Consider the following 70,123-nt stretch of genomic DNA (forward strand, 5'->3'; position numbering starts at 1 on the left):
CCCTTATAAAGCTGCTATACTGCTTACATTTTATCCATCAGATGTCAAGGAGATAAAAGAACCACACAACTTTTAGAAGACATCTGAAGGCAGCCCTGTAATGGGAAGGTTTTGTTGTTTTTTTAAGAAAGTTTGACATTTTATGATGTTTTTATATGTGCTGGAAGCTGCCCAGAGTGGCTGGGTAAACCCAGCCATATGGACCGGGTATAATAATAATCATCATCCATTATATATCTTAATTCTAAATGGTTAAACTACAAATTCTCATCTTTTGCTATACTTCAAATCCTGCACACGTTTAACAGAACCATGGTATTTTTTTCAAATAGAAATATTACGCAATGACAATATTTTGTGGAATATTTGAAGGTTCCATTTGGTTTCAATAGCAAGCAAGGTCAACAGCCGTGTTTCTCAAGTTCCTTCCCTGCTGAACCCCCCCCCCCCCCGGTTCAAACAGCTCCCCTCCCTCATCGGAAAGTGAGGAGGTCAGGAAAGGCAGGCGCAAGGGCAGCCATGCAGATGGCGTCTGGCATTTGCTCTTGTGTTCTAGCCAGGCGTGATGCTCCGGGCCAGAATGCCTGTCCATGCGTGAAGAGCCTATAGAACAGAAAGGCAGGCTGCAACGGGGGGGTGGGGGGTGGGAGCTGGATGAGAAGACAGCACTCTCCTAGTTAGCTGGACTAATGGCTTTGTCTGTAGTCAGCTGTAGGAACCGAGAAGCGGCCTCTAACTCACCTGCTTTGCACGGAAAAAAATCCCACGTTCAACCCTTGTCGTCGCCAGGTAGAGCTGGGAATGCCCCCTGCCTGAAACCCCAGAAAACTGCTGCCAGTCAGTGTAGGCAGTGTTGTTGAGTTTGGTGGGCCAATGGTTTGATGCTTTTTAAGGCCATAGCTCAGCCGCAGAGCATCTGCTTTGCCTGCAGAAGGTCCCTGGTTCAATCCCTGGAGTTCTGGTACGACATCCGCTGACATCTGTGCAAGCGCAACAGCTGTCTCAAATATCCGCACCTCAGAAGCAATGGCGGTGTGTGTTTTCAAACCAGATGGGAGCCGGTTTGAAGGGGGAACGCATCAAGCGGGTCAGGAGGACCGCAATGCCTCAAGGATGACTCTCTCCACGTGAAACTTACCCAGACCCTGAGATCATCCCGTGAGGGTCTTCTTCGTTGAGGTCTGGAGGGCGGCAACATGAGAACGGGGCCTTTTCTGCAGTGGCTCCCCATTTGTGGAATGCTGCTGGAATCCTGGTGTCTAAAAGTGTATAATGAAGACGCCAGCCGAACCAGGGAGGTTCGGCTGGCGTCTTCATTATACACCTTTAGGCACCAGGAGAGAACGCTCCTCTTCAACCAGCCCTTTGGCTGGTACCCTTTTAAATGTGTTGTGGGAGGGGGGGGGCGGAATTCTTGGTTTGTTTTTAATTATGCATTTTGTGTTTTGTATATTGTAATTTTATGTGTGAAGGGTGGAATTTTATTTTAACAACAATTCTCAAGAAACTATGGCATAGATACACATTGGTGAATGCTTCACTCTGTGAGGGAATCTTTCCAGACCCGCTGAAAGAGGCGGTCATTAAACCGCTTCTTAAAAAAACATCTCTAGACCCGGCCAATATGGCCAACTATCGCCCAGTCTCAAATTTACCATTCTTGGGCAAGGTGATTGAGCGGGTGGTTGCTGAACAACTCCAAGCACGCCTGGAAGATGCGGACCATTTGGATCCCTTCCAATCAGGATTCAGGCCTCATCATGGGACTGAAACTGCCTTGGTCGCGCTGGTTGATGATCTCCGGCGGGCTAGGGACAAAGGTGAGAGCTGTTTCCTGGTTCTGCTGGATCTCTCAGCGGCCTTTGACACCATCGACCATAACATCCTTCTGGACCGGCTAGAGGGGTTGGGAGCTGGGGGCACTGTCATACAGTGGTTCCGCTCTTTCCTCCTGGGCCGTGTTCAGAAAGTGGTGGTGGGGGATGAGTGTTCAGACCCCTGGGCTCTCACTTGTGGGGTGCCTCAGGGTTCTGTCCTCTCCCCCATGCTTTTTAATATCTATATGAAGCCGCTGGGAGAGATCATTAGGGGGTTTGGGTTGGGTGTTCATCAATATGCAGATGACACCCAGCTCTACCTCTCTTTTAAATCAGAACCAGTGAAGGCGGTGAAGGTCCTGTGTGAGTGCCTGGAGGCTGTTGGAGGATGGATGGCGGCTAACAGATTGAGGTTGAATCCTGACAAGACAGAAGTACTGTTTTTGGGGGACAGGAGGCGGGCGGGTGTGGGGGACTCCCTGGTCCTGAATGGGGTAACTGTGCCCCTGAAGGACCAGGTGCGCAGCCTGGGAGTCATTTTGGACTCACAGCTGTCCATGGAAGCGCAGGTTAATTCTGTGTCCAGGGCGGCTGTCTACCAGCTCCATCTGGTACGCAGGCTGAGACCCTACCTGCCCGCGGACTGTCTTGTCAGAGTGGTGCATGCTCTGGTTATCTCCCGCTTGGACTACTGCAATGCGCTCTACGTGGGGCTACCTTTGAAGGTGACCCGGAAACTGCAATTAATCCAGAATGCGGCAGCTAGACTGGTGACTGGGAGTGGCCGCCGGGACCACATAACACCGGTCCTGAGAGATCTGCATTGGCTCCCAGTACGTTTCCGAGCACAATTCAAAGTGTTGGTGTTGACCTTTAAAGCCCTAAACGGCCTCGGTCCTGTATACCTGAAGGAGCGTCTCCACCCCCATCATTCAGCCCGGACACTGAGATCCAGCGCCGAGGGCCTTCTGGCGGTTCCCTCACTGCGAGAAGCAAAACTACAGGGAACCAGGCAGAGGGCCTTCTCGGTAGTGGCGCCCGCCCTGTGGAACGCCCTCCCGTCAGAAGTCAAGGGAATAAACAACTACCTGACATTCAGAAAACACCTAAAGGCAGCCCTGTTTAGGGAAGTTTTTAATTTGTGACTCTGTATTGTATTTTGATTGTTGGAGGCCGCCCAGAGTGGCTGGGGAGACCCGGCCAGATGGGCGGGGTATAAATAATAAATTATTATTATTATTATTATTATTATTGTGGCTCATGTCGTGTGTACATGGCGTCACATACCGGCAACAGGAGCGCACTGGAGCCAGAGTAATGTGTACACAGACTCAAGCGTTGCCACTGTAGAACTCAACAGGGAGTTCTAGCACCACCTACTGTTGGCCTCCCTGCCTTCTGCCCTACCAGTTGCAACAGCCACCAGCCACCGCTGACTCTCTCCCTCTCTGTGTGTGTGATATACACTCATTTGTATCCTTTTCCCGCCAACCAAGTTGCTCTGATGATTCAGCATCCCTGGCTTTAATAATTCACAATCGCCCGAGAGTGAGACGAGCATTTAGCAGGGGAAGCGGGAGCTGGATGATGAGTCAAGTCTAATAAAAGAAGTGGTGGGGACACTGCAAGGAATACAAATGTTGTCCTCCTCTCTCCACCGCGTCCTCTCCCCCCCCCCCACCCCACCCTGATTGTGCTTCCTTTGCAATGCATGAGTGTGGGGATAGCCAGCAGATGGGACGACCAGTAATCCCGGAGTTCCTGCTCCCACTGCGTCGTGAAAGGGTCCGCTGGCTATGATCTGAAGGTAGTTGTCGTGAGTTCTGAAGGTTGCTGAAGGTTTTCTGCAGGTATCTGGAAGTTCCGAAGATTCCGGAGGTCTCCGGAGAAGAAGATAGGCTAAGCTAGGTAGCGGCCAAAACTTAGAAGGCCAAATAAAAGCTTTTTAAGTAAAAGAAATGAAAACTAAGAGACTGCAGTCAATGGTGAAGAAGCTCTCAACTGCTCTGTGCGGCTGGTTTTAGTTTTGGTTTCTCTCTGGCTTGTCTCGCGCGTTCTCCACACACGCTACAGAGAGCGGAGGCTATTTATTAAGGAATCAAACATCGTCATAACATTTACATAAACCAATCACAACCTTGTTTCTATGCTAGTTTCAAGGCGGGAAACCATCTATTGACCGTTACATTGACTAAATTGGCGCGCTTTTCCCAAACGCGGAGGGATCCATGCAGCAAACTCCCTGCTGGATCTTTTGCCCTTCCTTCCTACCGCGGAAGGATATCCCAAAGTAAACACAAACAAATAGGTGCAGTAACACCTTAAAAACATATTCCCACACATGAGAGAATGGCCTCTGGGAGAGGGCAGCTCCTGGAACTTTACTCCGGAAAGCTGTGGGTCATTTTAAATTCTGGATTTAATGGTCATGCAGGCTTCCTCCTTTATAGATAATGTGTGCTACTTCACTTATTTCAAATGATCTTATCCCCGCCTCGCCCCCGATCTCGTATGCATTGCTTTACTTCTTTCAAAATGTGATATATGCCACAAGAGCTCCTGTGTTTGGGGACCCCTCCTGCTCATTCCTGCTGAGCAGGGGGCCGGACACCTGCCTTAAAGTCCTATCCTGACATTGCCACTTCCAGAAAGCAGCTTCTTACATCCATGCCCCCCCCCCCAATTTCCATCCATGTCTAGGATAAAGGTAAAGGTAAAGGGACCCCTGACCATTAGGTCCAGTCGCGGACGACTCTGGGGTTGCGGCACTCATCTCGCTTTACTGGCCGAGGGAGCCGGCGTACAGCTTCCGGGTCATGTGGCCAGCATGACTAAGCCACTTCTGGCGAAACAGAGCAGTGCACGGAAACGGCGTTTACCTTCCCGCCGGAGCGGTCCCTATTTATCTACCTGCACTTTGACGTCCTTTCGAACTGCTAGGTTGGCAGGAGCTGGGACCGAGCAACGGGAGCTCACCCTGTTACGGGGATTTGAACCGCCGACCTTCTGATCGGCAAGCCCTAAGCTCTGTGGTTTAACCCACAGCGCCACTAGCAACACACCATGCATCCTCGGAAGCGAATCTAAGCAGACTTCCTCTCAAAATCAATAGGGCTTACTGCAAGGGAAGTACATTTTAGAATGAGGGTGTTCAACAACAGACTGTTGTGCCCCTTCCAGAAATGCTACACTTTTTAAATTATTGTTTAATTTCCCTCTCCCCCACCCCATAATTTTTAATTTTCATACAGTTTAACAAATTCAATTAAGTTTCAATGCAATATCCCCTAGCATTTTAATTTCCAACCCTTATTTCCATGAGGTTTCTGTTCAAGTCCTTTACCTTAAATACAATACTTTTTTTCAACAATATGGGTCTCTAAGGTGCTACTGGAAGGAATTTTTTATTTTATTTTGTTTTGACTATGGCAGACCAACACGGCTAGCTACCTGTAACTATCATACATTACGTTCCTTTATCATTCTCATTCCATTTCTGCGTATACAGAATTCTGGGCTGCGGTGGTAGCATGCATAAACAATTAAACCAACTTGGGGGTGGATCTCTCCCCTATTACTGTTTCAAAAGTGCAAAACAATTGGTTCTAAGTATTTGCAGCACTTAAGCCGCACCCCCTTTCACACACAAAAAAGGCTAAACAAAAAAATAAAATAAAAAATAAATCCTTCCAGTAACACCTTAAGAGACCAACTAAGTTTGTTCTTGGTATGAGCTCACCATAAAAAAGAGATCTAGCACATAAGGAAAAACAAGATGGGCACGGAGGAGGGAAAAGCAATGCTCAAGCACAAATCCTTTAAGTTACAGTCAGCATGTCAGTGGCAGTTCCGGCCCTTTCTTGCCCTTGATGAAGAGCAGTTCCTTCCCTGAAGTCTCTTCTCCAAAGAGCAGATCCAAGAGCAGGACCGGAGACCATGTTGAGGCTGCTTCAGCAGGACTGTTGTGATTAGTGTAAATCACATGAGTGTCTGAGAGAGTGTGGGAACAGAAGTCTGACTTATCTCTTCCATCGAAGTGTTGTTATTGTATGGTTTAGTTTCACTTCTGCCGTGTCGCAGTTTGTACTCTTGTTTGGAGAACACAGACGTGATTATGGAGTCTCTGTATATAGACTGTAAATAAAGTACCGGTAGTTTAGAACTACAGATGAGTCTTCCTTCTTGCTGTGTGATGCTAGAAGACCTGTGTGCTCTTTTCATAAGAAAAGGGTCGCAGATTACTGGCGCTCTGGACTGAAGGGACATGCCAGCCAGAGAGGGCCACCGGGAGGATGCTTCAGAGTATTTGTGGAGTTCGCCGTCTCCCCAGAGCGTTTTTCCAACACTTTCCACACAGTCCTGTACAGGCAGATCTCTCCCCCAAACACAGTTTGGCCTTGAGATGTGATTCCCCCCCACCCCAATATTTTTGTCTGGTGCTTCTCCTGCAAATTTCCCTCTGTGTGTGTTTGAGACACACACAAAGAAGGAGAGAGAGAGATGGGGGGGGGGCCCTCAACACAACCTGGGTGGCCAGATCTCTAAGGCTGACCTGAAGTCTCCAGTTTTACCGTACCTTGACCAGGTGGCAGGGGGAGGGCCTCAATCTCCAGGTGGGTGAGAGTGGCTTGTTTTCCTTTTTTTATAAAGTATTAAGAAGATTGTGCATGTAGCTTGCAAGCTTCAGCCTGGTAGAAGCTGACTGCAAATTATTGCAGAGTGTCTCTAGGGTGGGGTGGGTGGGGGGTTCTGTTCTCCTCTGCTCCCTCTTCTCCTCTTCAAATTAACCTCCCTCCAGCATAATGTGAATAAGCCACAGAACCACAACCTTGTTGGCATCTATAAAGGTCACACCGCTCTGTGCCAGCTGCCTACTTCGGTAATGGAGTTTCCATGTTTGAGGGCAAATGCGCAGGGCCCTTGGAGGGGGGAAAAGAGAATGGGGCCCAGGGAAGCACTTTTGGAGTGTGCCGTTCCGCTAAGGCGTTTCAAAGGATGACAACAGCAAATTTCGCGTCTCCGTGATGGATTCACCAGGGATGCTTCCTCAGTGGCCTAGAAACATGTTCTAGAGGCTGGCAGATGTGGGAGATGTCATTAGTTTGATTATGGCAAGGAAGGAAGAATTGATGCGTTGACAAGTTCTCGTCATTTCGCCATCTGTAGAAGACTAGCAGTGTGGGGGACAGGATGGGGGGGGGACTGTTCTTATTCGCTTCGGTCATGGGTGCAGGGAGCCTCAAGCCTCTCTCCCTGCCCCTTGGGATTCTTCCTTAGTGACAAACCCCCAGGTCACACCCCTCACTAGCCCAAACCCTCCAACATTTCTCTGATGAAAATAGGGACGTCCTATTCAATAACGATGAATAAAAATATTTAATAATATATATTTCTCTCTCTCTCTCTCTCGCCTAGCCTTTACTGCAGTAAGGAATCTGGGCCTGGGCTTTGCCATCTCAGCCTTCAGACTCCTCCACTCCAAACAATTCCCTGCCCCTAGAAAGCCAGCACATCAGGGAAAGAGCCAACTCTCCTCCTGGACACACTAGATTTCTAGGTGTGGGGTTGTTGCTGTTTCCTACAAAGGAGCACTTGGTGTGCACTACAGGTCAGCCATGTGAATATTATGTGTTGACCCTGGAAGAGGAAGCCACCCCCCCCCCACCTTGCAGCAATGTACTACCTATTTTCACACCCTACCTGAGTGGGCAAGCTAGCAGGTTGCCAACCCCTGCTTTAGTCCCATACACACCATCCCTTTAATGCACATTGCTTCCCTCTTAAAAAATCCTGGGAACTGTAGTTTGCCCCTTTGCAGGGCTAATAATCTCAGCACCCCGAGCAAACTACAGGTCCCAGGATTCTTTGGGGGAAGCCATGTGCTTTAAATGGATAGTGCAAATGTGACCTTCAGGTGTCAAACCATGCTCCAATGTCCTGTTTTCACTTGTTACTTTAAAATTGCAAGCTTCAAAAACTATAGTAAAAAGCTCCCCTTCAGCACACACAAAGGAGCATTTGGACAGTTGAAGTGCTGGCTAGAAAACACTGTGGTCACAGTGTTTGTCGCCTCAGTGAGAAAGTGGCGTTTCTCTCAAAGCACAAACGGTGATGAGGGAGGAATCTCCGTCCTTGGTATCCATGGCAACTGGTCCAGAGAGTCCCCCCCCCCCCCCGTGAACCACCACATGCATTTTTCAGCAGACTCCATGCACACAAGCAGACAGCTGGCTTGTGAGCAGCGAAAACAGCTGGAGCAGACACCCTCCTTCACCTCTCGCCAAGGGCATTTCAGGGTGGCGAGAGAGGCTGCATCTCTTTCAGCAAGGCCCGAGGCTAAAGGACCCAGCGTCTGGCTGGATTGCCACATCCTATTCACCGTCTTCGTTGGCCAAGTCTTCACTGGGAATGAGCTAGCTGCCTGCATCTTCCTCCGTGCCCTCGGATGTATTTGCCAAGAGCTGAGGGGGAAAAGATGCTGTTTCTGGTTGGAGCTCCCTCAAAGATCAGGTTCAGCATTGCTGATCTCCATTTCCAAAGCTACTTATGTCTTGCAAAGGTCTGCTTGGTTGCCAAGCCGTTACATGTGAGCTGTTTAGCTGCTCTGGTTTAACAACCCACTTCCTCTGAGCTCATTACATGGTCTGTATTTATTATTATTATTATTATTATTATTATTATTATTATTATTATTATTATTATTATTATTATTTTACAGTCATCAAGGGAGTGTTAAAAAATATGTTCTTTCCCCGGAGGGAATCCAAATGTCCTCCTAAAGCAGGGGTAGTCAACCTTTTTATACCTACCGCCCACTAATGCATCGTTCTGGATGGTAAAATTTCCTTCCCGCCCACCAGTGCTCGATGGAAGGAGGATTCAGCTTGTGCTGTAGAACCCCCTACCGCCCACCTAGAATCCTGAAACACCCACTATTGGGCGGTAGGGACCAGGTTGACAAAACCTGCCCTAGAAACAGGGAAACAGACTCACAAGAGAAAGGCACAAGACAGGTTTGGTTTAGCTAAATAGAACCTAACCCTTGGCTTGTGCCGAAAAGTAAGGTGGCTTGCTTGCATTATTGTCCAAATCACTCTTATACAGTTCAGCAAAGCAAACCCCATGTACAAATCCGAATGTAACATCTGTACCTGCTTCAGCACAACCGAAATGCAAAACTGGTCTGAGCTGGATTTCTTCTGCAGGCTACTTGTTTTTCTGCTGATTCATTAAAAAGGCGGGGGCCTCCTACCCCTCGTCCCTCAGCAGGAATGTAGCTTCTGATATAAGGCCTCCAATTTCTAAGCAACTAGCATAGAATTCTAGGGTTGGGAAGGGACCCCCAAGGGTCATCCAGTCAACCCCCTGAAATAAAACCTGCTCTAGCTTTAATTTAACAGAAGCCAAAGTTGATATACGAATTTTTCCACATTCACATTCTCTTTAGAAACTCTTGTTAGGTATAAAAGAGGAGAAACAACTTACATCTTATGCCTGCTGTCTCAAGAGAAGGTCCCGTTGAGCTCAAGGCACTTACTACTAAGTAAACATGCGTAGGCTGCAATGCTAACTGTACATCCTAGGAAGTAATGCAAATCCTACGGATTTCAGAGGGGCTTCGTTTGGAGTAGCCAATAGGTGTGCACAATAACATTATAAAACCACAAAGTATGATATTTTAAACAGCAGAGGTCTGAATGCCATTAGGAGCAAGATTATAAAATCAAGTGATAGTCTATGTAATAAAAATTAGGTTCAACCCCAGAAGGGAGTCCACGAACCCGGGGGAGAGCCTTAGTAGGGCTCCCCTCCTCTCAGGAGCACTTATGAATAAATAGAGACGATACAGAATCTCCCAAAGCAAGGCGGTTGCCCTTTATTAGAACTGCTGCAGCAGGGTGTCTTTGCAAGCAAAAAGACCACGAACAAAGGTGTGCAAGCTCCTATATAGACTTTTGAAATCCCCCCCCCCCCGCAGCTCAAGACCACCCCTCCATACATTAGAATTACATCACAAATTGGGAGGGTCTGGTAGCATCTTGGACCCTGCCCCCATGTCTCCTCTCGCCCTCCACCAAAAACCCATCAGGTGAAACAAAAGCTATTTACATTTCCCTATCTCCCAGCCAAGTTAATCACACCCTTTTGTCTGACACAGGTATCAGGATGTCAGAGATTGTCACTCAGGCAGAGGTCTGCTGAGTAGCTGGAAGGGCACCCCCCCCCCTTTGTTCCTGAGACAAAGAAATACTTGGTCAGTTGGGAGTCAAAATGGAGTGAGGCCTGTCTTCCTGTGCTGGTTTTCAGACATGTGGCCTTATTTGTTTTGGTACATTAATAACAATAATTATATATAAACAAAATACCTTAAAATTCTTACAACATCTAGAAGACCTGGAGAAAAGGAAAAGGAATTTGGGAGTGCAGTCTAGTGGTCCACCAGGCCCTGCACCTTCCTCCCTCACCCTCAATTCTTCCTTCTCACAGGGTTGATAGCACCTTCTAAGTGTCTTTATTTTGTTTTGAACCGTGCACACAGTATTACTGATTTGCAAGGAAACTCTGCTATAGAAACGGTATACTGTATAGGAAGGGCGGTCTATTATAAATGAATGAGCAATGGAGCCTTCCCGACTAGAGGCAGTTTACCAGGTTCTTTGGAAGGCGGCAATAAACAACAAAGTAACCAGGCCTGATAACAGAAGGACCTCATATGCTCAATAAATAAATAACACATCCTGTGGTAATCACTCGCTATGACGTCACCGGGAGGAGTGAAGGTATTTACATCTAGGGATTCTCGCCATGCCATTGGCCATTCGTGCCCTGACGTCACCAAAAGCCGCCCGTCACCCTCCTCCATATTTCCTGTGAGGTACACCTTCTTGCGTCACATTGGAAGCAGCCAATTGCGAGGGAAGTTCTCCAGGATTACAAACTGCGTCCTCCGCCGCCGCCCCCCACCCGCTTTTTCCATTCCACCTCAGGGCAAGAGCTATTTCTCATTCATTTCCGCCCGTTTCCTTGACATAACTTCCGTTTCCTGTACATACATGCCATACAGCTCCCGCCCATGGGTGTTTGTTCCTGTGCGGGTAACATTAGAGTCAAACAACACCGGAACTTCCGGTGAACTTTGGAAGTCATTTTAATTATCGAGCTGCGTAGGGATTAGTGTGGAGCCGCTCTAGGCAAAACTGGAGGCTTCTTTCTACGGCCGCTATTGGCGCCGCTCTATACCTTACCATCTCTATGGTAGAAGTATCATTTTTTTCTAAATAAAGCTCCCAAAGTCACCAAAAGGAGGAGCAGCTGATATTTCTGTGAAGCATATTTTAAACACGACATTTTGGCCCCTTTATAAAATCGTGCTACGGCGCCGCTCTAGGGCTCACATCCTCTGTGGCCAAAGGTAGCGAAAGAACGGGCATTGGGAGTTCCACTTCCGCTCGGGACCGGAAGCGACCGTCTCCATGACGACGGCGTTGTGCGTGCGACCGCGCGTGCCTCCGCCGTCACCTCCTGCCGGAGTGGCTCCTCCTCTTCCTCCTGCTCCCCCGCCCGCGCGCCGATGGGGGGAGGAGCAGGATGCGGGTCGTCACTTCCGACTGCGGGCCCTTCCCGGCCGCCATCTTGCGGTGTGGGGGGACGCGGGGGGCCCGGGGGCCGCGGCGGGCCGCTCGATGGGAAGATGCAGCGCACGGGGCCGGGCGGGGCGGGGCCTGGCGCCGTGCTGGGGGCGGGGCCTGGCGCCGCGCTGGGGGCGGGGCCGGGGCGCGCGCTGCTGAGGCGGGAGCTGCGGCTCCTCGAGTCCATCTTCCACCGCGGCCACGAGCGCTTCCGCATCGCCCGCGCCTGCCCGGACGAGCTGGGCTGCGAGTTCCTGCCCGGCCCGGGCGGCGGGGGGCCCGTCCGTATCCATGGCAACATCACGGTGAGTCCCCGGGTGGGAGGGAGGAGGGGGCGCGTTCAATTGGGCGGGAGACCCTCTCACTCCCTCGGGGGCGGGGCTTGGAGGGGAGTGGGGTGATGGGGCGGGGCGTGTGGAATCGGGGCGGGCCATGCAGAGGCTGGGCGGGGCGTTTTCTGAAAGGGGCGGGACATGTGTGGGCGGAGCTTGGAGGGGCGGGGCCTGAGACGGGCCGAGGGTGGGGGTAGTTGGCATGGTAAGAGAGGGATCATGGAAAGCCCCTGTGGAAACCTATGAAAGTTGCAAACTTGGCATATCATTGTATCCTGAGTTAACACGCTGGCTGCAGTGGAGGCGGAACCCCCATTTTGCATCGCTTGGCATGTAGCTGCCAGGTCAACTGAGAGACATGGCATGATCTAACCCACTCACCCTGTGCCAGCTCACTTCCAAGTGGAAGCAAAGACTTGGCCTTCCTTTGCAACTGGGACAGAAACCCAATGGGTTGGCAGAGGAGGGTTGGAAGGATCCTCCCTCCGCCAGCCTACTCACTCGCCTGCATGGAATTTCTGCTCGCCTCTGATGACCATGCTGAGGCTTAAGCACAATGCAGGCAGCTAGGAGGCAGGGTGTTTCCCTTCTTGAACACTTCTGCAACATGAGAACGCAGTGGGGCCACTCGGTAAGCCAAAAGTTGGACAGTTCGGGACAGACAAAAGAAAGTAGTTCTTCACACAGTGCGCAAACGATGGAATGTAATACGGACACCAAACTGGATGACTTGAAAAGAAGATTGGACAGATTTATGGAGGATAAGACTATCAAGGCTAGTCACCATGGCTATATTCTCCTTCCCCTGTGAAAGACAGTATACCTCTGAATTGCTAGTTGCTGTTGTGGCTGGGTCCTGCTTGCGGGTATCCCAGGGGCAGCTGGTTCTCCACCATGAGGACAGGATGCCAGGGCAGGTTGGCCTTTCACCCTAATCCAGCAGGTTTCTTCTTATGGGAGACCAGCCTTGATTTAGCAGGGGAGATGTGATTTATGTGGGGCAGCTGCCAGGGTAACACAGTGTGCAGCATGTAGCCGAAAAGGGGTGTAGGCTGCAGCAAGGAAGCAGAGGGAGCAGGACAGCCCAGGTGCTCCGATGGCCTAGGTGGGAAAAGATGGGTAAGGATCAGGATCAGGCGAAGAGGTGTCACTATTTTGCTTTTATGACTCTGCTCTTCAGCCTCGCTGCAGCTTGCCTTCCTTAATGGTTTAGACTGGAAATAACACTCCAGAGATCTGGGGGACGTGTAGCCCCTCAACCCTGACCATTGGACATCTTGGCTGCAGCTGATGTGTGTTGGGAGGCCAACAGTATTTGGAGGGACCCGCAGGATCCCCAGCTCTGAGATAATAGATGCCTGGGTCAAAAGGCAGGGAGGGTTGTTGTCTCAACTAAGACCTTAGACTTGAGACCCCTTGAGCTTGGACTGGCAGACTTCATTATGGCATCAAGTTAGTCCCTAGCTGCATGGCTTTAATGTTCAGAGGGCCACAAGAACCCTGGCAGGTAGAATAACATTGCTAGCCCGTGGGAGCTGAAGTCAAGGTATTTAGATCAAGATTGGAGAACCTGGTGCCCTCAAGGTATCATTGGACTCCAAATCCCATCAGCCTCAGCCAGCATGGTTATGGGAGTTGTAGTCCAGTGACATCTAGAGGACCATAGGGTCCCCAGCTCTAGCATAATGGGCCTGTGACAGGAAGTTGCAGAGGACTGAAGCATGACAACATTGTCATATCTGGTTATCTCTGTGAGATGCTGCCTATCGCTAACCCCCTCTGTTCCTCCCCCCTTCTCTAGGAGTCTTATCCAGCTGTCCCCCCAATATGGTCCGTGGAATCGGACGATCCCAACCTGGCGGCGATCCTGGAGCGGCTAGCAGATGTGAAGAAAGGAAACACGTTGGTGAGCCACATCTTTGGGGAAGGAGGGGGAGCGATTGAGCTGGAGGAGGCGGGGGGGGTGATCAGCATTCCTCCTTTTTCTGTAACTTTGTTGTCATTGGCTTCCTTCTTGGGTAGCTTCTGCAGCACCTGAAGCGGATCATTTCCGATCTCTGCAAACTCTACAACCTTCCCCAGCATCCGGACGTTGAAATGCTGGACCAGCCTCTGCCTGCTGAGCAGGTAAGCCAGCCTTGTGGCTCCCGGCATGGCTCCTGGGCCAGGTGGCATTCTGCTGTCATGGAGGCTGCTTGAATGGGCACGGTTGGTTCCATATAGGAAGGTGTTAGATACCAATGCCCCAGGACACTCCTGACTTGCCTGCGCAGCAAAGTAGCAGAGTAGTGGAACTCTGGTAGACGTGGGATTCCACGGAAACACAACACACAGGAAAAACCATTCATAGAAGTTTACTAAGGCCTAAGTTCTTCACAGTTCTTTGTCAAGGGTCCCAATAAAGTACAGCGTAGCTCCTCTTAGAGCAAAAAAAAAAATCCAGCTTCAGCATAAAAAGACACCACACAAATATAAATGCAAAAATATAAGGGTAAAAGATAGAAGTCAGTCGAAGAATAAAGAAAAAAGAAGAATGAGAAAGACTCCTCACTGGGCAGCAGATAATACAGTTCCCCGTGGCCTTGGTGCGAAGATAAGGCATCCAGTTCAAAATAACAGCTGCTTGTTTTGAGCAGAATGGAAAGTTACAGACCTGCTAGAATGCACTAGCATGTTCCAGCTTTTATTGGCAGCTTCTGCAAATACATAAAACTTCACTCCATGACGGAAGGGACAGTGGACTCTGCCTTATGATGAGCTCCATATTGTCTGCACTGACTTGCAGCAGCAGTCCAGGGTTTCAGATGGGAATCTTTCCCAGCCTAAGTTGGGGATGCTGAGAATTGAAGCAGTGACCTTCTGTGTGCAATCTGGCTAACAAACATTAGAATCTTGTTTTTAAAAAAGAAATTATATTAATTTTACGAATAAAAAAAATACTAATAAACACACATTGATAAAGTAACACTATTTGTGGAGATTCTCCAAATCTCGCAACTTCCCCCCATCCCATCCATGGAGTCTTGTTTTAAAACATCTACAACTGCATATTCATTTGTGCTCCAGTTATTCTATCAAACCATATTATCCATAATATTTTTTACACTACAAGTGTGTCAAAATCCTGCTCTGGTTTCCATCTGTTTACAGTGGTCTCCTAAATAACTTGTAAATTTTTCCCATTCTTTTATAAAGTTTTTATCCTCTTGATTTTCAGAAATCAAGGAAACTCAGAAACAGACATGAGAATCTTCTGTTTAACTTTTTGTCCAAGCTGAGAAACTATGACTAACAGCTCTGGAATGAGCCACAATATTAAAATATAGTTCAAAGTTGTTTTAATACCTTGCAGTGCAGTTCATAGGAACGCAGGCAGCTGCCTTATATTGAGTCAGACCCACCTTGGCCCACCTTGCTCAGTTTTGTCTACACTGACTGGCAGGGGCTTTCTGCAGAGATGCCGGGGTTTGAACCTGGGACCCTCTGCATCCAAAGGAGATGTTCTGTCGCTGAGCTGCAACCCTTTCCTAACCACATCTACTCATAAGTCTAAATCATATTGAATTCCACAGGGCTTACTCCTAGGTAGTTGAGATTGCAGCCTGTGTAGTAGTGTTCATGGAAACGTCCTGATTTGGTCACACAAAGTTTGCCCGCAAAAGGCTCATTCATATTTTGACATATTAAGATGAGAGATGATTTGTCTGAATGCTGTCGCTTTTATCAAACTTCTATACAGCTTGTTTTCAGGCAGGAATTAACGTGTAGTGTTTGGAGCAGAGTCAGCCTAACTTAAGGAAGCTGAGAGTTGTTGTGAGGTCTCTATTTCTCTCACCGAGCTACAATTCCCAGAGCAATTTAGCAGCCTGTCCTTCTTCCCAGGCAACTTGGGTGGGGAACAGGTGACCCCTAACAACTCCCAGAACTCTTAACAAACTACAGTTCCCAGGAACTGGGAACACCATGACTGTTCAAAGTGACTTCATTGCAATTTAGACATAGGTTGCAAGTGTAGCCTTACGGCAGTGTTTTCTAGAATAACTCCATGCACTTGTCCTCCTGCTGTTTTGTTCCATAGAGCACACAGGAAGAAGTGTCCTCTGAAGAGGAAGACGAGGAGATGCCAGAGGTAAGGGGTGCATTCCTTTAAAAATTCCCAGCTCCTGTTTGCTCAGCCACCTCAATTCCACAGCTATTCCTGTTCCTTCAGAAATTTTCAGAACAGGGGCGATAATAATAATAATTTTATTAACTTATACCCCGCCCATCATGTGGACTGTAGATTTTAATGCGATAGCGAGCAAGGATTTGGATACATTCATCAGTGGCAAATAATAGACACATCCAAATCAGTAACAGCTTTAAAAATTGGCTGCAGAAGCCTATGTTAAAAGGTCTATGGAGATACTGTATATTCTGGCGTATAAGACTACTTTTTAATCCAAGAAAATCTTCTCAAAAGTCGGGGGTCGTCTTATACGCTGGATGGAGAATCTGCGGTCGAGTGTATCTCAAACTCTATATTTTAACTGGAAAAGTTGGGCGTCATCTTATACGCCCAGTCGTCTTATACGCCAGAAAATACGGTACATTTTGGAGACAGAGCACACTTCTTATTTAGCATGCAACAATTCTTGAATAGTTCCATGTTGCTAAATTTCTATGTAAGAAATCAACCTTATAGTGTAGCAGCACCTACACCTTGGAACTCCCTGCCTTTTGATAATAGACAGGCTCCTTCACTGTACCATTTTCGGCGCCTGCTACAAACATGTTTGTTAGGCATGCCATGAGGGAATGTGGCCCTTGGGTGAAAGGAAGTCCTCAGACCCGCTACTTGCGGTTGTGAAAGTTGAAGCAGCACGAAAACAGACCTGCGTGCCTCATGCAGCTTTTGATTTCCAAGGAGAGAAAAAGAGAATTCAAAGCTGTCACGAGCCAGGAATGTGTCACGAGCTCCGACCTCGCATTGCAGGGGGTTGGACTAGATGGCCCTTGGGTCCCTTTCCAACTTCACAGTTCTGTGGTTCTCTTCTCGCCCTCAAGGACACAGAAGAACTCGATCACTATGAGATGAAAGAGGAGGAGCCGGCGGAAGGGAAGAAGGCGGAAGATGACGGCATTGGCAAGGAGAATCTGGCCATCCTCGAGAAAATAAAAAAGAACCAGAGGCAAGATTACTTAAATGTACGTGTCGCCAGGCGGGAGGGCAAGGCGGGGAAACGGGGGGCGGGTTGGGGATGGAGATGGAGATGGAGAGGAAGGCAGCCCAGCTGACGTTTCAAAGGCTGCCTCTCCCTCTTTGACGCTGGGAGTGGCACATGGTCGGACTGTGGCTTCCGTGAGCCCTGGCTGTTGGCTGCACTGCCTGGGGGCTGGTGGGAGTTGGAGTCCACCTTGCCAGGAGAGCACCAGGCCAGCCCTGAGCCTGGGCAATAGTTTGCCTCCTCCAGCCAGGGACCGTTCCGAGGGCGGGGGCTGGGGAGATAGAGTAGCCTGCAGCTGGGCAGCCCATTTTGCTAGCAACACGGGTGTAACAATGAAATTCCTCCTCCCTCTCGCCCTCTCTCAGGGGGCAGTGTCTGGGTCTGTGCAGGCCACCGACCGGCTAATGAAGGAGCTCAGGGATATTTACCGATCGGCAAGTTTCAAGGGTGGTGAGTATCTAGCCTGGAAAAGCCCCGCGGTGGGGGGGCGGAGGGGCCAAGGACTGGGAGCCTGGCCTTGTTTCTGCTTTCTGGGAAAGTGGTTGCCATCGGTCAGGAAGAGAGGGGCAGGACTGTTGAGAAACCTGGATTGTAATAGGTAAACTGAGTTGGTGGGTCATGTGATGCACCATGTGGCTTTATCCTGTGTTATTTTCTTGTGGTTGTGTGTCTGATGTATACTGATGCCTATAATGTAGAATTTGAAATTTATTTTGTCACCCCTGTGTTGCATTGGTCTTTTCAGTGGGGTGCAGATGATGGAGCAATTGTTTTGTTGGTGGTTTGTTTAGGTAGATACATATACTCTGGGCTGTGTCCTTGCTCACTCTGCTCACTAACCCTAACCCATAATAATAATAATAATACTTTTATTATTTGTACCCCACCCATGTGGGTAACTCCGTCATTCTGGGTGGCTTCCAACATATATAAAAACATAATTACCCCCATTAACCTGGTGCCTCCCTTTCCCAGGATTCTCATGCGGCACTGCAAATCCCACAATGGGGGCTGCGCATTGACAGCCATACATATATTTGTATGTATACAGGCAAGTCCCCACTTGTACACGATCTACTTGCACCCACACACTCGGCACTGGGAACCCAGAAGTGGGGAGCACCCTAGAGAGTCCTTGTGGCTTGCAATGAGACCCCGGAGCCCAAAAAGGACATCCTCTTCAGGTTCTGGGGTCTCCTTGCAAGCCACAAGGACTCTCTAGGGTGCTCCCCACTTAGGTGCGGTTCATGTACGCACGAGGGGCCTGGAACATAACCCCCATGTGAATGGGGAGTCGTCTATATATATTGTGGAAGCCGAAATGGTTTGCTGTAGGAATTTAATTCTGCGTTGTTGATTACTTTAAGGTTTTTTTTGTGTGTGTGTGTATGGTTGTGTGTATAGCCATTCTTCCTTTCCTTTCTTCTGCAATTCTGACTGCTTCTTTGTATTTCCCACAGGAAACTATGCAGTTGAACTAGTGAATGACAGCCTGTACGACTGGAATGTCAAACTCCTGAGGTGAGGGTCTGACTGGTCCCGTGTGTGTGTGTGCGCGTGCGTGCGTGTGTGCGCGTGCGTGCGTGCTGCACCCTACCCTAAGCAAGATGCCTGGGTGTAGGGGGAGGCCCTGACCACCCCTCCATTTAAGGCCCATCTTGTGGCATGGAAAGCATGCTAAGGGACAGTGCTTATATGATGGGCCTTAAATTTTTCATATGTCTGCTGAAGAAGTAACATCGAAACAGTGAACTTTATCCGGAAACGCTGTCCGTCGGAAGATCACATTCACTGGTTTCTTCACCACTTCGGCTTTACTGGAATACTACATTTATTGTGCTATATTTAGAGACTGTTTATATGCATTGTATCTTGTCATATTATTAGGATATATTTCCCTTTGAATGCTTATATTGTTCATTGACATCACTTAAGCTCTTTAGAGTTCATATCACATTGTTTGGTCTCGTGTTGCTCTGTTTTTTTTTTATTCTCGTTCGAGTTGCAACACAGGGGTTCCCCTTTTTGACTTCCTCGTCCAGCCCAGCATGTGACCCCCAAAGCGGGAACTCTGACCTGGGGAGGGGGGAGTGGCCTTCCTCTAGCCTCGGCTCAGCTTGCTTCCCTCTCTCTCTCCCAGGGTGGACGAGGACAGCGCCTTGCACAGCGACCTGCAGATCCTCAAAGAGAAAGAGGGGGCAGACTTCATCCTCCTCAACTTCACCTTTAAGGTCAGGCTGGTGGGAGGGAGGAGGTGGCGGCAGCAGCAGCAGCTGATGGCTGGGGTGGGAGGGAAAGGGAGGGCTGCCCGGCAGCCAGCTCAGCTTCTCTCTTCTCCTTTCAGGACAACTTTCCCTTTGACCCGCCCTTCGTAAGGGTCGTGTCTCCTGTGCTATCAGGAGGGTAAGTGCCTGACGACCCCCACCGGTGGGATTTGGGTGGCTGCTATTAGTAACTTCGGTTTCCTATCAAGGGCAAGGGCAACAACCCATGTAAAACCATGCTGTTTTAAATCAGTATTATTTAAACCTATATTACCTCCCTTCTTCTGAAGATCTCAGGGCAGCCAGGACCTAGGAAACTGCCTCATACTGAGCCCAGATCCTTGGTCATCTATCTCAGTATTGTCTAGACCAGGGTTCAGCAAACCTTTTCAGCAGGGGGTCGGTTCACTGTCCCTCAGACCTTGTGGGGGGCTGGACTATATTTTTTTTGGGGGGGGGGGAATGAACGAATTCCTATGCCCCACGAATAACTCAGAGATGCATTTTAAATAAAAGGACACATTCTACTCGTGTAAAAACACGCTGATTCCCAGACCATCTGCGGGCCGGATTTAGAAGGCGATTGGGCCGGATCCGGCCCCTGGGTCTTAGTTTGCCTACCGGCAAGTCACTAGGTTTCAGGCAGGAGGACATTCCCAGCCCCTAACTAGAAATGCCAGGGATTGAACCTGGGACCTTCTGCCTGCAAGGGGGATGTTCTGCCCCCAAGTTCTTACCATGGCACACTGGGTTTGCTTGGAAAGGACACAGGATTAAAACTGGGGTGGGGGGGATCTGTGCTGCTGGGTGCCCTGTTCCCCGGAGGTGACAGTATTTGGAACCTACTGCCGGACAAACTCGATCAGGTGTTCCTTGGTTCTGAAGAAAATCAGAGGCGGCCCCATTCCGTCTGCTCCATCTAGAGATGTAGAGCCAGCTTCCACCTGCCTCCTCCCCCCCCCCCCAGGACAGGCCATCTTAGCTGAGCAGCAGGATTGGTTGTGGGGCAGGAGGCACATTAATAATTTTATTATTTCTACATTAGGATGTGCTATTAGGAAAGGGCTTTGATTGTGAGGAACTGGGTTACTGCTCCCCTTTTAAATGAATTTACACACAGAGAGAGGAGAGGGGCTTTTTGGCTAACAATGGATTTTCCTCTGTCCTTCTCTCTCAAGGTATGTCCTGGGCGGAGGAGCTATCTGCATGGAGCTTCTAACTAAACAGGTGAGCGGCTGGAAGGACTCCCACTGGGCAGCGTTTGGGGCCAGCCCAAGTCCCACTTCTGCGGCAGTTGGGCTGGGGTGTTCGGCTGGCCTGCTGCTCCCTGGGATAGCTCAAGTCGGTAGAGCACGAGACTCTTAATCTCAGGGTTGCGGGTTCGAGCCGCACATGGGGCAGAAAGGTCCCTGCATTGCAGAGGGCTGGACTAGATCACGCTCTGTGGTCGCTCCCAACTCTACAATTCTGTGAAGATTTCCTTTTCCCTCACTTCCTTTTCCCCAGGGCTGGAGCAGTGCTTACTCGGTGGAGTCCGTGATCATGCAGATCAGTGCCACACTTGTGAAAGGCAAAGCCAGGGTCCAGTTTGGCGCCAACAAGGTAACCTCCCTGCGCTGCTGCTGTAGAGGAGTCAGCTGCCAGAGGTTCCAAAAACTGGCAGAAGAGAGCCAGCAAATTTACAGTTCCCCAAGTGCTTTTTACAATCCTTCTTCACGAGGAACTCTGGAAAGGGAATTGTGGGCAATCTCAGCACCCTGAACAAACAGTAGCTCCCAGAATATATTTTTGTTTGGGGGGTGGGGGAACCGTGACTGTTCAAAGTGATGTCATGGTGCTTTAAATGTATGATGTGCAATGTGGCCTAGGTCAGTCTTGGGTCTCCAGCTGTTGCAAGACTACAACTCCCATCATCCCTGGCCATTGGGCTAAGCTAGTGGTGGATCATGGGAGTTGTAGTCCTGCAACATCTTGGGACCTGAGGTTGAAGAACACAGACCTAGGTGACCTTGAATGAGCCGCAGACCTTTTCTCTCTTTCAGCCCTCAAGGTTGTTGCAAGAATAAAACAGGGAGGGGAGAACTATGTCCACTGTGTTAAAATACGGGATATAAACGTGTAAAAAAATGTGTGTGGGGGGGCCAGCTTCCTATGGTCACACCATTCTTGTCCTAAAATGCCTTGATTGCATTTAAAAAAAAAAAACAAACACCACGTACAAGATATTCAGCACAGTGAGTGTTTCGTGGTTGGAGCAATGTGGGAGATAAAATCTGGCAAAGTCGCCTCTAGGAGTGTCACATCTGCTTTCATGGGTATGTGGCCTTTCAGGGTAATCGTGTTTCTGTAGTTTAGAGGCAGCAGCCTCTAGGGCACCCTATGGCTGGGCGATAGCTGTCTTTCAGCTTCGCGATATATTGCCAGCTAAACATCGCGACATACTGATATATCACAATGTCTGAAATAAGGATGGAACTGTTAGAGGCACTGGCTGGATTCACAGTTTTCCCCACGTTTTGATTTTTGTATAGCGCACACATACCATGATTTGCCATATATTGCCAAGTCGAAAACTATGGAACTGATATGGACTTCAAACCAGTTTTGGACGATATATTAATGTATCTCCCAGCCCTGTTGCACCCATTGTGGGCAGATAGGGCAGCCTTCTTAACATTAAGAGCCATTCTCCGTTCTCCCCTCGCAGAACCAGTACAGTTTGACAAGAGCGCAGCAGTCGTACAAGTCCCTGGTCCAGATTCACGAGAAGAATGGTAAGGACTAGCACCTTGGTTGAAGCGTGTCCAGTGGAAGGCTGAGGAGCCGACCTACGTTGTTGGCCAGTGTTTCTTATCCTCGCCTTAAGGAACAGCCAGGCTTAGGGAGGAACAGGTGGGACCCCACAAGTGGCTTTATAAGGATTTAAACCAGCACTTTATGAGTTGAGCCCAGAAATTCTGCAAGAGCCAAACAGTAAAGCCATTATTAATAATAACAACAATACTCAGCAAGTTCCATTCTGTACACCCATGGCAACAGGTGCCAGGTGTAAGATAAAACAGGAGGAGCCAAATGTAAAATGAGGTCACAGGGTGGAATCATGGAGTCAGTGACGCCATGCAGCAGTAAACTGCATTTACAAGTACAAAACTAATAATAATAATAATAATAATATTTATTATTTGTACCCCGCCCATCTGGCTGGATTTCTCCAGCCACTCTGGGCGGCTTCCAACAAAAATCAGATACAAAAACATCACACATTAAAAACTTCCCTGAAAAGGGCTGCCTTCAGGTTTTTTCTGAATGTCAGGTAGTTGTTTATCTCCTTGACCTGTGATGGGAGGGCGTTCCACAGGGCGGGTGCCACCACCAAGAAGGCCCTCTGCCTGGTTCCCTGTAGCTTTGCTTCTCGCAGTGAGGGAACCGACAGAAGGCCCTCGGCACTGGATCTCAGTGTCCGGGCTGAATGATGGGGGTGGAGACGCTCCTTCAGGTATACAGGACCAAGGCCGTTTAGGGCTTTAAAGGTCAGCACCAACACTTTGAATTGTGCTCGGAAACGTACTACACCCGAGTTACTACAGGCAACAGCCTAATCGAGGGAGAGAGGGGTGGTGTTGCCATTGTTAAACAATTGTGGGAGGGGAGCTCAGAACCCCTTACCAATGTACCTTCTGCACTCAGCCCCTTGTCCTAGGGGCGTTCTGTCTATACTGAAGAGTCTCATTGCAGTGGAAGATGGGTAGTGGCAGAGCTTTCCCACTCCAGAAAGCTTGTCTGCCATTACTGACCTGCTGTTCCCAACTGAGGCTGCCAGCAGCTTGAAAAGCATCATCCCATGGCAATCCCTGTAGGGCACGGGTGGGTTGCCTGGTGCCCTCCAGATGTTGGGAGGGTGACTGTAACATACCCCCAGCAAGGTCTCTGGATCAGGAGTGACGGGAGTTGGAATCCAGCAAGATCTGGAGAGACCCACAGGATTCCCATCCCCCTGGAGAGGATGGCCCCTAGCTCAGTGGCAGAGCTTATTATTTCTATGCAAAAAAAGCCCCCCTGCTCCTCCAGTTCTAGAGGAGAATCTGAGCCTGGGAAAGAGCCTCTGAGCAACCAAGTAAGAAGAGTATTTTGCTGGCTAGACCAGCTCCATGTGAGGCAGGGGTGGGGAATTGCTGACCTGTGATGTACTTTTAAAAAATAATAGTAATAACTGGGTGGTGGGGTTAATTCTGTGCTGGCAGGCCCAGCTAAAGCTCAGCTGTTTGCAAAAGGACTTTCAAACAGCCCCTCTGAAAAGCAGGGGTTTGAAGAGCAGCACAAGGCAGTTTTACAAAAAAAAGTTTCGAAACGGCTGTGCTTTTGTGTTCCTGACAATCAGGATGCAGCATTGCCTGATGTGAGGATGGCATCTGGCGATTGACGGGAGGGCGGGGTCCCCCCCCCCACAAGGGTGAAGAGGTTAAGAATATGTAGGTTGCCCACCAGCAAAGGTTTCCCAGCCTTGATCTACAGAAACGGCATCTGTTCACCTAAACCCCACGTCTTCCACCTTTCCTCACAACCTTTTACTTTGTTCTCAGGCTGGTACACGCCCCCTAAGGAAGATGGCTAAGCATGGAGACGGTCGCCCTGGACAGCCTCAGACCGGCCTCGACTTCCCTGCTGAACGCTGCTGCATTTGGATCGCAAGGATGCCTGCTCTTCCTCCTCCTCCTCCTCCTAGGACAGGACACTCACACTCTCCTCCCTCTCTCTTTCTCCACCGCCCGTACTTGCAAGGCGATTTTAGTGAGCAGCTCCAGCGGGGGACTCTTGCGGAATTATAAACACTTGCGAGCAGCCGGGCCCTCCCTCTGCTCTGTTCGGGCTACTCGCTTGGACCCGCGCTAGCAGGCAAGCTGGCAGTCACTCTTATTAAAAACCACACACACACGAAAAACAAAAACAAACAGCAAAACTCTTTGATTCTCTTGTTATCGCTGGAAGCTTCCAGCTCCGCTGCAGTCTAGAGCACCTCTGCCTCTTCCCTCTGCTACGGATTTAATTTATTTTCTTATTTTCATGTACACTGCTTTTTTTTTCTTTTCCTTTTTGGTTACAGTGTATGATGGATGTGTATGGGGGGGAAATGTATCTTTGGAGAACAATTACATTTGTTAATTTGAAGGGGAACTAGTCTTACCTCTCTGTCTGCAAAGCAGGTGGCAACTCAGGGTAGGGTAAAGGGTGTTGCCTTCCCAGAAGAAGAAAAAAAACCCACTAATCCATGAGGTCTAGAAACTTTAAAATCAGTTCCTAAAGATCCTCAGGCTCGTGGAATTGCCATAACTTGCTAGATTTATATTGCGTCTGTGTGACATTCCCTATGATCTAAACACAATATCTGCACTGTGATTTTTTATTTTTTAACCAGGACCAACTCTGCCTAGTAGTTGTGAGGATGGTTGCTTTTGAATCCTCACAGTCCTATTGTATTAACTCCTTGTACTGTACACTTGCTTTTTCAGAATTAGGAAGTAGGTTCTGCAAACCCAACAGCTTGCTATAAGATACAAATTTTGGGTTAGCAATTAGGTGAGGGCTTTGTCGCTTTCTGGTGTTCCAACGACATCTAGATCAGACCAGGGCAGCAAGCAGGTTTCCACACTTCCAGTGTTCCTATTCTTTGACTTTATGCTCCTGTGGACCACTTGAAAATTGCCACGGGTATTTGATTTGATTCTTCAGCCAGCTGTAGCATTCATAATGCTGTGTGGTTTTTACTTGTGTTTCAATTGCTCCTTTAAATTTCTTGTTTTGTACTTTACTCCGTTAGAACTGAAACTGCCTAGAACTGAAATGCAATAAAGTACAAGAAAGAAAGAGAGCAATTAAGGTGCAATTAAAAATCTTAACGCAGGCACATCATGGACCACTTGAAAGGAGCACGTGGACCACTGTGCGGTCCGTGCACCAGTCTGGGGGCCCTTGCTGTAGTAGGGCATATTTTAAAACCAGCAGACCTTGGAGTAGGGGGTAGAAAATCAAAGAAGTGGGGAAACTCAACAGCAAAAATGACTCCAGAGGAAAAAGCTCACCTGAGTGCAAGAGACAATCAGACAATCCCTCCTTCCTCAGCATCACTTTTTTAAAAAAGCAAACAAGTTTTAGGTGTACATGTATATATTTGGTTTTAATCAACTCAACTCCAGAAACAAGGTGGGAAGAACAGGCCCAAATCAATAATTTTCACCCAGAAGGGAAAGTTTAAACATTCATTGCCTCTTCAAACCCTCCATCTTTGAAGACCACTGATATGCAAAATGCTTTTCATTGAGACATTTTTTTTCTTCCTTGTTTTAAACAAATAGAGTCCTCCCCCCACCAAAATGCATAGAAACAGGAAGGTGTAGAAAATTAATGCAAAGCGTCTTTCCGCTTACCCCATCTCCCATCAAAAACATTTACAATCCTTTTTCCCAAGAGCCCATCAGCTTGCTTGTCGGATGTTCTCTCCAGAGTTTCTTTTAACAACTTCCTCCTACTCGGCTTTGATGGCAAACTTCAAAATGTGTCGCTGTAAAAAGTTATCAAGATAGACTTAGGGGAAAAAAATCAGTGTATTTTAAACACATCTCCTCCCCGCCCCAAACACCCATCATGACCCATAGCTCCTGTCACCCTCCAGCCCTTATAACAAGCTGCCCATGTGGGGATGTTTTCAGGAAGTGGATGTAAACACTGGGTTCAGTTGTAATCCAGCCGGTTGAATGTTGTTTTTTCCTAATGGAAAAAGCTGTTAGACCTTAACATAATGCAAAGAGAAACTCTGGAGAGTGTTGGTAATCCCCACTGAGACTCTCGAGCCGTGCCTTAGTTTCTCATGCCTAGTAGAAGAAAAACCACACCAAATGCATTAGCTGCACATAGAATTCCTAGGTTTCCAGAGAATGAGACACTTTGGAACTGAAATTTTCTTGGCGCAGAATTTAGGTTCAGGACACAGTGACCTCCAACTTGCATTGACCCTCAGAACATGCAGGAAGCGGCCTTTGTACACCCAATGAGTAATTCCCTAAACTGTGTGTGCTACACAGGAGCTAAAACGCACCAGCGAGCAAAGAGGTGCCCGTTGCATCTCTGCATGGTATCCAGACCTTGCCTCCGCTAGGATGTAAGGGATCAAAGCGTTGCTTCTTTGGGTCAGCCAGTTCTGCAGAGATTCAGCAGAATTATCCACCATGGGAGGAGATGCCTGTTGCACCTCTGGATGATTCGCTTGTCACATTAAACTGCAGTTTTAAAAACCTAAGAGTTTATTTAACAGGAATGAGGAGCCCAAAACTGAAATGTTATCACTGCACACCAACTCTGCTACCAGGAAACAAGCTAATTAGTTTGGCATGAGTAGATCTCCCATGAGGAAAGGTTACAACATTTCGGGAGTATTAATCTGGGGTGGGGGAGGAACATTATAAGAGGTGTCCAGGATAATGCATGGTTTGGAGAAAAGCATACAGGGAGATGTTTTGCTCCCTTTCTCATAACTCTGGGATCACCCAATGAAGCTTGAGTGTTGAAAGATTCAGGACACATAAATGGAAGCACTTCCAGCAGCGCATTGTTAAAACTATGGAACTCGCTTCCGCAGGAATCGTTCTTCCGCAAAGCTTGTGGGCAAATCTGCTGTCACAAGATGAACTGATGGCCCCCAGCAGGTGAAAACGTAAAGGATAAGACACTTGATGTCCAGTAGCAATGATGGCTGTGTTCTACTCTTGGAGGTAGTACGCCTCTGGGTACCAGTCGCTGGGAACTGCAAGCAGGGAGAGCTGCTGTTGTGCTCTGGTCCTTCTTGTGAGCTTCCCAGAGGCATCTGAAGGAGCGTCTCCACCCCCATCGTCCAGCTGGGACGTGAGATCCAGCTCCAAGGGTTTTAAGGCAGTCCCCTTGCTGAAGTCACAGGGAACAAGGCAGAGGGACATCTGAAGGCAGCCCTGTCTAGGGAAGTTTATGTTCGATGTTTTGTTGTGTTTTTATATACAGTGGTGCCTCGCTAGATGAAAATAATTCGTTCTGCGAGTATTTTCGTCTAGCGATTTTTTCGTCTAGCGAAGCACCAATGCAAATAGCGGTTTTCGCTAGACGAAAAAAAAAAATTCGTCTTGCGAGGCATTCGTCTAGCGGGGCACCACTGTATATTAGAAGCCGCCCAGAGTGGCTGGGGCAACCCAGTCCGATGGGCGGCATATGGAGAATAAAATAATTGTTATCATCCGGTTGGCCACTGGGAGAAGGGGCTGGGCTGGACTAGATGGGTCACTGGCCTGATCTAGCAACCAGGCTCCATTTTGTCAATGGTGTTAGGAATTGTAAATGGAAGATCCCACAATTCTCTAGGGCAGGCACCCCCAAAGTCGGCCCTCCAGATGTTTTGGGACTACAACTCCCATCATCCCTAGCTAACAGGACCAGCGGTCAGGGATGATAGGAGTTGTAGTCCCTAAACATCTGGATGGCCGACTTTGGGGGTGCCTGCTCTAGGGGAAGGCATATGTGCTAAATGGTGGTGATGTGAATATGCAGTGGGGGGTGAGGATAAGGAAATGCCTTAAACAGTGTGGGCTTCTCCTACTGTGAGACTAGGATGCGGGTTGAGGTGCGCTTTTGGCCTCATCCAGCAGGACTCTTCTTATCCAAACCTGGGTTTCTGGTTTGTTTCTAGTGTTGGTTTGGAGAGCAACCAAAGAGTTAGGGCAACCAAAGAGTTAGGGCATTTCAGTTCACCTTAAACCACAGGTTCATTTTCAACTGGTTTAATGCAGGCATGTCCAAAGTCAGTTTTCGGGGGGTTTAAAAGCTCAACAACTTTGGTCGGCCCTCACACACGTTCACTTCATCAAATCTGGCCCTCTTTGGTAAAAGTTTGGGCACCCCTGGTTAATGTGATATATGAATCAGGACTCTCCGTACAGTCGCTGTTCTTTAGCTTCCTTCCAATCTGAAGGCACATCTAGTGAATCGATTTGTGGCTTTCCTCTGCAATCTGATCACTCATCCTCTGGCCACTTTTTAAGTAAACCCTTTGAGGAATCACCCGTGTTGATGCAGGAGACAGAGAAGAGGTTCTGTGGCTATCAAAAGTCTGGAAGACGACAAAAAAACCATTTCCTCTGCACGTCAACAGTTGCAAGACACTTCTGTCCTTACCTCTGTCGTCAATGGGCCAACCACGTTCCCTTCCAGAATTTGTCTCATCATGACTTGAGGAGGGAAAACCTCTACAAAAGGGGGGGAAAGTACTAGTCAAAAGGAATAACTCGGTAAGCAGTACAAGAGGGAACTGCAACAAAAATGCTGCAATATGGAGTGTGTGTGCTTCTGTTAGAATCAGAGAATTGGAAGGGACCCCATGGGTCATCTAGTCCAACCCACTGCAATGCAGGAATCTCAGCTAAAGGATCCAATGAGAGATGGCCATCCAACCTCTGTTCAGGTTCTGAAAAGGCAGCCCTTCCATTCCACTTCTCCGGGGTTTTGGTTTTCGTCTCTGCCTCCCCGACACTCAGTATTGCTGGATTTGGCCAGTGGCAACCTCTTCAGATTTTTTAATTTTTTATTTGGCTGGGGGGTGGGGTGGGGGCTTTGTTAGCAGCTATCCTACAGTACAAGGGTGAAATTTACGGTCACCGCTCCACCGACTTTTGCCTTCACTTGCCTTCCTGGAGCACAAACGGCTGTGCCAAAGGTTTTATCGCCCAGAAATCATCCCTGTCCAGCTTCCGCAGGGAATTAAGCGGGACGGTGGCAGAGCGGCCAAAATCCACAAAGAACACTACCGCCAAATCCTCCACCTTCTCCACAACCCAGCACCTGAGAAAGGGAGAGGGAGAAAAGAGAGAGAGAGAGAAAGATACCTCCGTTTTTAATTTCCACCCAGTATTCTGTTCCACCTCCCCTGCTGTAAGTCCCCAGCCTCCAGTACCCCCAAGGTATACTGCTGTGGGACAGGAAGGCTCAATTGAGCCGTCATAACTAATAGCCACTTGCAGAGATACCCACCCATGCCATTTGTCTTAACTACGTGATTTGTTCTCAACCCCAAACGCGCAATGTGTATTTGTTTCTGTAATCCTCTCACCTGTTCCAGGCGTTGCCTTCATCCCCCACAATGCACTCTGCCAAGCAACGTGTCCCTCGCTGAACCTCTTGCTTTGTCAGAAAGGGCGCCGAAGACTCACTTTCTGCCAAGGCCCCGAACAGCGTCCGCATAGACTTATGACATTCCTACATTTTTAACAGCAATAACAGCATCCGGTGTATTTTAGCTCCTGTTGAATGTTCACATACACAAGCAAAAGTCCTCTAGTATTTCATTTCACTTTTAAGTGGCATACCGCCTTTCGGAATTACTATACATAAGACGGTATACAAGCTGAAGAAACAACCAAACAGACAGCAAGGATCACACACGCCTGATAACAATCTGATCCAATACAAAATACAAAGAAGACTTTAAAGTAATTGATTTATATCAAAGCAATGTTCAATAAACCATTGGAATACAATAGTGAACAGTAAAATTAAATATCAGCAAATAATAATTAAACAGTTTACACCGGGGTGGCCAACTCCCAAGAGACTGCGATCTACTCACAGAGTTAAAAACTGGCAGTGATCTACCCCTTTTTGTGGGGTTCATGTCAAAGTTGTAGAGCTTTTTTAGGGAGGAGGAAAGCCCTGTATTTGGGGGGTGAAGGGCAAAAATGTTGAGCTTCTTGGAGGGGGTGTGCCGCGGTGGTGATCTACCCATGATCTACCGCAAACGATCAGTACAGTGGTACCTCAGGTTGTGGACACAATCCGTTCCGGGGTACCGTTCGCACCCCGAAAAGTCTGCAACCCAAGTGGCAATATCGCGCATGCGCGGAGGTGCAATATCCTGCTTCTGCGCATGCGCGGCCGGCGTGAAGCGCTTCTGCGTGTGGCGAAACCCGGAAGTAAACACTTCCAGGTTTACCGCGTTAGTAACCTGCACCGTTCGCAACCCGCAGCGAATGCAACACAGGGTACGACTGCAATCTAATCTACCTGTTGGAAATGCCTGGTTTACACTAATCGATTACAATAAATAATTGTGTAATCCAAATTTCAAAGGTCAGTCCTTCAAGTCCCAAACTGTGATTCTAATTACAGGTGGGTAGCCGTGTTGGTCTGCCATAGTCAAAACAAAATCGAAAATTCTTTCTAGTAGCACCTTAGAGACCAACTGAGTTTGTTCCTGGTATGAGCTTTCGTGTGCATGCACACTTGTGTATCTGAAGAAGTGTGTATCTGAAGAAGTGTGCATGCACACGAAAGCTCATACCAGGAACAAACTCAGTTGGTCTCTAAGGTGCTACTAGAAAGAATTTTCGATTTTGTTGTGATTCTAATGCTACTCTGAGACTAAAGACAGGCTTCACAAAAATGGAGGCTAGCGTGTGGGTGACCACACTCAATTATTGGTTTAAACTATTTCTCCTGTGGCCTTGCCCAACTAACTATGAATGGTGATTTTCAATCTACGTGGAAAACAGGCAGTGGGAACTAAAATCTCATCCCTGGGTTTCTCTCCAGGTCTTCTACTTAGAATAAGATATGATCAGGTTAAAGCGCTCATTAAACAACATGTAGTAGACACAGAGTGCCAATTGGATCTAGCCAGGACTCCAACTTTTATTGCCAAGGAATCCACCAGGTACTTTGCCTCCCCTACGGCGTATCTAACCAAACTCCAAGTTCCTAAACACCGAAGGGCTTTTACCCTGGCGGCTCGATGTCATGCCCTCCCCTCGGCCGTTATTGAAGGCCGATACAGGAAGACAGACTACCCCGAGAGACAATGCTCCTGTGATGCTGGACAAACAGAAACGGTAGAGCATGTCCTCCTCCAGTGCCAGTATCACAGAGACATTCGTATCAGCCTGGCTTCCCCACTACTTCATAAGTACCCCGGGCGAACAGGGAGATTCTATACCTCTCTGCTGCTCTCAAATACCAATAATGCTACAACATACAGTGCTGCTAGACAGGGGCGCCACTAGGGGGGGCAGTACGCCCTGGGTGACGGAAGGGGGGGTGACAAGCGGCGGTCCCTCCCGCCACTCCCAAGCGCCGCCGCTCCCTCCGTCACCCCGGGAGCAGCAGCTCACGGCCCGATGACGGAGTGCGTCATCGGACTGCCGCTTCCGCGGCCCCCTTTTGAGCCGCAGAGCGAAAAGGCGGCTCATGGGCTGCCGTGCGCAATCGGCGGTGACCCGCCAATCGCGCTCGGCAGCCCCACAAGCCGCCTTTTCGCTCTGCGGCTTAAAAGGGGGTTGCGGAAGCGGCGGCGGCAGCCCGCCGATGGAGTGCACCTGCCCCGGGTAGCGCGGAGCCTTCCTCCGCCAGTGTTCTCGAAGCGACTAGCATGAGTTTGGCCAAACTGCGGGAGGCAGTGGAGGATAGGGGTGCCTGGCAGTGGAGGATAGAGTCGGGCACGACTGAACAACAACAAGCCTCCTTTCTTTCACTACACAATGTGTGCAGAAGCCATCAAAAGCAACTTTCTACCATTTGCCCTCTTTCCCTAACAAGGCCAGTGCCGTTCAAAGTGCGTTAGAGCTCAATGAACCGCCATCTGTTGCATTGCAGCACACAGTGAGCTTTCGTTGCTTTCACAGCTAACAGGGGGCACTAAACTGCTTTGCTTCGGCAGGCTGTATGGACTTGGAGCCACAATCCTGGGAAGCAGTGGGCAAACAGGCAAGCGGTTTAACCAAAACGAATTTGCGGTTTGCACCAACCTCTGTGAGATGGATGGCCCAGAAGAAAGGGGTCTGCGGAATGGTATCCAACACCAGCAGCGCAGCTTTCCCGGCGACTTTTGCTATGGATAACAGCCAGCCCACATCCCGAAAGCAATCTGCTAACATCTGCAGCAAGAACAAAGATCTGGAAGGAAAGTCACAACACCGATCAAAATATTCTTCTGGTACTCGATTAAAAATACCTAGCAGGAGAACATAAATCACAGAAGTCAAGAAATGATCAAGGAGTCAAAGAAAGTGCCCAATGGGCATGTTAGTTCAGAGAACAGGCAAATAAGGGAAAGGGTAGAATATTATAAATATATAATATATAAATGACGAAAGTAGACAGAGAAGAATTTCCCTTCCCTTCTCATAACTATGGAGCTTTCACACATCCAACAAAGTCAAATATCTGAAGATTCAGGAGGGATAAAAAGATAGGATTCCATTATCAATTGCTATTGTTCTCCTGCTACTATCCAGTATTTTTGCTGGGAATCTGAAGTGAGGAGAGTCGCTCTTGCACACAGGAGCCGTTTGTGGGCTTCTGGTTGTAAGAACAGGATGTTGGACTAGAGGAGGGTTTCTCAGACTTGGGTCTCTAGGTGTTTTTCGACTATAGTTCCCATCATCTTTGGCCACTGGTCCTGCTAACTAGGGATGATGGGAGTTGTAGTCCAAAAACAGCTGGAGACCCAAGTTTGGGAAACCCCTGGACTAGAGCCAACAGGGCTCTTCTTACATTCGGCCTTCCAAATGTGCGCTTCTCAATTTTTCCTCTGAATTTTGCAATGTAGTTCTTCAGCCAAGTGATGTATGCAAAAATGAATATGCCGATGCAAAGCATGCATAGAAGTGCATATAATCATGAAAATAACATGACTGGGGAAGTCACTTTGCAAAAAAAATAAAAATGCATACGAGTAGAAACTGACACCCAAATGGAGGTGACACTTGGTGTTGTTATAAGATATTCCTCCTCACCTCATTTCCATGGGAATGGCATAAAGGACCTTCAGCTTTGAAGGGTCCAAGGTCTGGGTGTCGGCTTTTGGGGAAGGATCTGTCGAGAACAAGACAGGAAGTCAGGGGAAATTAAATAACAGGCAAGGTTTGAGAGAGGCAGTAGAAATGGAACTGAAACAAAGTCAACATATAAAAATAAAATAAATTCCTTCCAGTAGCACCTTAGAGACCAACTAAGTTTGTTCTTGGTATGAGCTTTTGTGTGCATGCACACTTATTCAGATACACTGAAACAGAAGTCACCAGACCCTTATATATAAGAGAGTGAGGAGGGGTATTTCTCAGAAGGGTGGTGGGAATGGGTGATTGGCTGATGGGTGTGGAAAACCTGTTGACGACTGTTAAGGACTGCAATTAGTCTTAAAGGAAAAAGCAAGGGGTGAGATGGCTAAAGATAGCTTTGTCATGTATAATGAGATAAGACTCCAATGTCTTTGTTCAGACCAGGTCTCTCCGTGGTTTTCAGTTTGGTAATAAGTTGCAATTCAGCAACTTCTCTTTCAACGGAGAGAAGAAGAGTTTGGATTTGATATCCCGCTTTATCACTACCCGAAGGAGTCTCAAAGCGGCTCACATTCTCCTTTCCCTTCCTCCCCCACAACAAACACTCTGTGAGGTGAGTGGGGCTGAGAGACTTCAAAGAAGTGTGACTAGCCCAATGTCACCCAGCAGCTGCATGTGGAGGAGCGGAGACACGAACCCGGTTCACCAGATAACGAGTCTACCGCTCTTAACCACTACACCACACTGGCTCTCTCAGAAGTTGCTGAACAGAAGTCAACAGAGAGAGAGAGAGAAAGAAACCCTGGTCTCAATATGCTTAGGGAGATCCCAAGGTGTGCAGAAGAATGCCACAATGCCCCCATTAAAAAAAACCCACAAAGGGCTGCCCCACCTGGAACTCAGTCCAATGAGGACTGAGCATGCTCAGTAACCGTGGAATGTTGAGGGTCCGTGCAAAATTCTCCCGGACTGTAGGGGCACTCAGGAACCCCTACTGCAAGGGAGTTTGACAGACAACCATTAAGGTGATGTACCGGTAATTATGTCATGTGATTGACAGGTGTGTAACCCTGCCCGCCACATTTAGCCCGAGTCTGATCCTAATATAATTATATATATGACTATATTTTTTCCTAAATTTTTGAAGTTTAAAGTAAGGGGTCGTCTTTACACGGATAGGGCATAGTGCATTTTCTTAATTTTGAGTCCCTCCCAAAATAGGAGGTATCTTATACACTGAAAAATAAGGTAATTATTATTATTAATTAAATTTATATACTGCCCTACATCTGTAGATCTCAGGGCAGTTCACAACGTAAAATTACAAAAGATGCAGGTGCACACACATTTGTGTGTGGTGTGCTGTCTGAGCAGAGCCCTTCATCTGATAAGGTGAGCTCCAATTCATCGTTGCTGCTATTAAAGAACAACAATAAGGTCCCAGGGTGGGTTGCAACAATTCAAAACAGCTTACATTATCGCAAAATGGCTTAAATTAAAATTAAAAACAGTTTTAAAAACAACTCAAAGGCACAGGAGTCTTTGAGTTACTTTTGTAAAGAAAAAAACAAATCAATGGGTTAAACAAATAATAAATATTTAAATTTGTTGGTTTGGTGTTTTTTTTTTACAGGTGCTATAAGACACCATTATCGTTAATTATTATTAATTACTCCCCCACCCCACTTCACCCTAAGGTGCCAGGCGTGAGTCACAACATTAAAGCCCAGTGTTAAAAACAGTTTAAAACAACTTACAATCCTCCAAATGAGGAGGGTCCTAAAACACACACACACACATCAAGTGTCAAAAGTCAGGGCAAAAAAGGTGCGTCCAGGTAAGCGTGTGTTAGTTAAATAGGATTTACGTTTACAATATCATTCTCACTTCATTTGGCCAGAAAAATTTGATTTCTTCGCCCAGCAAGGAAATCACTGTCGTTTTGCAGGGTGGGTGGGAGAGAGTGGAAAGCCGCCAGGATATAGCAGGGAGTGCTTATCAGAGGAAATAAAAGAGAAAAACCCAACTGATCTTAGATCCGGGCACTACCCAGGAACAAAGGACAACCCTTTTACAATTAGAACTGATGAATCAGAAAATGGACTTGATAAGGTTTAACTTTAAAGAAATCATTTATGGATCGAGAAAAAGTAGCCAGATTTGGGAGAACTTTGACAAACTGGAAGTAAACTTCGCCAGGGAGCTGGAGGAAATACTGGAGAAATGCAATAAAGTGACTGAGCAAATCCAAGGAAATGGAAAATCCTGCTGGAGTGAGAGACACAGGGTTTATGTTTTGACTGAAAGAGCAACATCCTGTCTCTGGAGTGGGAGTCCAGAGATGAAGGTGAGAAGATTTTTGAAGACACAAGTGGAAGATAATTTAAACTACGAAGTGGAGATGCTGGAAGATGAGAGTTGGTGTTTCCCGAGGCTCCCAGGGGGGAGGTTTATAAATTGTGAGCTGACACTGAACAAGGATGAGGGAGGGAGATGCAAAGATGAATGGGGGGTGAGCTTGGGAGAGTGTAGGAAAATGGTAAGAAGGGGGATAGGGTGAAAATGATAGAAATTTAATTAGGACGGCTCTATGGTACCCTGAAGATAGCGTGTTAAGATTAGAGGATCTTGAATTAGTGAAGAGATATGTGATTGACTATCAGCAGCAGTTTAAATAAGAAGAAATATAAGATTGATTTAAGAATTATTACGTGATATTTTAAGATGTTAAGTTTTTACGATTTTGAACTAAAGATATATGAATGATTATTAAGGTAAAGAAATTTATTGGAATATTTTAATAAAAATGGATATGGATAATGGATTTTAAAGCCAAAAATGGATGTTATCAAAGTATATTAGTATTGAAGGCAAAGGAGGGAAAACGGGGGAAGTCTTTTTTAGAAGATTTAGAACAAGAATTCCTTTTATCTGTAAAAAGTAAAGGGACGTAGGTGTTTTGTTATAGATGTATTTATGTTTAGGTTTGTTTGAAAAAAGTTGTATGTTGTATTTGTGTATTGTCTCTGTGTTTTGTTTTTTTTTAATTAAAATAAGTCTTTATTAAATTTGTGTTTCTTTAAAAAAAGAACAAAACAAAACATTAAATCTTTCATCACACAAATAATAAACATAAATTTACAATAATCTCTTTCAAATTATACATCAACTTTAAAATATGACTTCATATTGTTTCTACAACGGTTTTCTTAATATAATACTCATTTCATTACTCTAACTGATAATTTAGTTACTCTCATTCTTACAAATGAACAAAAACAGCAACAATATATATATATATATATATATATAATTTAAATCTCCCATGTGCGTAACTTAATCTAAGCAAATCATTAGTTCCGTTTTCAAACCTTCTTTTTTTAAATATTCTTCCACATATTTCCATTTTGCTTTTGTTTTCTGTTTTTGTATATCTCTTATTGCCGCTGTCATCCGTGCTAAATTCATATATTCTATTAGCTTAATTTGCCATTCTTGGACTGTTGGTATTTTTTCTCCTTTCCAGGTTTTAGCTATAAGTATCCTAGCTGCGGCACATGCGTACAGAAGGATGTTTTTTCTGTCTTCAGGAATATTCTCGGGGGTCATACTTAATAGAAATATTTCAGGTTTTTTCCCAAATGTAATTTTCAACATTTTTTTCAAATTTTCATATATATTATTCCAAAATTCATAAATCTTTGGACATTTCCACCAACAGTGGAAATACGTACCTATTTCGTCTCTGTGTTTTTGTTTATATGGAAAACCAATAAAATCTTATTAAAAAAAAAAAGAGAGAGAGAGAAAAACCCCACGGGTGCAACATACCACACTTGGGTCCGGTCTCTTCCCAGGGGATGGGTTCCAAATCCTGCAACGAAACATGAGGTTTGGAGCCCCGTCATCCAGAAAAGGAAAAACACCTAACATCTATCAGGAAGCGCTTATAGCTCAGTGGGTGGAGCAGCAGGTCCCGTGTTCAAATCCTGACATTTCTAGGTAGGGCTGGGAGAGAAGTACTCTGGCTGAAAAACCAGGAGAGAGCTTCTGCAAAGTCAGTGTGTAGACAGTGCTGAAAGAGAGGCAGGAGTATTTACCGGCATCTCTGTGTCCGCCTTTGTGGGCTTGCGGACCCTCCTGTCCTCTGCAACAGCCACTACTATGCGCTGCCCGTGAACCAGGCTCCCGTTCATCCGCTTGATGGCGAGCTTGACCATTTCGGCAGACGCCAGCTCCACAAACCCATAGCTGTGGAGAGGGAGAAGCGACGTCAGCTGTTGAGCCATGTTGGCATCTCAATCTCTCCAGGAAGGAGAAACGCTCAGCGTGGCCTCAGGACGCGGGTGGACAAAGGGCCACATGCCCCTCCTGAACCACACGCCAGTGGTGGGCGGAGCCAGAGGCAAAAGTGGGCGGGGCCACCGAGTATATATGGCTTACAAATCCCAGCCGGGCAAAAGCAAACATGGAGGGTATGAAGCAGGTGGGTGAGAGACGTGGTCTAGGGAGAGCTGGGAGGGTCAGATCGGTCGGCCTTGGGGGGGGGCAGTCCTCCCACTCTTGGGGGGAAGTGGGCAACAGCCAAAGGAGGTGGAGCCAAATAAAAGGAGGCGTGGGGCAAAGACCCCCAAAGCAGGCAGGGCACAGTCTCTCCTCGTTCTCTTCCTTCATCTGAGCATCACCACAGGTGTAGGGGGTGCATTCAGCCCCCCAGGCTATCCGCCTATAATGGGAAGACCTCGCAAGGCCAAAGAGGAGCACCCTCGCGGGAGGGCGGACGTTCCCCAATCCCTGAATGGAGGATTATCAAAGGATTCTTCCGATACCCCCCGTTTACCGCAGGGTGTACCTGGTACAAGCTGTGTTGTGCTTCCTGACCATCTTCACGCCAAACTCCCTGAACGCAGCCGCTAAATCTGTCTAAGGTAGAAACAAGAGGGGAAGGTTCACAATGGGATTGACACCCCACCCCGAAAATCATTCCTGTACCACAAAGCTGTACCACATGACCATGTCACATGACCCCATCTGTCCTGGGTTGTAGGCAGTGGCAAACCATGCCCGGGTCCCACCTTCTCGTGGACAGAGAACTGACATTTCCCTTGCCCAATATACATCCTTATAAGAGAGACACATTTTTAATGGGTGTTTTGGTTTAAAGAGGAGGGTTGCAGATGACAACTTAGGTGAAAACCAAAATGGGGAGTATCTAGACCATAACACAGACCCATTTTTCGCGGCTTGATATATATCACGAGAAAAAGGCAGTTGGTGGAAGTGTCTGCAAGAAATATATTTCAAAACAGAAAGCCCCAAGCCTCACCTCCTTCATATCCAACGGGAGATTGCCGACAAAAACTTCAGATTCTTTTTTCTTGAAGGACCCTGGAAGGATAAAACCAGAGGATTTTTTGAGAAAGAGATGCTCCCCACTCCCCACAAATAAGGGGATTGGTTTGACACCCTAAGGCCCAGGGCCGTCTTAAGCCTATATGGTGCCCTGATTCAAAGATCCCTCTGGCGCCCCCCCCCCTGCGCCCCTGCCGCCTCTCCGCCCGCCTCCCTCCCGCGCTGGCCGCCCCTCGGGAGGGGGGGTGGGCGAGCGGGGGATGAGGGGCATGGCGTTGGAGAGGGCGGGCTGGCGCTCGCGCACTGGCGGGCGGGAGGGCTGCAAGCCGGTCGCCCTCGCCTCCTGGAGCCCCAGCTGGAGTGCTGGAAGGGCGCACAAAGCTTGTAGCCCGCCCGTCGGCGGGCAAGTGCCCGCCCGCCCGCCCAGGGGCAGGGGCGGGTTGGGGAGGGGGAGCCCGGTATGCTGGCGGGCTCGCGGGGGCGCCCCTGGTGCGCCGCGCCACAAGCCCCTATGGCTGAGACGGCCCTGCTAAGGCCCCATCTGCAGTATACACATTTAAAGCAGTACCATACCACTTTAAACAGATGCAGCTTCCCCCAAAGAATCCTGGGAAACTGCAATTTGTTCAGGGTGCTGAGAGTTGTTTTCCCTCCCCCCAGAGCTACAACTCCCAGAGTCCCCAGTGAAGAGGGATTGACTGATTAATCCACTCTGGGAATTGTAGCTGTGCCAGGGGAATTGGGAGTCTCCTAACAACTTTCAGCACCTGTAACAAACTACAGCTCCCAGAATTCTTTGGGGAAAGCCATGACTGTTTAAGGCAGGCTTCCTCAACCCCAGCCCTCCATATATTTTTGGCCTACAACTCCCATGATCCCTAGCTAGCAGGACCAGTGGTCAGGGATGATGGGAATTGTAGTCTCAAAACATCTGGAGGGCTGAGGTTGAGGAAACCTGGTTTAAGGGGTATTATTTAAGGGGTATTATAGAATTGATGCTTTTGAATTATGGTGCTGGAGGAGACTCTTGAGAGTCCCATGGACTGCAAAAAGATCAAACTTATCCATCCTTAAAGAAATCAGCCCTGAGTGCTCACTGGAAGGGCAGATCCTGAAGTTGAGACTCCAGTACTTTGGCCACCTCATGAGAAGAGAAGACTCCCTAGAAAAGACCCTGATGTTGGGAAAGATGGAGGGCAGGAGAAGGGGACGACAGAGGATGAGATGGTTGGATAGTGTTCTCGAAGCGACTGGCATAAGTTTGGCTGTGGGAATACACTCCGTGGGTGTCTTTGCACCCGCGATCGTTTATACCTGTTTAATGTCAATTATGTGCACTATTTAACGTATACTTCCGAGTAAAAGCTTATAGACTGCGGAAGAATTGGCGGTACAGGGTCAGCTAGCTTAGATAGTCTTAGAACAGTCGAGGCATAGAGAGAAGCAATAGCCCATGCGGGTTAGCCAAAGCCATCAAAAGAAACAATGGTTGTCTGTCTTTATTTCGTCTTAATTTAATTTTTTGTAGTTTATTAGCGCTCTTGCTTGGCCGTAGTTTTGGCCACCTTTTATTTGGGTACGTTACTTAAGGGAACAACTTAGGAGGTCGCAAGTGCTTGCAGGTACATCTACAAGGCACCTTTTCATCCAAACTACTCACGCACCCTTCAGATTCAGCCTGGCGGACAACGGCGCGGTGTGAGTTAAGCTCTGGAATTACCGGCCGTCCCGTTCGCAGGCTTGGCCGGCGCCCGTGCAAGGACGCACGTGAGACGCTGGCCGCAGATCCCCAGCAACTGGTATCCCGTGTGCAGTTGACCTTGTCCTGCACGCGGGAGGCTCCAGCAAAGAATCCCCGCATTTGGCCAAACTGCGGGAGGCAGTGAAAGATAGGGGTGCCTGGCGTGCTCTGGTCCATGGGGTCACGAAGAGTCGGACACGACTGAACGACTGAACAACAACAATAGTCCTTTAAATATATGATATGAATGTGGCCCTGGTCAGTCACTGTCAGAAGAAGGATTTAGGACTAGATTTGGCCTAATCCCCTGTGAGGGGTAAATGTCAGTTCCCAGGGTTCTCTGGGGCAAAGCCATGCACTCTAAATGCACATTATGCTGTGAATGTGGCCTAAACTGGCAATTCCTCTGATGGGCTCTGTCTCCACCAATTGCCAGCTTTCGCTCCAGCCACATTTGGGCTCCTTGCCTTGTGCCCCACCATCCACCCCTGGGATGTGGGGATGGGGGGGGAGAACTTGGATGTTGCACAGATGAACACACTAACCCCCTCGCCCAGTAAAAAAATGGCTCCGGCACAAGCACAAAACCTCCAGCCGGCCTGCCACTTGCCGGCTGCTTTCCAACCCGCCTGCCCCAAACGAACAAAGATAATTCAGAGACAGGACACAGCTATAAATAACCGGACAATGGCTTTCTGACTTCTGACCCCAACGAGAGGAGAAATGTTTGGCCGTTAAAGGATTATGCCCTGTTCAGAAGCCTGCAGTCACATTGTGTGGAAAGAAAACCCAGCCGGGAGGGCTGGGAGGAGAAAGGAGCACCGCGGTTCCCGTTTTCCTGAAACGGGTGCCAAAGAAACACACACACACACACACAATCCTTAAAAACAGCCCAAGATTTTGCAGCCAGATTCATAGAATCAGAGTTGGAAGAGACCACAAGGGCCATCCAGTCCAACCCCCTGCCAAGCAGGAAACACCATCAAAGCATTCCTGACAGATGGCTGTCAAGCCTCTGCTTAAAGACCTCCAAAGAAGGAGACTCCACCACACTCCTTGGCAGCAAATTCCACTGTCTAACAGCTCTTACTGTCAGGAAGATTGGTTTGGGGCAGGGAACGGGGCATAATTCTCTGTAGGGAAACCAAAATGTTTTTTCTTCTTCTTCTTAAGTGCCTTTATTTCAGGGGTGCAGAACTCTCTCCAGCCTGAGGGCCACATTCCCTTCTGGGTAATCTCCCAAGGGCCACATGTCAGCAGCTGGCAGGGCCAGTGGCAAAAGCGAGTGGAGCAACGGAAGGTTAATTTTACCTCCGTATGGCAGGCTACTTTCCACACAGACGAAGTCCCCTCTATCCTCCATTCAGGCAAATCAGGAAGCATTATCAAAATTTGGTAAGGCAGGCAGAAAGTCTTAAGGAGGGTGCAAACAGGGAAGTGTGGGGCATGGCCTGGAGAGAGTCCCGAGGGCCAGATAGAGAAGTTAAATGTATTGGGCAATGTATACAAATCTCTCTTCATTATGCTAATAGGTTCACGTTCTCTCTCTTTGGAATCAGTTTTATTAAATGTTTTCAACCAAATATGCCATAAAATTCAAACTACAGTGGTGCCTCGCAAGACGAAATTAATTCGTTCCGCAAGTTTTTTCGTCTTGCGGAAATTTCGTCTTGCGAAGCAATGTTTCCCATAGGAATGCATTGAAATTTAATTAATGCGTTCCTATGGGGAAAAACCAGTCAGGGCCTGTTGCCGGCAGCAGCAGGGGGGGGGGGATTGGGCCTGGCTGGGCCAGCCGGAGCCTCCTGCCGCCTGCACGGAGCCAGCGGGGAGAGTGGTGAGTGAGCGGCGGCGGCGGGAGAAAGCCAGGTGTCGGGAGAGCAAGCGGGGAGAGCGGTTACTTACTGTAGTGAGCGGCAGCGGCGGTGGCAGGAGGAAGCCGGGTGTGGAGAGCGGGGCCGAAACCGAGGCAGGAATTGGGCCTGGCTGGGCCCAGCCGGAGCCTCCTGCCGCCTGCGGGGAGAGCGGTGAGTGAGCGGCGAGGGCAAGCGGGAGGAAGGCGGGGGTGTCGGAGCGCGATCGGGGAGAAATTAAATTAAATAAAGGCAAAGGCTAGGAAGTGGAAGGGTCAAGCAGAATATACAATGGAAGAATGGTATATAGCTATCAACGTGTGCCATTAAGGTAAGATGGGGAATATGCAAGAGAAATGATTTTGAGGAGATACGGCGTTTGCAGAATTTTTGTACTGTTAAAACGGAAAGGGGTCAAACCATCACAAGAGGTGTTGAAATTTTGGGAGGTTGAATAGTTACAATGGAATGGTCTCGGAGGTGGGGTGCACATTTTAATCTTATTTATGTATTATTTTTACTTTGTCAAAAAATTAAAAATATACAAAAATGCTAAGGAAAGTTTTTGTAAAGCAGAAAAGGTAAAAAGTGTTTTCTTCCCCTTCCTTCCCTATATTTATTTTTATACACACATACACACACACACACACACACACACACACACAGGTGGAGATTTGTTCTTTCAATTTATTTGTCTAAAGTGGAGGGGATTGCTTACGTTGACCGGGTCCCACCTAAGGGAATCGAACCCGGGAGCTAAGGAAGCGAAATGGGTCAAGCAGAAAAGCCCAGGGAGGACTTATCTATGTTCAGAAGCCACAGGAGGTCAGGGAGAGGGGATGGAACGGAGCATCCTGCAGAGGGCATGGCTGGCAGGAAACAACCTTAAAAGGAACGCTTAAACATTGCACCATTCTCTGGGCAGTGCAGTGTAGTGGTTAGAACGTCGGATTCGGACTTGGGAGAGACCAGGACTCAAATCCACACTCAAACATGGAGTTCATTGGGGGGCCTCAGGCCAGTCACTCACTTTCGGCCTAACCTACCTCACCGGGTTGTTGTGAGCAGGACCGGTGCTAGGGTTTCTGGCGCCCTAGGTGGACCACCTTCTGGCGTCCGTCCCCCCCACCAAAGCCTGCTTTAGCAGGAGGTGGGGGGTGGTGGAGAGGCAAGCAGCAGTTTCTCCGCTGTAGCAGAGAAGCTGCTGCTCGCCCGCCCCGCCGCCCGCCCCCCGCCAAAGCCTGCTTTAGCGGGAGCCAGGGGGTGGTGTAGGGGGCAAGCAGCACCCCTCCGGTACAGCAGAGAAGCTGCTGCTAGCACACACCCCCGCCCCCCCGCCCAAGCCTGGCCAGCGCCCCCTCCATTTTGGCGCCCTAGGCAATTGGGCCATTCCATTGTCACGGGTGGGACACTTGGACCATGTTTTTTGGTATTCACACATGTGTAACAATGTAAATATACATAAAAATTAACAACCAAAATTTAAACTATGTTCTTAATAAGATACTGAACATTTTACTAATTTTTTAAAATTATTTTTATAGATATTTTTGACAATTTTATTAAATGTTAAAGTATTGTCACGGGTGGGACAAAAAAGGACACGGAGCTTGAGATAAGTTTGATTTATGGAAAAACTCTGTGAGTTGGGAGGTGAATCAATGGCAAACTCAGCATATCTGTTTAAATCAATGTTTATTGGTTACAACTATGCAATCAAAATTAAGTTTAAGAAATTTAATGATACAAAATTAAGGGGGAAAATGCTGTCACGGGTGGGACAATCATCAGAAAACTTTTAACTTGAACACTTCTGTGAAGACTACGTGGGTGGACTTTTGAAAAGAAGGTCCATAAACTAAACTTCTTTTGTCTTTAGCTTTTAAAAAAATGGTTAGACTGCACGTTTGGAATCTTCCTCACCAAAGTCCAGCACTCATCTAGCAATCTTATCAGGCTCATTTTTCATGGAATGGCCCAATTGCCTAGTTCGCCTAAATGGACGCACCGGCCCTGGTTGTGAGGATCGCATGGGGAGGAGAACTCTGAATGTCGCCTTGAGCTCCTTGGAGGAGAGCTGGGCTATAAAGCCAGTAAATAAGGAAATCCTCCACGCTGCAACACTGTGTTGCAGATTCCATTTGTTTATTACCAAATTTCCGCACCTGCCCTCCAAGGAGCTGAACCGGACTTTGCTGGCACTGGTTAACTACCCCAAGGACCCACACATCTGGAATTCAGCAAGGGCTGGGGGGGGCAGAATAGGGGGGTCTGGGTGCACCTGGGCTCCCCAGCCCCAACATTTTCAAAAACTGAGCAGCACAAACTTACCAGGATGCCTTAGTGGAGTTGGTTTGACATGCTTCTTCAGAGTTTTGTCATTATTCCTCTCGTTGCCAGGGTTTGACCTGAGAAGCAAGTTCAGAGAAACCTTAGATGTGTGTTGATAGAAGAATTATTTCCGAAGGGGAAAGAAATAGGGTGACACAAATTCATGGCAGCAATATTAGGCCTGTCTCGCACATCAACCTGAGTCATGGTTTATCGAATCACGACTCAGCAGTATATGTTTGAACTCTGCTCCAGCAGCTTCACTATGGTTCGTTTAAAAAACTGAAACCATGGTTTGTTGCTGGCTTACAAACTTTGGTCCAGCTCAGTATAAGGCAGCTTCCTATGGAGCCCAGCGGCCTCTGGAGGTTCAAAGGTTCCTCAGCCCTGATACAATCACACAGAGAGATGGAAAACTCCGCAAAAAAAAATAAAAAAATTGCACTCTCAACCACCACAAAAGGCAGAAATTTAACATCTCAGTAATAGGGCTGGGCGATATCTGGTTTTCAACATTGCAATATATCACCGGCTAAATGTTGTGATGTATTGATATATCACGGTCTGAAAATAAGGGTGGAACTATGCCTAGGATGATGTTAAAAGGGCTGGGGTTCTTTTTTAAAACTTCGCAAAAAGGGGGGGGGGGAAACTTCACAGGCGAAAGGTGAGCCTCTCTGGGGAAGATCATTCTACCATCTGGGAGCCACCACTAAAAAGGCCATGAGAAGCTACCCTCCTTATTTCAGGCTGCGGAACAAAATCCATGTTTATTTGTAATCATACTAGCTCACATTCAGTCATTGCTTGGATAGCTAAGGCCTTCTCTAAGCCACTTCTGGGTCACCCTCTTATCCTCTACTCCAAATACTCACATCTTCAAAGGGACCAAGGAGACATCAACCTGAAAAGGAGACCAGAAGTAATTATTATCAGTTTAAACAACAACAATCACCACCACCACCAGGAAGAAATAAAAAGTTACTGGAATGTCCTTTTGTCATTTTCCCCTCTAAGAGCAAATGTGCCAATCATTTTGGGAGCAAAATGGAGCCACCCAAAAAACAAGACAGCATTTTCTAAATACTATGGGGGAAGGGCTCATTAGGTAAAAATATTTAACCTTGTGGTGGTTACTAATACAGTAGTCATTACGTCCCAATAAAGTTTCAAAAATTTAAAAGGAAAAAATTTTTTTAGCTTCGCAAGTATTAAGAAAGAAAACCCACAAAACTGCCTGACGACAACCTATTAGGTTGTGAAAGACATGTGAGGAATATGTGGTCCTCCAGATGCTGCTGAACTACAAATCCCATCTGCCCCAGGAAGCATGGCCTGTGTGTGTGTTTATATTGCAAATCGTAATAATAATAATAATCAAAATAATCCTAATATCCTTCTGAGTAAAAAAAGCTCGGGTTTGGGATTGTGGTACGCACGTTTTACAAGCCCAGCATCTGGGTACAGCCTTAGCTCAGTCACTTGTTTTTGATCAGCTAATTAAAATAGCAGAATAACAGAATTGTCGCCGGGAGGGACCCCAAGGGCCATCTAGTCCAACCCCCTGCAAAACAGGAATCTGCTGCTCAAAACTGCATTTTTACTTTGTAGTGTTGCAACTCGCTCTGGGGCCTTGGGTGGAAAGACGGGACAATAAATTATTAAACTAACACCTCTAATGGGTCACAGGTTCCCCACCCTAAGCCAAGAGAGGGAGAAAGGGAGAGAGAATAGGGGGGGGGGGACTGGGGAAATAGCAGGAAGGAAAACTCCCCATTACCTCCGCACCAACAATATGTCAAAGGGACACGCACCGCCTCCCTTTCAAGGCGAATTAAAAATAGAGAGGGTCCCTATCCGCTTAGCCATTTAATAAGGAGAAAAGGAACCCCCAGCGTCAGGGGCCAAACGGCAACCTCCCCACACTTTCTCTGGGGCCATACCTGAGCCGCTTCGAATCCGGAATCAATCCGCATTCCTCCGTCCCGCAGGACTTTTATTGGAAAGGGAGACTTGCAAAACATGGATTATCAGGATGCCGTTTCTGTTAACGCTCTTACAAGCAGGTCTCTTGGTCCTTGCTGGCTAAAACGCACCAGCAGCACCTGCGCCATGCAATGCAAGTAGGGAAGAGACTTTTTAATACCACCACACGCAGCTCCTTTTATTAAATTTAAATAGTGGCGCGCGGCAGATCTTGCAGCTGTATTGGATTGCGGTGCGCCGGTTTTTAATTTGCAGAGGCGGGAATGTTTTCCCCGAGCCGGAGTTTCTCGTGCAGGAAGAGCAGTAGGTGGGTTTTTGTTTTTGTTTTTTTGCAAAACGAGAGACGTGCTTGCAAAAAGAAAAGAAAAAATGAAAAGGAATAAGGCCCCTCCCCGCCCGGCTGGAGTTTTCGATTTTTCGCGCGAAGCACGCGTGGTTTTTAAAAAACTCTTAAATGGAGGTTTTTGCAAACGTGCCGTGGATCCAGTGAAATAATTGCGCGAGGCAGATCTGGGATCGCTCAGCCGGGAAAGCATGAAACGCGTAATCTCAGGTTGGAGCCCCATGTTGGGTAAAAGATTCCTGTTTCGCAGGGGGTTGGACTGGATGACCCTCGGGGGTCCCTTTCAACTCTACAATTCTGCGATTCTAATTAGCCGATCTAAGCAAAGCAAACAAGCGAAGGCTGTGCCCAGAATCTGGGCCCCAGATGCTTGGGTTGTAAAACATGCAGAGCAAAATTCCAAAGCAGGCCTTTTTAACTCAGGCAGTGCCAGATTTATGTATAAGCGAAACAAGCTATAGCTTACAGTAGTGTCCAAACTTTTTTCAGAGGGCCAGACTTGATGAAGTGAAGGGCTGTGGGGGCCGGCTAAAGGCCAACCAAAGTTTTTGACCTTTTTTTAGGATTGAAGCTGTTGAGGTATTTTTTTTCGGATTTTACCCCAGGAAATACACTGCCAAAGGGGCCAAATTAGGCCCCCAAAAAGGGCTTTGGACATGCCTGGTTTAGGGCCCCACTCTCTTGGGAGCCCCCCGAAAAATTTAAAGGGAAAAAAACGATGTACATTTCCAAAATACAATATAAAAAAACAAATAAAGTAAAACCTACATACAGCAAGAGTGTTTTGTGTTGTGTAGATACGTATTAGGTCAATAAATTATCATATAGCATATATTCAACACAAAAAACAGTGACAATTTCTTGTTGACCAAGGACAGCTGGACATATAAAGGGCCCCATTACCTTCAGTAGCTTAGGGCCTTATCAAACCTAAACCCAGCCCTGCTCAAAGTATGTTGTTGTTGTTATTATTATTATTATTATTATTATTAATTTCTATACCTTAATCAAGGGTCCTCACACACATAGTTTAAAAGGCCATAGACGGTTTATGCAGCCCAAGTACTGGGAGAAGAGGAAAGTTTTTCCCTGGTGCCTAAAGACATGTGATGAAGGTGCCAGGTGAGCCGCACTGGAGACAACATTCCACATACAGGGAGCCACTGCAGAAAAGGTCCTGTTCTCATGTTGCTGTGCTCTGGACCTCTCACAGAGGAGACACACAAAGAAGGGCCTCAGATGATGGTTGCATGTCCCGGTCAGTGCATGCTTTTACTCAGGAGTAAGCCTCATGCGTGGCAGTGGGGTTTGCTCTTGAGATCGTCGCTGTGCCGAAACCCAGTTGGGTTTCCCCAAATAAACACATGCACAGGTCGTGGCTTTCCAAGACAGGATCCAGAATTTAGCAGCACGGTGGGATTTATAACCAAGAAAACGTGTCAGATTTCACCCTTGCAGACCCACCCTGTCCCTGTGTGGTGTAGTGGTTAAGAGCGGCAGACTCGTAATCTGGGGAACCGGGTTCGCGTCTCCGCTCCTCCACATGCAGCTGCTGGGTGACCTTGGACTAGTCACACTTCTCTGAAGTCTCTCAGCCCCACTCAACTCAGAGAGTGTTTGTTGTGGGGGAGGAAGGGAAAGGAGAATGTGAGCCCGCTTTGAGACTCCTTCGGGTAGTGATAAGCGGGATATCATATCCAAACTCTTCTTCTCTTCATCAATGTGCTTGCACTCCAGAACAGGTGTGGGGAAGCTTTGCCCCTCCAGATGTTGCTGAGTCGACAGCCCCCATCATGCCTGGCCATCTCGGCCATGCTGCCTGGGGCTGATGGGAGTTCAACAATATCTCGAGGGCAAAGGGCTGCCCCCCTGCGTCAAACCTGTAAGTGCCTTTGGTATGTGATCCCTGACTGGTTGGGACATGTGTCTAGGACAGAGATGGGGGACCTTCAATCCTCTGGATCAGGCTTCCTCAAACTCGGCCCTCCAGATGTTTGTGGCCTACAACTCCCATCATCCCTAGCCGCTTTGAGACTCCTTCGGGTAGTGATAAAGCGGGATATCAAATCCAAACTCTTCTTCTTCCTCTTCTTCTTCTTCTTCTTCTTCTTCTTCTTCTTCTTCTTCACTTGCGAGCAAGTTCTGTATAAAGTGCAGCATTCAACGTGCATTTAATGAGCATGCATGAGTCCCCACAAAGAATCCTAACAGCTACAATTCCCAGCACCCTTAACAAACTACAGTTCCCAGGATTCTGTGGGGGCGAGTCACGTCCTTTAAATGTGCATCGGGTGTGCTTTAAATGTATGGAGCAGATGGCAACATTTTGTTTTTAAATAGCATTTTTGGAGTCCCCAGTCGGGGCTCATTTGCAAAAGCTCCCTCCTGCTTCTTATCTTTCTGCATTACAGTCTGTGGCGACAGCCAGGAAGAATTAATATGTACAATGCTTTGAATAAATATGCATATTTTAAAACATGAACCGCTTAGGAAATAAATGAATATGCTGGTCTCTTTATTATGGTGATTATCAATGGCTAGAGCTGGATGCGTTTTTACAGAGATTAACAGGCTGGTATAGACAGGGATTTAAAAAGAAAACAATATTTATAGCTGGCTCCTCGTTGAATACTTTCAATCCTAGAGCAAGGAACGAAGTACAGTAATAAAATTTAGGGGTGGGGGTGGGAATGGCAATATGCAAACTTTTGGTATGTAAAACGGATCCATAAAAGACAAAAATAAGGTAAAAAAGCAAAACTACAAGGTCAAAAATGAAAATTTCCAGTTTAAGCAAATATGTAAGTAACAACAAACAAACAGAATATATTTGGAGCCGTTTGTGATGTAGTGGTTCAAGTATGTTGGACTAAGAACCGGGAGAGGGATGTACAGACAGATCTGTAAGTGGGTGGGTGGACACACGTATAAATCTGTCCATCCACACACACCCCCATACATTGGAGTGGCTGGGGCAACCCAGTCAGATGAGTGGGGTACAAATAAAAAAAATGGCTATTATTATATGGATAGACAGACAGACAGACATGCATCTGAATGGATGGAAATGGATGACTGGAGAGGTAGATTTGTACTTGGGTGGATGGGCAGGTACGAATCTGTCTGTCTATGGATGGGTGGATGGATGAATTGGTCTTGTACCTCGATCAATGGGCATGGGCGGACGGTTAAACCGATTTCGACATGGACAGCTAGAGGCAGGGATGTCGTATACGGATGACCAATAGATATGGACATGGGGTGACATGGATGGATAGACAGACTTGTATAAACATGAATGGACCAGGTGGATGGATGTTTGTTGATGAAGAGGCAGTCAGACAAGTTGCATTTAGACAGACAGACAAAAGGAAGAAAGTGTACATATATACGACAGTGATGAAATTTTTATGTGGATGAATGGAATTGTGCAGATAGCCGGGCCTACCGGGCACCAGCTATGGGGCAGCCTGCGGACGGGGCGGACGGTAATCCTGGAGCCCACTCCCACCGCGCCGTGAAGAAATGGATCTGCTGGCTGCAATGTGAGGGTTGAGTCTGTGAGTCCGTGATGATTCTGCCTCGTGGATGTTTGCAAGCGTCTGTCTGGTCCAAAAAGGTTCCGGAGAGGAAAACTAATCTAAAAGGTTAGTTTCCAAGGCGGAAGGACACAGTAAAATAAGTACAAATAACCACTAATAAACATAAATAATCACAGGTGTGAACGCACCTGCAAAGTATATTCCCACATGGAATATATCTGTATGGAAGGACACATGAATATTTGTACACGAAGTGATGGATGAGAATATTCATGGACAGGCAGACAGAAATAACCTGTCTCCTGTGTTACACCTACTCAGAGTAAACCCCTTGGAACTGATGGGCATTCTCTTGAGAATTATAGGATTAGAACTACCCAAACAGTATAGTTGTTGTGTTTTTTAATGCATTCTACTACAGCCGCAAGAATGTGATTTGCCCCCAAAGTGGAAAGATGAAGAGGTCCCTACGAAAGAAGATCGGATACAGAATTAATGGAGTATGCAGAAAACGGTGGAATTTACCGGAAGAATAACAAATAAAAGATAACAACAAACTCTTTAGAAAGGAATGGAAGTGGTTTATTGTGTATTTAGAATCAAATTGTAAACAGATTAAGACATTGGCAGGATTATTGCGAAAACTAATATACAGTATATGATATATATCAGAACAGATGAATAAAAGAATAGTTAAGATAATTTGGAGTATGAAGGAAAGATTTTAAAAATGTAAGGAACCGCAGGAGGAGGGGGAAGGAAGTCGAAATATAAATGAAAATCATAAAAAAAAGAAACTGATGGGCATGACTAACTCGATCCATTAATTTCAAGGGGCTTACTTTGAGTTGGAGACAAAAGGAGGAAGAAAGGGGAGGGTGGAGAAGTAATGTTTATAATTCACCACGCAACCTTTTTTTTGTAAAGTGCATGTTTACTAAATAATAATAATAATAATAATAATAATAATAATAATAATAATAATATCCTGTCGCTCCTTAAACCTTTAAGAAAAGCTGGGGCACAAACCGCGCCCAAGCCGCCCCATGAAAACGCGCAAGTTGCGCGCCCGGGCTCCGCTCCTCGCCCCTCTCACCCGCGCCCAGGGGCCGGACCCTTCGCGGCTCGCCAGGCCGCCCCCTCCGGATCTGGGCGGGGAGGCTTCTTGCGAGAACCAGCCGCCCTCTCGCCTTCCCTGTCCGGCAGCAGAGGCGGGAGAGGCGCCTTGGGACGGCGTGGAAAAGCAGCGGCCGGGGGTCCCGTCGAGCAAAAGCAGGTAAAAGCAAAACCAAACAGCGGAGCCCGAGGGCAACATGGGGCGACCCCACCCCAGGGCTGGGTGAAGGAGATGGTGGGGTGATCCTTTGCCGCCCCCTTCCCGCCGTGTAAAAGGACCCCCCTCTTGGAAAGAGCCCTTTCCATGCCCCTAAAAGTGACAGCCTTGAGAGGCATCCGCCTCTTGTTTTCTGGCCCCCTTCCACCCCCAGGACCCAGAAGCCCCAGTTCTGCCTGCTAGCTGGATCTCCCACAAATGATTTTTCTCCCCTGCCTCTTATAAGGAAAAGTCTATGTCTTTCTTTCTTCCTTTCCAAAAATGAAAATTTAGGACCCCTCCCGTCCGCTGCAAAGCGTTATCTGAAAGTTTAGGAGATATAACTTGTTTGATCACACTCCCCCCCCCCCAAAAAAGTGGGAAAGCACTAGTTGCCCTTCCTTACAAAGCCCCTCCTAGTTACAATTTAAAATTCTCCCATGCCACTACTCTGACTCCCAGCTCACCTCCTTGTTGGCAGAGAAAGAGAGAGAAAGAGAGAGAGAGACCAGTTGTCTACCCACTTTTGGAGGGGCTACACAGCTGGCCAAATGAGGCATTAAAAAGAGGGTCCAGGGGGGTCTTCCACCTCGATGCGCTCTCCCAGTTCCTCATATTGTTGGATGAGTTTTATATTTCCGTAGGTGTAACTGTTTTATCGATCCACCCAAACGGATGCTTCCCTCTCCGCTGGCCAGTTCTGCTTCCTTTTAAACTCCTTTATAATTCAGTTGGAAGTGGTGGCTTTTAATTCCTTGGGAGAAAGAGGAATTGGGCAGGACAAGGTGACCAGTATTGGCCCTAATCCTGGCCAGCTCCTCAACTCCTTTGCCCAGGGAATGCCTTTCCTATCCTTTGGGCGCTGGGCCTCCCCTCGCCTCTGGCTGCCCTTCTCCGAGTTACGTGGCTGGGTTGTCAGGGGGCTTGTGGCCAGTTTGAGGCCCAAATCTCAGGCTTCCAAGACAGCCTGTGCCAGCCTCGGCGCAGGCCTCCATCCTTTCCCCAGCGGTACCCCAAACTCGCCTTCTCCTTGACCCCTGCTGCCGTCTGGTGCCCTCTGCCCCCCCATGGCTGCCAAGTGGTTCAAAGAGTTTCCGTCCAGCCTGAAAACGGTTTCGGAGAGAGCCAAGCCGGGCAGTGCTGCCAACCTTGGGAAGCTGTGCAGTGCCTCACGCAAGAGCCTAGGTCCTTCCGAAGCGGGCACGGCAGTTTCCCTGCCCGGAAAGAACCGAAAAAACTCTGCTACTGAGCTGGGCGGCCCGCGGACCCTGCTTCTGCCAGGGAAAGATGGCGGAAGCGGACGGCTTTCGCGGGACAACCTCCAGGGCCTGCTGCAAGCCGCTGCGGGGAAGATGCGCAAGAATTCGCGGGTGGATGGGGCCCCCGCGGACGAACAGGCACGGGGGGCACCCAAAGGCAACGCCGGCTGCGGGACCTACATCAACCGGCTCATCAAAGTGGATGCTCACGAGAAAAACGGAAAGAACTACCCTGGAAGCGCCCCGAGTCCCACCCTGGTTGCAGCTCCCGAGTCAGAGAAGGCCAAACAGGAGACGGTAAGCATTCTGTTCACGCCGATACCCTTCCCATGGTGGTGCCAGCATATGCCCATTGGGGAGGCTTATAATGGGTAGGCTGCATTCATTCTCCGTGCCCTTTCTCAGTTGCCAAAATCAGACGACCTTCTAAGGCAGGGGTCCCCAACCTAAGGCCCGTGGGCTGGATGCAGCCCAATTGCCTTCTCAATCTGGCCCGCGGACGGTCCGGGAATCAGCGTGTTTTTACATGAGCAGAATGTGTCTTTTTATTTAAAATGCATCTCTGGGTTATTTGTGGGGCATAGGAATTCGTTCATTATTTTTTTTCAAAATATAGTCCGGCCCCCCACAAGGTCTGAGGGACAGTGGACCGGCCCCCTGCTGAAAAAGTTTGCTGACCCCTGTTCTAAGGACTCTCTGCCAACTTGTCACCACTTAACGCCGCTTTTGGTTTTGCTACCCAATTAACCTCGCTTGCCCCCCTCGCCCTTGCATCTTTCATCTGCCGTGGATGTGATTCCTTTTGTAATTCCTTTGCTTCTCTTCCACTCCCTGTGCAAGCTGATTAATCACATTTTTTTTACCGTATATAAAATAAAGATATAAGCAGTTGCTCTATTTGTGAGAGCCTTGATGCTACGCTTAATTTAGCTGGACTCAAAACCACCATGTTTCTTGTTATGCAGAGTGAGAGTAAGAGGCGAGGAAGAGAGTGTGTGGCTCTTTGAGCTGCGAGTCTGAAGAGAAGGGCGTCCTTAGTTCGGGGATGGGCTCAGGCTGTCGGCTGCAGATAGAACTCGATGGGAAATTATAAAAGGGCTCCTTAAAAGCAAAACGAAAAGCCTAAAATAATCCGCTTTCTGGGGTTCCGTTTTGAAGGACACCCGAACAGGACTTTATATGAAAGGAGGAACTCTTGCGGTTTTTAATCCCGTATACAGAAATATGAATAGTTCCGTTCTTTGTTTTCACAGCGCCATCAGTATACAGAATTTGATAAGCAACCTCCCAAGAAATTCTACTTTATGTAAAAATCATTGTTGTTACTTAAACTCTGAGGTGCTCCTGTCATTTATGGGGGGGTACAATTGTAATCGGTCCTTCTATTTACAATGTTTGGGGGAGCGTGCCAATCTTTACGTAGCCAAAACAGCACCAGCCACACACAGCAGGACGGTGGCAGCAGGTTTACCTGGAGGGGGGTCTCGAGCTTTGCAGAAGGACACAATAATCTTTAGAAAAAGAGGGTGGGGAAGAGACAGAAACTGCTGAATGAGGACTGAGCATGCTCAGTGGCCACAGAAGACCTGAAAACATGAGGGGGGATGGAATGGAGCACCTAAAGGGGGGCATGGCTGGCTGACTGGCAGGAACCCAGAACAAGCATACTCCATACCGCAACATTTTGTTGCAGGCCCCGCTATCTATTGATTTATTTGTAATTTAGGTGATTTATACACTGCCATTTGCACAAGCAACAGGGTGCTTTATAATAAGACACGTAAGTAAAAAACAAGGAAACCACCAAACCCATAAAATAGTGCCATCCTTTAAAAGAGGGCAACCTTTTCCCAGATCAGCGGGTGTGGCTTGGGAAGGGGATGTGGCTGAGAAGGTGTCGCCTTAGGAGAGTTTCCTGGGAAGAGGGATGGATGGCTAAACCACTCCGGGAATTGTAGTTCTGGGAAGGAAATATGAGGGCAGGCAGGAGTCACCAAACAATTTTCAGTACCCTGAACAAACTACAGTTCCCAGGATTCTTGGCGGGGGGAGCCATGGCTGTTTAAAGTACTATCGTAGTGCTTAAAACGTAATGTGCAGACAGGGGCGTCTTACCCATAGATGCTAGTGGCGCAGGGCGCCAAGTTCTGGAGGGCACCAGGGAAGAGGCGGGGGCTGGACGCGGTGCCTCCCAGCATCAGCTCACCGCCCTTGCCCGCCTCTGCGACGTGCCCGGAGCCTCCATCTGCCATGGCCACCGCGGCACGAAGCAGCCAGCTGAGCCAGGAGGCGCCGCGTCCAGCCTCTGCCTCTTCCCCGCTGGAGGAGCCGCCCTCCAGCCACTGCCCGCCTCCTCCAGCTCCGCCGGCAGCGCCGTCCTCCCTAAGAAAAGGTGGACAACTCTGGGAAATGGGGGGGGCACCGCCGGAGGGAGCTTTGCACCACGACGCCGGATATGCTTAAGACAGCCCTGTATGCAGACAGGGCCTGGGTTAGGATGTTGGCCACATGAGAGGAGCCGCACGCAAATACGCATTGCAGGGGGTTGGACTAGATGAGCCTTTGGGTCCCTTTCAGCTCGGCAGTTCTGTGAAATAAGCCTCACCTGATTGCTTAATGCTGCCTTTGCACCCCTTCCCTTTGCCGTCAAGGTTATTATCCTGGAAGATTACGCCGACCCGTACGATGCCAAGCGCACCAAGGGTCAGCGAGATGCTGAGAGGCTAGGAGAAAACGACGGCTATATGGAGCCATACGATGCCCAGCAGATGATCACTGGTAAGTGTCTGGACGCATCTGCCGGGAGGGGGGGCATTAGGAGGCCATGCCAGCCCCAAAATCTTGAGATAAGGGGAGAGTTGGCATCACCTGCCCATGTCCCTTTCTGGCCTCCTGCAAGGAGCTGGTTCGTCCGTCCATGCCCTCTTGGCAACATCGAACGGAGCGTGAGACAGCTTAGCAGTTTGGAAAACTGGAGCCGCCGTTAATTGTTCCAAAGAAAGGTCATCTTTTTAACGTTTCCTTTCTCGACACCCCGAGGGGTGGAGGCAAAGAAACCTGGCAAGCCTTGGTTTGCCTGCCCAGTTGTTTAAATGCCAACGCCAATGCCACCACCTCACTCACGACTGGCTGATCCGTCAAGTGCAAAGTTTTTTGAGGTGTCTCGCGGGAGGACTATTCTTGCCACGACGTTTGCTGAGGAATCCTTGCAAGTTTGTCATGAGAACTTTGGTTGTTGTCGAGAATTCTGGGACATTTTCTTAAGGGTTCATGCAGGTTCTTGGCCAGGACCAAGCTGGCCTTCATAGTTTCCCTGTGAGGACAGAGGCCGCACCCTAGAAGAAAGGTGGGGCACCCATGGGCCTCTGGAGGCGGCTGGGACCCTGGCACCCACCATCCCTGACCATCAGTTTTCCTACCAAGGATCTAAAGATGTCCCCCACACCCCATAAGATCACTGAGCCAGAATTAACCACTGTACCACTTCCTGCTTCCCGACTTCCCATCATTTGAGTGCCTGGTCAGTTACCAGATCTTGTGGCAGGGAGTCCCACAAGCTAAGCTCCGGCTGTGCGGAAGAAGCAGTTCCATCTACAATGGCTGGGGTGGTGGTTTAGCCATGATACAGGGGTGTGTATAGAAGCTAGCCTACTGTACAAAATTTAAACCTCTTGTTCCGCCCACTTTTGCCCCAGGCCCCACCCACCATTGCCATGCGGCCCCCAGGAGGTCACCCAGAAGGGAATGCGGCCCTAGGTCTGAAAAATCTCCCCCACTCCCAGACTACAGCACCTAGAAGCAGCCAATGTGGGCATGGTTTCATGTTATTAAATTCAGATTTCAAGCGGCCTGAACCCCCCACCGATCCCCTATTTCCCACATTGTCAGTGTGAGGTTGGGACCCCTTGACCCACCCTGCTGGGGGTCACTCGCACCCCAGCTGCTCCTTTTCTCTTCTCACCAAAATTAAAACAAAACAAAACAACTCCCCCCCCCCCGCCCCGCCTTATCTCTTCCAGCAGAGAGGCAGGAAAGGAGAGAGCTGGTTTCCTGACCCAGATTTCTTTTTCCCGTTAGACCACCCCCCTCCTCCCCTGCCCCTCAGCCGCCACCAGATTTGTGCCCTGTCTCCCAGCTGTGCCAAAATTTTGCTTTCTCAAATTAAAAGCAGCATGCTTGTTTTACAGTAGCTAACTTTTATCCCAGGTCATCTTTTCTCTGGCAAGGTCACTTTGCAAGGGCAGAGAGATAGTGATGGAGTATTTTGGTGCTTTCTGAGCGCATCTGCAGCGTGCGTTTAAAAATCATGGCTTCCTCCCCAGTGAATACGGGGACCTTTGTCCCAACGAACTCTGGGAATTGTAGCTCTGTTGAGGGGAAGAGGGGGGGTCGCCTAACTAAGAACTACAATTCCCAAAGGAAGAAGGATTGCTTGTTAAAGCAGACCCTCCAAGTGTCCCCATTTTCCAGGGACAGTCTCGGATTTATAGAAGCCGTCCTGGTTTCTGATTTGATCCCGGAATAGCTATCCCTCTTTTCCTTAGGACGTCCCTATTTTCATCAGAGAAATGTTGGAGGGTATGGAGTTATGTGACACACACACACACACACACACACACACACACACCCGAGCCAAGGAGATAAGTAACTATACAACCTTTAGAACAGTGTTTCCCAACCTTGGGCCTCCAGCTGTTTTCAGACTACAATTCCCATCATCCCTGACCACTGGTCTTGCTAGCTAGGGATGATGGGAGTTGTAGTCCAAAAACAGCTGGAGGCCCAAGGTTGGGAAACACTGCTTTAGAAGACAACTGAAGGCAGGCCTTCAGTTATAGGGAAGTTATAGGCCTTCAGTTATAGGGAAGTTTATAAAGGTTTTATTATGTTTTTATATACGTTGGAGGCTGCCCAGAGTGACTGGGGCAACCCAGTCAGATGGACGGGGTATAAATAAAAAATAAATAAATTATTATTATTATTATTATTATTATTATTATTATTATTATCATCATCGAATAGGACATCCCTATTTTCATCAGAGAGATGTTGGAGGGTATGTTAAAAGCACGCTGAGAATGGTAGCTCTGTGCAGTGAGCGGGGAGAGGTGTTTCTTCACAACTCTCAACACCCATCGCAAGCTACATTTCCCAGCATCCCTTGGGGGAAGCCATGACAGTTTAAAGTGGTGTGATTTACTGCTTCAAGTGTGCAATTCGGGGCCTTATTTCTAACTTGTTCTAGTCAGTTAGCACCTGAAGGGCCTCGTTTTGCCGCATGGGGCCCTGGACCTCTGCCCCCCAACCACCCCCACCCCAGGCCCTGCCCTGACGGACCCCTGCCTTTTTGTAAAAACAAACAGGCCTCAAACGTGGCCGGTTGCCTAGCAACCAGCCGGATGCCTGCCCTGGGCTCTCAGACCCATGGCGTTCCCACCCGGAGCTGACACAGAATAACAGGAAACGGTAGCGCCGGAAGCCAGAGGCGATGCGGGGCATTGTTGGTGGAGGTGGCGTCCGTGCGCAGGATATGGGCGCTTTTACCTCAGACGCTGGTTTTGAGTGCGAGGGTTTCCCAGATCCTACAATCACTTCTCCTGGTTTTGACCCACCGCCGGGTAGGAGACAGTCCAACCCTTCCTGTCAAGAACAGAGGAAGCTGATTTGCACCGAGTCTGAAACCTGGGTCCACCTTGCTCAATGTTGCGTGCACTGACTGGCAGCATCTATCCAGGATTTCAGGCAGGGAGTCTGTCTCTCTCTCTCCCAGCCTTCCCTGGAGATGCTCCCGGGATTTGAACCTGGGACCGCGCAATGCAGATGCTCTCCCACCGGACGATGGCTCTTTCACTGGAAATAAAGGGAGTTTCTAGTCCTCATGGCTTCACATAAAGGGTTGATTTAACATCATAGCCAGACATTGGAGAGACCTGTCAGGAGTAGGCCTAAGCATGGAACAATGGTACCAAATAGTATGGGGAACAGCCTTATTAGAAAAACTAACCAATACACTGAAACTGACACGGGGACAAATGGAAGAAGACGCCTTCACCCCGGTATGGCTCCCCTTTATCACATACACAAGACAATGACAAGAACCCACCATCAGGCAAACCTGATTCAGAAATACACACCCACCCCCGTCAGACACGAAAATAAAGTTCACCACAGCCAAACAACCACACCTGAGGCCAACCCCAACCTCTCTCACCACCAAAGGAACACAAGCGATGCTGACACAAAACCCCACACATACATTAAATAAAATAGAAACATCGCCACCCCACCCCACTCACCATCACCCACTCCACCTGTTCCTCCCTTTTCTTCCTAACGTAACACTAATGTCTCAACAAAGGAAACTGATCTGTAGAAAATGTAACTTGGAATAAAAGAGACATTGCACATACTTTTGCAAACCAAGAAATCTTTAATAAAAAATACGTTTAAAAAACCCATAAAGGGTTGATTTAAATAGGAACATGGGGAGCTCGTCTCACTTGACTTTTAATCTCAGGCGGGTGGGTTGAAGCCCCACGCTGGGCAAAAGATTCCTGCATTGCAGGGGGTTGGGCTAGATGACCCTCGGGGGTCCCTTCCCAGATTCTATGAAGCTGCCTCATACTGAGTCAGACTCTAACTCAACTTTGCCTCACCCATGTTTTGAATTCTGAGGAGGAAACCAGATGAATAGGAAGCAAGGAATTAAAAAATCTTTACTAGAATACTGTACTAGAGTACATAAGAGGACAGGTCACAAAACGGAAGCAATGTTTGTTCTAGGAAAAATCAGAATCGGGTGGAAAGTATCATGGAATGAGAGCCCACTAGGCATTGTTCTAGCGGTTCCCTGTGGCACAACCCATTTCATGTTGAGGAATTAGGCATAAGAGAAACCAACAGGGTTGGTAGCTTGTTCACCCTGCAGTCCTGGAACTAAGTGCATCTCTGCTATAAAATTTATTAAAAAAACAAAATACTTTTGCCTACTTTGACTGGCAGCAAAGGACCCATTAGATTGAATGGGGTACATACACACAGAGAAATTGCTCTTTTTCATGCACTCGCACTCACACATATGCATAATAAAGGCAAAGGATCCCTGGATGATTTAAGTCCAGTCAAAGGTGACTATGGGGTTGTGGAGCTCATCTCGCTTTCAGGCCGAGGGAGCCAGCGTTTGTCCACACACAGCTTTCCGGGTCATGTGGCCAGCAGGACTAAACCGCTTCTGGCGCAATAGGACACCGTGACGGAAATCAGAGCGCACGGAAACGCCGTTTACCTTCCCGTCGCAGCGGTACCTATTTATCTACTTGCACTGGCGTGCTTTGAAACTGTTAGGTTGTCAGGAGCTGGGACAGAGCAACGGGAGCTCACTCCGTCGCAGGGAATCGAACTGCCAACCTTCTGATCGGCAAGCCCAAGAGGCCACAGCGCCACCCACATCCCATACATACACCCCTGTGCATTAGGGCTTGGAAGAACCCCATGCTAAGCTTGCACACACACACAAAATGTGGTACCCAGAGAAAAATCAATGGGTACCTGTTACACAAAGGTTGATGGGTGCAGAGAAACCTGACCTTTCTAACCCGTTTTCCTCCCAGAAATCCGCAGGCGGGGTTCAAAAGACCCTCTTGTCAAAGCCATCTTGCTGTTGGATGAGCCAGCGGAGGCCAAAGGAGACCCCCCTGCTGCTGCTGCTGCTGCTTCTGCTGCTGCTGCTACGACTACAACTATTAAGCGCCAAGGGGCCAAACCGCCGCAGCTCTATGACACCCCCTACGAACCAGCAGAAGCGGGGCCCAAGTCAGAGGCCCGGCTCCCGGAGAATGACGAGCGGCCGCCAGCTGAGTACGAACAGCCCTGGGAGTGGAAGAAAGATCAAATCGTGAAAGCCCTCTCAGGTAAGAGACAGTAGAGTCTGCTGTGCGCATGCGGAGATTAGGGTTGGGAGCAGGGTGGGTTATATCAGGTTTATAAACAGATCTTTGCCTGGTCACCTATGGTGAGCTCAGAAATTTGTTCAGACGACCAGGCAGAGAAGTTGAACCAGAAGCTGTTCTTCTTCCGTTCTGTTTAAGACCCAAATAACTAACGTAAATCTATGCATAGATGAATAAATTCCATAAACCTACTCCCGAGGGCTGCCTTTGGCACCCACCCATCAGTTGCCGGCCATAATTATGACACCAGATGATCCACAGATTGACTACAAATGCAATTAATAAGAACTTGCAAGTCGCTGGCAGCGCTGGACTCCCATTGGTGGATACGTGGCACATCCGTGAAGACTCTTCCCCTTTCCTTCCAGTGCAGTTTGACGGGCCGGAGAGACCCCCAGCGTCCAAGGATGAAGCTCCAGCACAGCCACGGCAACAGCAGCATCGCCGCCAGCGGAGCTGGCCTTCCAAAATGGTGAAGCCCATGGCAGTGGCAGAGCCAGACCCAGATGGGGACCATGTGGATCCTTCCCTTGCCTTGGAGAAACAGCCGTAAGCACCCAGTAGCCAAAGATAGTCTCAGCACCATAGCTGTGCGTATTCTGTACCTCTGCAGGCCTCTTAGACTCTGATAGTCTGGGATGTAGTTCAACATCCCCCAGCATTCATTTGTTTTTTTTTTAAAAAAAACAACAGAAGAAGGCAAGTTGCTAGTCCTCATTAAGTGGCACAAGATTCCTTGCGAATTTCACCAAGCCTGTCTGTCTGTGGATATTTTCCTTGCCTTCCCTTTCACCTTCCCAGCAAATGCGTTCTAAGTTCTTCCCAACTGAGGAAACAGAATAAATTCAGGAATTATGTACTGAACAGGCATACTTTATTTTAAAAGTCCTGCTTTTATTGTGCAGAATACACATGGTGTGGTCTTATCCTTCCTCCCCTGCTTTTACCAGCCTTTTAAAACGTTGAGATTTGGGGGGTCTCAAATATGTAGTGTACACAGCCCCTCCTTGAAATGCATCACCTAAATTCAGAGCCCTGAAAATCTCCCTTGTTTATTTGAAAAAACAAAAGTAAGTTTCCGTCCCTCAGGGTAGAAAACCAGGAGGTACATTGACAGAGTTCGCTGGTGATTATGGAGCATGTATAAGATCTGGAGCAAAGCTTGCCCATTTATCATAGGATCTGAACAGCTCAGTTAGTAAGTAGCTGAGTACTGTGCTGTTCCTCACTGTGGACTAGAAGCTTGCTCTGATCTCATGGGACCATTTGTATTCTAAGCTGGAAGCAGTATTCCATTTCCTGGCCACATGCTGAAGGTTCTCCACCCCTGATTTAGGCAGAAGCCAGATGGCTATCCATCTGGAATGCTGCAAGTTGCAAGATTCCTGCCTTGACCGGTGGGCTGGACTAGATGACATCACGGGGTCCCCCTTCCAACTCTTATGAATCTCTAGTTAATCCGCGTGAGCTCCTACCTGCAGTAGTGTGAAAAGGATGCAGCTCAATGGGGTGAGGGAAGATTTTAACACACAGTCAGTGCTTTAACTCCACTGTTTTTGGGGTAATTTTTTTTTTAAACCCAGTCTGCAATAAAAGCCACCTTAGTGTTTTATAAACTGATGAACCCCAGGCGGAGAGCAAAATGAACTGGAGAGGGTTTTGTTCTTCCTTCTTTCTCCAAACACGGAGGTGCAAGTCCATCTCATGAATAGGCTGATTGGCAGGCAGCTTTCAAGGACGGAGAAGGGGAAAGCTTTTCATGTGAAAGCATAATGAACCTGCGAAGTTAATTGCCATGGGATGTTGCTATGGCGACTTAGGATAAGTAGTGCTTTAAAAAGAGCAAGTTTGGGGGGGCAGTTTTGGAAAAACCCATGATAGATAGGCTTATCGACGGTTTTCCGCTGAAAGCGAAGCCTCCATGTTTAAAAGCAGTATACCTGGGGCACCCTGGAACACGGTCCTGACATTGCCTGATCACTTATGGTGAGTTAAGAAATTTGTCCAAGCGACTAGACAGAGAAGTTTAATAAGAAGCATGTTCCTCCTCCCCTTTCCTTCTGTTTATTTTAAGACCCAAAAAACTGATGTAAATATATGTGTGGATGAATAACTTCCATAAACTTAAAACAAAATAAAAAATAAAAAATTCCTTCCAGTAGCACCTTAGAGACCAAATAAGTTTGTTCTTGGTATGAGCTCTCATGTGCATGCACACTTCTTCAGATAAACTTTTTCCATAAACTTATGGGCATTCCGGCGCCATGCATTATTCTGGTGAGCACTGACTGCTTTCAAGCGCCTGAATGGGGAGTCTGGTGCCCTCCGGGTGCTCTTGAACTAGAACTCCCACCGTCCCTGACCATTGGGCCATGCTGGCTGGGGCTGATGGGAGATGAGAATGCAAAACAGCATCAGGCCAGCGGCCCACCTGGGCAAGCAGCCAGGGCTGAGGAGATCCTCTGTAAAGCCTGTAGAGGAGATCCACTTTTATGACTCTGGGAATGGTCTCCTTGTGAGTAGGAGGTGCAGCTTGGCTTTGCTCAGGCTGCTGAGAGGCGCTGGGGTGAGATATCACAATTTTCAGAAGTAGGGAGCCCATGGCTTGGCTTTTGAAAAACGGGATCTGTAGTACTTATTGGTAGCTAACTGGGAACCACTGCTCTATGGTAAGAAAAGCCTTGCTGGATCAGGCCAGAGGCCTGTCTAGTCCAGCATTCTGATCTTTCATGAGCAGATCATAGATTCATAGAATTGGAAGGGACCACGAGAAACACCTACTACATCTTGGTTCCTAAACGGCTTGGCTCCCAAACAAATGTCGCAAACCCGGAAGTAAGTGTTCTGGTTTGTGAACGTTTTTTGGAAGCCAATGTCAGCATTGTTTTGGGGGCCAATCAGCCAGTCGGAAGCCGTGCCTTGGTTTGCGAACGTTTTGGATGTCAAACAGACTTCCAGAACGGGTTGAGTTTGGGAACCAACCCCCTGCAATGCAGGAAGCTTTTGCCCAATGTGGGACTCGAACCCACAGCCCTGCGATTAAGAGTCGCCTGCTGTACCAACTGAGCTGACAGTAGCCCACCAGGTGCCCCAGTGGGAAGCTGGCAAGCAGGATCCAAGCACATGAGCTCTCAGTCTCTCCCCTGCTGCGGTTTCCAGCAACTGGTATTCAGAAGCATCGCTGGATCTGACCCTGTCCTTTCCCCGCAGCTGGTTTCATGGCGCCATCACTCGAACCGAGGCGGAGAGCCGGCTGCAGCCGTGCCGGGAAGCCGGCTACCTGGTCCGCACCAGCGAGACAGGAACCAGCAAGTACTCCATCGCCCTCAAGTGAGTCCGTGTTCTCCGAGGCAGGGGGGCTAGACGGGGGCAAAGTGGAATCTGATCTGAAGTCATCTCACTCCCAGATCTCCTTTGCCAAGCCACACCGTTGGGTCAGTGTTGTCGGCCCAGGCCTGCAGCATTCCTCCAGGGTTTCTCTCTCTGCCTGTTTGGGGGTGCCAGGAATCAAACCTGGGAGCTTCTGCATGCTCTACCACGGAGCTACGGCCCTTCCCTTGAATATAATAAGGTTCTAGTCCTCATGCTTTTGAACAAAGGGCTGGTTTAAAGAGGGGAACCTGCCTCGTCCCTTTTGGTCTATCTGGCTCAGTGTTGTCTACACTGACTGGCAGTGGCTCTGCAGGGTTTCAAACTGGAGGGGCGTTCCCAGTCCTACCTGGAGATGCTGGTGATCGAACCTGGGACCTTCTGCATGCAGGGCAGGCGTCCCGAACCACTGATCGATGGCCGACTCTCCTTTAGTTTAACTCACCACCACCTGTCCAAATAGCCACAGCCAAGCTCCCTTGCATTTTTTGCAAGAAAATTGAGAGAGGGGGAACCTGAAATTGGAGCTGGGGCTACAGGACCAAGGAGGAAAAGGAGATACGTCCCCCCCCACCCCACCCCTGCCTCGTTCTCTACCCTGCCCACCCAGATTCCCGGAATCCTTTCGCCTTTCTGACCCTCCTTGTGTAGCTCTGCCGCCTCCCTGCCTCCCTTTCCAGCACTGGCTCCTCAACGGAGGATCGCTGGCCGGGTGCGGCCCACACTTCCTTCCTCAGGATGCTGAGCCCCTGGATTGGAAACAATCGGAGCTGGGAAGGGAAGGGGATTTGAAAAGAGAGGACGAGGGAGAAGCGCTGTGTTGTGACAGGGGAGGGCTAAGGCAGCAAGAAGCAGGCCAGGGGCCTAGAAGGGAAGAAGGGACCTCCCCCCCCCCCCCCGGCACCTGGTCTCCTGGGGGTCCTGAGCCCCTTTGCCATTTCCTGACTCCGTTCCGTAAAAAGAAAAGGCCTCTCTTCCTTTTTTCAACTTTGCTTAATGCTGAGATGGGACCCTGCCATCCTGCTGGGCCGTAATTCTCACCATCCCTGACCTTTGGCCACATTGGCTGGGAGCTGATGGGAGCTAGAGTCCAAGAACGTTGATGAACTGCAACTCCTTTCATCCCAGTGATTCTGTGTTCTGGATCCGGGCCTCACCTGCAGCTACTTTTTTATTGGTTTGGTTTGTTACTTCAAAAGAAAAGTGGTCCATGTTGGCATATATAAGGGTTTCTTTAAAACACCCCTTTTATTATAAGAAACCAATAATATTCCCAATACACCCACACACACCATATTTATTCGAATGTAATGTGCACCTTTTTTTGCCAAATTACATTGCGAATATTCAGGTGCGCATTAGATTCGATTGCAAGCTTGAAAAGATAAGATAAGATTTCTTTATTATCATTGTAAATACAATGAAATTGGGTGTTGTTGTTCAGTCATTCAGTCGTGTCCAACTCTTCGTGACCCCATGGACCAGAGCACGCCAGGCACGCCTATCCTTCACTGCCTCTCGCAGTTTGGCCAAACTCATGTTAGTAGCTTCGAGAACACTGTCCAACCATCTCATCCTCTGTCGTCCCCTTCTCCTTGTGCCCTCCATCTTTCCCAACATCAGGGGCTTTTCTAGGGAGTCTTCTCTTCTCGTGAGGTGGCCAAAGCACTGGAGCCTCAACTTCAGGATCTGTCCTTCTAGTGAGCGCTCAGGGCTGATTTCTTTGAGAATGGATAGGTTTGATCTTCTTGCAGTCCATGGGACTCTCAAGAGTCTCCTCCAGCACCATAATTCAAAAGCATCAATTCTTCGGCGATCAGCCTTCTTGATGGTCCAGCTCTCACTTCCGTACATTGCTACTGGGAAAACCATAGCTTTAACTACTTTCCCTTAAAAACAACACAAAACATTACTTGTGCACCGATTGATATAGCATAGAACTGAACGGTTGAAAACATCTCAATTGCTTCTCTTGAAACAGTCCTACAGCTGCTGAGTAGCACATTCATGCCAGATTTTAACAGTCCTTGCTATAATGAGAGTCTGTTTCCTGAGGGGATGTATGCTGGTACAAGGAACAGAGACCTATGTTCGCTTTAGTTCAAATGTGGCAGCTGTAAAGCCCTGTAACCATATGTTATATTCGAACAGACCTTTCAAAGCACCACTGACGTAGCAAATACTTTTTTTGGGGTTTCAAGGTTTTAAAAACTGAGGTGCGCATTAGATTCGTTGACGCATTAGTTTCTCGTAAATACGGTATGTATACCCTGCCTTTTCCATTGACGGGACTCCAGGCAGCTTACATACACAGTTGTACCATGTTTCCCCGAAAATAAGACATACCCATAAAATAAACCGTAGCAGGATTTCTATGCATTTGCGCAATATAAGCCATATCCCGAAAATAAGACTTAGTGGCGCGGCGCCTCCGTTAAGACGGCCTGGATAGGCGTGGCTATGCAGCGTACCAATGTGGAGCGGTTAAAATAAGACATCCCCCGAAAATAAGCCATAGTGTGTTTTCTTGAGGTGAAAAAATATATTTTCGGGAAAACACGGTACGTTGGTTCTCGGTACGTTTTGGCTCCTGAACACCAAAAATATGAAAGTAAGTGTTCTGGTTTACGAATGTTTTTCAGAAGCTGAGTGTCTGACACAGCTTCCGCTTGAGTGCAGGAAGCTCCTGCAGCCAATCGGAAGCCGCGCCTTGGTTTTCAAACGGTTCCGGGAGTCGAACGAACTCACGGAACGCATTACGTTTGAGAACCAAGGTACGACTGTATTATTTTTTGTCTCTCCAACAGTCGACATGTTTCCTTTTAAACAGCGAATAATGTGAATAAATCAAGTGGGCTGGGAGTTTCCACTTGGAGGGGGTCTAAGCCACAGGTGCCTTTTCACCCAGCAGGAAGGATTGAGAGGGGAGAGGGGAATGCAAGCATCCCATTCACACACACCCAATTTTGTCCCCCTTCATGCCCAGGACCAGCCAAGGATGCGTCCACATCATCGTGGCCCAGACCAAGGATCACAAGTACACGCTCGACCAGGCCGGCGGCCTCTTTGACAGCGTCCCCGAGGTGGTGTGCTATTACTCCAGCGAGAAGCTGCCTTTCAAAGTGGCTGAGCATATGATGTTGCGCTACCCGGTCGCTACACCGAGCAAGACCCACTAGCGCCCCCCCCATCCTCATGTACACACACCTGGAATCAGAACTGGGATCCGACTGGAGAAATGCTGGACTGGGGAAGGTATACCTTTACGCTCGTGAAACTGCCACGGATCAGCAGCGGATCTTCCCAACATTCTACCCCGAATCTCCTCTCCGCTCATGGGCTCCCCCCTCCCCCTCCCCCAAGATCTCTGGGTTCAGCACCCTCTGTTTCTCGTAGATCGGCCCTCCCTCCTTCTCTTCTGCACTGTAATTTATGTATAAATAAATTCATTCTGGCACAGGGCTGGGGGAAACAGTGGCCTCCCTGATGTGGTTGGACTCCCAACTCCCAGCCAGTGTGGCTGATAGGGCCTGGAGGAATCATAGAGTTGGAAGGGATGCTAAGGATCACTTGGTTCAGCTTCGTGCGATGCAGGATTATGCAGCTGTCCCATACGGGAGTCGAACCCACAACCTTGGCATTATCAGCTCCATGCTCTAACCAGCTGAGCTATCCAGGAGGATGGGAGTTGTAGTCCAATAGTTCCCCGCCCTTAATCTAGTGTGACTGATCTGCTGTGCAGATGAAAGGGTGTGGCGGCAGCAGTGCTGACCCCCGGGGGCCCCCATTAAGTTCTATTGGGTGTTATAAGGAAGGTTCGGATCTGAGATTCTGGGGAGGGGAGAGAATCTTCTTGTCTCAGATTCTGTGGTTGACAGGAGCAGGAGGGAGCTTAGGACCCCTGCACCCCACCCCCCATTGTTATCCACAATGATCCTCTTTTGCTTTCTCCCATATGAATGAATGGTTACCATTCATTTCCACGGAGGGAAGACATACCTGCAGCCATATGGGAGGAATTTAGTGCATCGTAGTCTAGAGCAGTAGGGACGCGGGTGGTGCTGTTGGTTAAACCACAGAGCCTAGGGCTTGCCGATCAGAAGGTTGGCGGTTCGAATCCCCGCGACGGGGTGAGCTCCCGTTGTTCAGTCCCTGCATCTGCCAACCTAGCAGTTCGAAAGCACATTAAAGTGCAAGTAGATACCTTCTGGCGGGAAGGTAAACGGCGTTTCCATGCGCTGCTCTGGTTCGGCAGAAGCGGCTTTGTCATGCTGGCCACATGACCCGGAAGCTGTACGCCGGCTCCCTCGGCCAGTAAACCGAGATGAGCGCCACAACCCCAGAGTCGGACACGACTGGACCTAATGGTCAGGGGTCCGTTTACCTTTAATCTAGAGCTGTGCCATCCTCTGAGAAAGGGGTGCTGGGCTAACATTGGCCATTGGCCTGATCCTGCTTTTAGGTTCTTAGGGTTGGGACATGCACCCCTTCCTCAGTGTCTTATAGAGCTGATAACCAAATATCAACACAGCCCACAGGGTTGTTGTGAGGGGGAAACAGGAATGGGGAAAATACTTGTATGTGGCCACCTTGAGTTCCTTGAAGGAAAAGAAAAGGCGGGCTAGAAATCAAATAAATAAACAAACAAACAAATTCTAGTTTTGTCCCCATCTTCCTCCTCCCCGGTGAGTTCTGGGGGCAGACCGAAGCTTGTGGGGCAGGGTCTGGTTTTTCGCCCTTGCGTGTGAAACCTCTGGCTGGTTTGTTGGCCATGCTTGTGACTTTCAAGACTCGCAACCCCCCACCCCACGAGGGTGACGACCGTCTGGAAATCTTGTCTGGGGACCACTTTTGCCTTGACCCCAGTGTCTGGTTCCACTTTCTAAGATGGGCACATGCCAGTAAATAGATGCCACGCTTGACGTCTCCCAGGGGATGAGAAGGGAATCCCCCCTCCCAACCGTTAGCTCAGATCCTTTCCTTTGCAGACCTCCCTGAGGGCCATTTGCTGGAAAGGCAGGATACGGATTTAACAAAAGTGAGCAGGCGATGCCAGGCTAAGCTTTCCAGGGACTGCCACCAGAATGTGCTTTTCCCAGGGGGCCCACTTAAACCCAGAACCAATTCAACTACACATCATTGGGGTGGTACTGTGGTCTAAACCACTAAGCCTCTTGGGCTTGCCGATCGGAAGGTCGGCGGTTCAAATCCCCGCGACGGGGTCAGCTCCCGTTGCTCTGTCCCAGCTCCTGACAACCTAGCAGTTCGAAAGCACGCCAGTGCAAGTAGACAAATAGGTACCTCTGCGGCGGGAAGGTAAACGGCGTTTCCGTGCACTGCTCTGGTTTCCGTCACAGTGTTCCGTTGCGCCAAAAGCGGTTTAGTCATGCTGGCCACATGACCTGGAAAGCTGTCTGTGGACAAACGCTGGTTCCCTCGGCCTGAAAGCGAGATGAGCGCCGCAACCCCATAGTTGCCTTTGACTGGACGTAACCGTCCAGGGGTCCTTTACCTTTACCTTTTACATCAGCAGTGGTTGGTGGTCGTTGGACACTGGTAGGGTGGAAGGTGGGGAGGCTGGCACTAGGTGGCGCCAGAGCTAATGGGAGGCAGATTAGCTGTACTCCTCGCTGAGTTCTACAAGGTCAGCACCAAGAGGAAGGAAGAGGCATCGGACAGTCAACCCCGCCTGGCTTTGTGGTTGTAAATAAGACACCACCCGCTGCTCCTATACACACACTCAAAGCTATGTTGTTGTTGTAATAATAATAATAATAATAATAATAATAATAATAATAATATACCTTTATTGTCATTGTACAACCTGTGTACAATGAAATTAAATGAGCCTCCTGCGCAACACTCAACCTCTTATTGAACAACACACCACCTCTCAAGTCAATTTTCGCTGTGTTATTTTCCGTTCAACAGCCTAATGGCCCACGGATAGAAGCTATTTTTTAGCCTGTTGATACGGCTGATATATATTTCTATAT

The 70,123-nt window shown here is 48.3% G+C and overlaps 3 protein-coding genes across 3 annotated transcripts; 2 read left to right on the forward strand and 1 right to left on the reverse strand.

Annotated features, from left to right (window-relative positions):
• Window positions 1-11,388: 11,388 nt before the first annotated feature.
• Window positions 11,389-24,418, forward strand: UBE2Q1 (ubiquitin conjugating enzyme E2 Q1). Its single transcript, XM_033136229.1, has 13 exons — window positions 11,389-11,751; window positions 13,580-13,684; window positions 13,801-13,905; window positions 15,857-15,907; window positions 16,825-16,965; window positions 17,351-17,435; window positions 18,446-18,506; window positions 19,126-19,216; window positions 19,330-19,388; window positions 20,428-20,476; window positions 20,756-20,851; window positions 21,957-22,023; window positions 23,830-24,418. Exons 1-13 carry the CDS (start codon window positions 11,389-11,391, stop codon window positions 23,859-23,861), a joined length of 1,305 nt encoding a protein of 434 aa, XP_032992120.1. The 3' UTR covers window positions 23,862-24,418.
• Window positions 24,419-25,611: 1,193 nt separating this feature from the next.
• Window positions 25,612-46,378, reverse strand: TDRD10 (tudor domain containing 10). The gene is made up of 13 exons (XM_033174520.1): window positions 46,311-46,378; window positions 45,243-45,271; window positions 44,368-44,444; window positions 38,417-38,478; window positions 37,943-38,013; window positions 37,191-37,341; window positions 36,922-36,964; window positions 33,046-33,124; window positions 32,056-32,203; window positions 29,370-29,515; window positions 28,947-29,101; window positions 28,439-28,509; window positions 25,612-25,805 (listed from the first exon to the last, which is right to left on the reverse strand). The coding sequence occupies exons 1-13, from the start codon at window positions 46,341-46,343 to the stop codon at window positions 25,770-25,772; spliced, it is 1,101 nt and encodes a 366-aa protein (XP_033030411.1). The 5' UTR covers window positions 46,344-46,378; the 3' UTR covers window positions 25,612-25,769.
• Window positions 46,379-52,118: 5,740 nt separating this feature from the next.
• On the forward strand, window positions 52,119-67,599 carry SHE (Src homology 2 domain containing E). The gene is made up of 6 exons (XM_033135758.1): window positions 52,119-53,106; window positions 55,461-55,587; window positions 60,420-60,719; window positions 61,127-61,307; window positions 63,969-64,088; window positions 67,114-67,599. Exons 1-6 carry the CDS (start codon window positions 52,618-52,620, stop codon window positions 67,304-67,306), a joined length of 1,410 nt encoding a protein of 469 aa, XP_032991649.1. The 5' UTR covers window positions 52,119-52,617; the 3' UTR covers window positions 67,307-67,599.
• Window positions 67,600-70,123: the final 2,524 nt, after the last annotated feature.

Source organism: Lacerta agilis, chromosome 17 (assembly GCF_009819535.1).
Source record: "Lacerta agilis isolate rLacAgi1 chromosome 17, rLacAgi1.pri, whole genome shotgun sequence".
Classification (NCBI taxonomy): Eukaryota; Metazoa; Chordata; class Lepidosauria; order Squamata; family Lacertidae; genus Lacerta; species Lacerta agilis.

What these genes read in the sequence shown, in the direction of transcription:
- UBE2Q1 (XM_033136229.1), top strand. Translation starts at nt 11,389, where the DNA reads ATGGGGGGAGGAGCAGGATGCGGGTCGTCACTTCCGACTGCGGGCCCT. An exon ending in GTATCCATGGCAACATCACG is followed by an intron (nt 11,752 to 13,579) that starts GTGAGTCCCCGG and finishes CCCCTTCTCTAG; the next exon opens with GAGTCTTATCCAGCTGTCCC. An exon ending in AAGACGAGGAGATGCCAGAG is followed by an intron (nt 15,908 to 16,824) that starts GTAAGGGGTGCA and finishes CTCGCCCTCAAG; the next exon opens with GACACAGAAGAACTCGATCA.
- TDRD10 (XM_033174520.1), bottom strand. Translation starts at nt 46,343, where the DNA reads ATGCGGATTGATTCCGGATTCGAAGCGGCTCAG. An exon ending in AGGCGGACACAGAGATGCCG is followed by an intron (nt 36,965 to 37,190) that starts GTAAATACTCCT and finishes GTTTCGTTGCAG; the next exon opens with GATTTGGAACCCATCCCCTG. An exon ending in GCCGTTTGTGCTCCAGGAAG is followed by an intron (nt 28,510 to 28,946) that starts GCAAGTGAAGGC and finishes CCCCTTTTGTAG; the next exon opens with AGGTTTTCCCTCCTCAAGTC.
- SHE (XM_033135758.1), top strand. Translation starts at nt 52,618, where the DNA reads ATGGCTGCCAAGTGGTTCAAAGAGTTTCCGTCCAGCCTGAAAACGGTT. An exon ending in TGCCCAGCAGATGATCACTG is followed by an intron (nt 55,588 to 60,419) that starts GTAAGTGTCTGG and finishes TTTTCCTCCCAG; the next exon opens with AAATCCGCAGGCGGGGTTCA. An exon ending in AAGTACTCCATCGCCCTCAA is followed by an intron (nt 64,089 to 67,113) that starts GTGAGTCCGTGT and finishes CTTCATGCCCAG; the next exon opens with GACCAGCCAAGGATGCGTCC.